The sequence below is a fragment of the Alligator mississippiensis genome, chromosome 3, assembly GCF_030867095.1.
Source record: "Alligator mississippiensis isolate rAllMis1 chromosome 3, rAllMis1, whole genome shotgun sequence".
NCBI classification, from domain to species: Eukaryota; Metazoa; Chordata; order Crocodylia; family Alligatoridae; genus Alligator; species Alligator mississippiensis.
In genome coordinates this window covers 77,427,518-77,499,606 of record NC_081826.1, presented here as the reverse complement: position 1 = coordinate 77,499,606, position 72,089 = coordinate 77,427,518, and the positions used below count along the sequence as shown (strand labels likewise).

At 41.2% G+C, this 72,089-nt stretch overlaps 1 protein-coding gene and 1 long non-coding RNA gene across 2 annotated transcripts; one reads left to right on the top strand and one right to left on the bottom strand.

Moving 5' to 3' along the window:
• The first annotated feature begins 19,738 nt into the window (after positions 1–19,738).
• LOC132249322 (uncharacterized) lies at positions 19,739–47,609 on the top strand. The gene is made up of 4 exons (XR_009460733.1): positions 19,739–20,410; positions 20,502–20,615; positions 20,830–20,988; positions 43,364–47,609. It is a non-coding gene; the product is annotated as an uncharacterized LOC132249322 (long non-coding RNA).
• Positions 47,346–50,956, bottom strand: SNAI2 (snail family transcriptional repressor 2). The gene is made up of 3 exons (XM_006272798.4): positions 50,664–50,956; positions 49,470–50,015; positions 47,346–48,532 (listed from the first exon to the last, which is right to left on the bottom strand). The coding sequence occupies exons 1-3, from the start codon at positions 50,740–50,742 to the stop codon at positions 48,351–48,353; spliced, it is 807 nt and encodes a 268-aa protein (XP_006272860.1). The 5' UTR covers positions 50,743–50,956; the 3' UTR covers positions 47,346–48,350.
• Positions 50,957–72,089: the final 21,133 nt, after the last annotated feature.

Below are 72,089 nucleotides of genomic sequence, written 5' to 3'. Positions count from 1 at the left end.
AGCTGTCTCTCTCTTGGAGCAGCAGCCTCTGAAAGGCTTAGTCTCTTGCTAGCTAGTCTCTCTTCTTGTAAGTTGTATCCAATCCTTTCCTATTTACCCTTCCCTACAATCCATCCCTATCCATTCCTTTCAACTTATTCTTCCTCCAAATTCCTCTTTGTTCTTGTTAGTCTGTCTTGATTCCTTTCCCCCACAAAAAGAAATCTGCGTTTTCCCTGACGTGTCATCATTGTGCAGAAAAGCACAACGTATATTTTACACGCATGCACACATGCATGCACACTTTGCAGCACACCAAACATTATGAAGTGTGCTGGAAAGGCAGGTGCTAGGTCTTCTGGAAGGGTAGGGTGAGGTAGCAGAGGGAATGCTGCAAGTTCTCTCCACCCCGAGCATAGATGCACCCTCTTTCCTGGCAGCCATGAGTCTTTTGCTGCTAGTGGGAGCAAGGAGGTGGTAGCAGTGCCTGCACCTGCACCACCACCACTAACCACCATCAGCATGACATTCTCCATCCCAATTTTAGCTCCCAGCATGAGCCCTCCAGTGCCAGAGAAGGAGCTGGATCTGGAAGCAGGGGAGCTGAGTGCCATAGCCAAGGAAATTCTGGGGAAGGAGGGGGAATCTGAGTTTGTGCTTCACACCCCTCAAAGTTCCCTTAGAGGCAGGTCTCCTTCTTGAGAAGGTACCTCAGAGGAGGTTGTGGGACCAGGTGGCTCAGCTCCTCCTGTTGTTCTGCCTCTGCCTGGTGAGGAGGGGGATAAGGCAGGATCCACACCCTCAACCCAGAAGCAGGTGTGTAATGTAGTGTGTAATTATTTTGAGGTGGCAGATGATCCCAGCACTTCCAAAGGCAGATCAGCTGGAGCAAGGACATGAAACACTTCACCACCATGGCGATGCTGTCGCATCTCAGGCAGTAGCACCCCCTTGCCCTTGTTTGTCCTCAGTCTGGCACCAGTGGGAGCATGCCCAAAAATAAGTCAGCCTCTCATTCCAAAGCTCCCCTGCCCAAGAAGCCACAGCAGGCCACCCTGGACCAGTGGGGAAAAGGTGGAGACAAAGGGGGGTGCGTTCCGAAGGTGAGTGAGGTCACCCATAGCACTGGGGAGATGCTTGCTCTTGATGGCCAGCCCTTCTCCTTTGCTGAGCACCCAGGGTTCAGGCAGCTCATGGCACTTGTGGCCCCATTCTACCAAGTGCCTGCATACACCATCTTTAGCAGGATGGTGGTGCCCTCCCTGTATGAAGCATGCAGGGAGTACTTGAGGGAGGAGCTGCAGAAGGCAGGGCTGCAGATAACCTTGCACTCCATCTTGGACATCTGGAACAGCTGGGGTGGAGATCATGCCTACCTCTCCCTCATAGGGCACTGGTGTGATCAATCAGGGCATCGGTGGGCTATCCTTCAAGCTGAGGTGATGGATGGGTCCCACATGGCAAGGGAGTTCATGGTGGCCATGAACCGTATGGTGCAGGGGTGGCTCGTTGGGCAAGGCAAGCTTATCCATGGATTCCTGGTCACCAAAAACAAGGCCAGTATGGTCAAGATGGTGCGTGATGCCAACATCATTGGTATCCACTGTGTGGCACACAATTTCCACCTTGTAGTCAGGGATGCCTTGGAGGGGGACAGGGCTCCTGGTGATGGTGCCATCACTACTAGCCAGCTAATTTCAAAATGCAGAAAGGTGGCTGGCTACTTCTACTGCAGCATCAAGGGGGGCAAGATGCTGTGGGACAAACAGGCAGAGCTGAGCATCCTGCAGCACAAAATCATGCAGGATGTGGAGACTCAGTGGAACTCCACATGCCTGATGCTCAAGAGTCTGGTGGAACAACAGAAGGCCATCCATGAGATGGCCTTGGTTGGGGATATTGGGATCAGCGGCCCCCTTAACAAAATGGAGTAGGATACCATCTCCCAGATCTTGGTGGTCGTCAAGCCATTCTTTGCGGTCACTGAGAGCCTCAGTGCTGGTGATGCCCTCCCTAGCCAGGTGATCCCCATAGTGAAGGAGCTTGAGAATGAAATAGAGAAGATCCAGGGGACCAATGTTCCTGACTGGGGCAAGCCACTTTCACCAGATGTGCAGGCACTGGTGAAGCAGCTGAAGGAGGACTTAAAAAAAACAGCTGAATCTGTTGTGGTCCAGTACGGTCCACCTGCTGGCGGGCCTGTGCAACCCAAGGGTGAAGAGGAGCATCTGCAGCAGTAAAACCCTCAATCACTGGATGGAGGTGCTGCTGAACAGTGTCAGGGAGGCAGAAGGGCAGAGGCAGGGGGGTGTGCAAGAGGGGGTTCCACTTTCCACAAGCCAATCTCCTCCACCACAGCCACTGCCAAAGTGGGCCAAGGGCACGGCTTCAATGTTGGGGTCCACAGGCACCAGACCCCACCATCAGGCAGGTAGCGCAGAGGAATCGGTGGCTACTTATCTCACTGAGGATGTGGAGCCACTGCACTGCAAGCCGTTGGCCTATTGGGCAACCCACAGCCAGGCGTGGCAGGACCTGGTCATGGTTGCCCAGGAGCACCTGTCCTGTCCACCGACCAGTGTTCCAAGCAAGAGGGTGTTCAGAATTGCTGGTGATGTTGTGACTCCCCACCTCACCTCCTTGGATCCTGGTTTGGTGGAGAAGCTGGTGTTCCTGAAGGGGAACCTTCCACTGGTGGGGTTCCCCAAGCTCCACATGCAGACCCTCCTCACTCCACACCTTTTTCCTTTTTTTTTTTGCTTTTAGAACTTTGAGGTGTACTTTAACAGAAACCCCTGCGCCACTCTGCCTGAAACCTGGCAGGCCTCATGCCCGCATGAGGGGCTACCATCCCTGCTGCATTCATCCCACTCTGCCTTAGCACATACAAGTGATACGAATTTTGCTTTCAACAGTTTGAGGTGCACTTTCACAGAAACCCCTGCACCTATCTCCTTGAAACTTGGCAGGAATGATAACCTCAGAAGGGGTTATCATTCCTGATGCTTTCATCCAAATCTGCAAACAAATGACAAAGATGTGAGTATTTTAGTGCTTCCCCATTATAGTTTATGGCTGAATCTCTGAATCGGCCAAATCGAATCAGGACAGTGATCCGAATCATCAAATCAAATCACTGTCCCTCTGAATCGGCTGAATCTGAATCCGAATCAAATACTTGCTGCTTCGCATAGGCCTAGTGCACAGCTGATTGAAAAAGCAATACTCCAAGAGTACTTACTGATGGTTCACTGTCAAAGTAGAATGGTGCATCAGTTGAGTTCTCCTATGGGTCTCCTAGCTATTTTGGATGATCCAATGGAGAGTGCATGTATGGAATTTACAGATGACATAAAGCTTAGAAGGACTGCAAACACTTTAGAGAGTAGAATTAGAATTCAAAATGATAAACTGGAGACAAAATTAAATAAAAGCAATATGCAAAGTGCTATACTTAGAATGGAAGAATCAAGTGCCAAACACAAAAATGGGAATAGTTTCCTGAGCAGCAGTAATACTGAAACGGAGCTGGGGTGGGAGAAGGGGATGGGGAGAGTACTGTAGCAGATCACAGACTGCTGTAAGTCAGCAATATGATAATCCCCCCTCCCCGCCCCCCCCAAAAAAAAGAAAAAAAAAAGGAAATGTCATGCTGGGATATATTAACAGAAGTGTCCTATGTAAGACACAGGAGGTAATTATTCCACTCTACTTGGCACTGATAAGTTCTCAGAACACTATATCAAGTTTTGAGACCACAATAAGGGAAAGATATAGACAGATTGGAGAGAATCCAGGGGAGTGCAACAAGAATGATAAGCAGTTCAGAAAACATGACCTATGAGGAAAGGTTTAAAGAATTGTGTTTGTTTAGTCTAGAGAAGAGAAGACTGAGGGGGTGACATGATAGCAGTCTTCAGATATGTAAAAGTTCGTTAAAGTAGACACTTATCAATTATGCTTGCTGTCCACTGAATGCAGAACAAGATGACTGGCTAAGTTTGCAACAAAAGAGATTTAGGTTTGATACCAGAAAGCAAACTTGCTAAATATAAGGGGAGTTAACCACTGGAATAGCTTTCCTAAGGATGTTTTAGAATCCCCCTTGTTGTTGGATTTAAGACCAGAATAGACAAACATTGGGCATGGACAGTCTAGTTGTATTTCATTCTTCCTTCGAAATGACCTCTTACAGTCCCTTCCAACTCTATATTTTTACGATTTTTCTGTAATATTTATATTAGTTGCATTTGACTCATTTTACAAAAACCTTCAGTGTTGATTTACTTTGCCCTTGTGTTGGGATCAAAACGTTTCACATGGTTTAAACATTCCTTACATGTTTATTTATTGTTTTGAAAAAAAGAGTGGCAAATCTTTTATAAGGGTTGCAAAGGCAGCTAGGGTTTACAGTACATGTTCTACAAATAGTAAAAATTCATGATTATTATTAAGTGTTGTACTACACTTTAATACCCTGGGTATTCTGGTTGGTTTGTTTAATTACAAAAAAAATGACCTAGTCATATAGCGTTAATCAATATTTATTTCCTAGAACAGTCTATTTTACAACAATGTTTTTATAGGATTATGAATATAACACAGTATGCATATTTCAGTCTTGTACTGTGGTGTGGAAAATATTGTTAGTTGTGTCTTTGTATGTAAACATGTAATACAGTGTGCTAGACAAGGCAGAGGTAAATTTGAAACTAAGGCTTGCTTGCTTGCTAGAGGACTAATAGGTTTAATACCATGTGGGAATATGGTGTCTGATCCCCCCCCGCTCCCTATTTCAGATCATTCAGGGCAGTTATTCTGAAGTTATCCTGGAAATTCATTTCAATTTGGATCAGCTACCCAAGAGTGAAGCTTGAACTTCCTTGTAGTTTCCCTCTTGCTGACCACAAGGAGAAAACTGGAAGTGACTTCCAGGTTCACTGAGTGCAGCAGGCAGCCAAGCCATATCATCCTACTCACGGATTTATTAAGATCCATTTGAAAATATTAACTGAATTAGGAACAGCATCAAGAAGCTTGGAGGGAACTACATCTAGCCCTCTTCATTTAGGCATGCTGATACAAACAGGGTAGGGCAAAATAAAAAAGAAACCATAGGATGGATGATTGTCTGATGTGACCTCTCTGAATAAAGGAAATAGGGTTTTTAGAACTAATCACAGCCAGATTCCAGTATTGCAGGTGAGCTGATTTTAATATAATTATTGCAAAAATGTTTTAAGTGGATATGTCACCAGAAGAGGCATAAATTATATTCATTTAGGGTTTAAAAAAATATTTTTAGGAATGCTAGTAAAGTGACACAAAAAACAAGGTAATTTTGTGGTGGTTGAAACCATTCTATTTTTCATCTAATATATTAATGATCTTATCCCTCTGGCACCACTGTGATGTGAGGGAGCATCTTACAGATGAGGACAAGTTTGGTTAAGCTCAAGATTTTCAAAATGTTTAATGATTAAGTTGCCTGACCTAAGATACCTTAGAGGAGCCTAATTTTTCTCAATGGTTGCCTTTTTCAAAAGCCAGGCCCTGTTAAATCTCTAGTTGAACAGCTAAAAACTTAATCACTTAACATCACAGGCCACTTTTGAAAATCTTGACATAAGCAATTTGCCTAAGGTCATCTGGGAAGTCTGTCATGGAGCTTGATACTGAACTTGGATTTCCTGAATTCTACTTTAATGCATTAAACAAAGACCATCCTTCCTTCCTCTGTTTTTTCCTGATAAGGTCAAATTAAATCTATTCATTTATGTATCTATTCATCAAATAAAGGGGTGGGACTGGGGAAGTTACGAGGTTGAGAAGGAAAGTGTTTTTGGTTGCCAGCTAAAAGATCATTGACGCTATTATAAAAGTCAACAAATTACAGTGGAATCCTAAAGGAAGATAAAACATGAAAATAGATACAAGCAATAAAGATTACATTTCTATTTATAATTTATAAATAAATCTTCTAAATGTATTAATAAACCCATGGTCTATTTTTCTCCCCCCATTCATCTATTTTACTTTAAGACATATTTTAACGTGTCTACACCAGCCTGATACCCTATTATGAATCCAGGTGTTATAGATCCCAGTGATAAATTTAATACTATGGAAAATTAGGAGACCTTAAAGCTCAGGGAGATGATAATGGGAAAAGATGCTGGTGATGATGATGATACTAATAATAATAACACCTCCTAATAATAATGTCTCTTCTATTACAATTTCTCCTCAAGATCTACTTTTGTTATTGTGCCACAATCAGCCAATTAAAATGGCTAATTGCAGATAGTTGATATTTATTAATAAAAACAAATCATATAAACATTTTATAATATCCATCTTCACCATATTCTTTTCTCCATTATCTTAGACTGTAAACTCTGTAAGACAGATATTTTTTGTGTGTAGAACACAGTCTACATATGCTGTGAAATATGCAAGTGACATATTAAGGCAATTTCTGTATTCTGTGAGTCTGTTAGATCTTGCAGAGTAAACTGGCAGCTTATTTGATCAGAAGATCTTCCAGAAATAAGATGGTGGCAGCTCAAGGTGACCCCATAGACTCAGTATTTTTTTTCTGCTCCAGCATGGTGGAAAGGAAATTGTATTGCTGGAGTTGTTTTCTTTCCACTAATACATAACTGGGTACTTAAAAACAACCTGACACATAACAGAAAGGGGGATGGGGGTGGGGGCAACCCACCACTGGTGGTCACTAAAGATACATTAGCCATCTGATAAGAATAAGTGCCCAGACAGCATCTTATATTTGTGTCCTGTTTCTTCATGTTTGAACAACCTTACACATTTTTTGTTCTTCAAATTCTGACTCCTTGCTCCCCATGTAGCTGTGATCCTTCACACCCGAGACTCTCTTTATTCATATTTCAACAGCAGGAGAGAAAAGGTGATTTCCATCTTCTTTATGGCAGCCCTTCAAGTATTTGAAGACTTATATCATGTTCCCTTGTAAGCACCTTTTCCATAGACTGAACATGCCTAGCTCCTTCAGCCACTCCTCCTATCTTGTTTTCCAAACCCTTTATCATCGTTGCCTACCTCTGGACCCTCTCTGACTTCTCCATGTCCTTTTTTAAAATGTGGAGCCCAGAACTACACACACTACTCTAGAAGAGGCCTAACCAGAGCCCATGTCTTGTATCTAATGCTTCTGTTGATGCATCCCAAAACCACATTCATCTTTTGTGCATCTGCATCACACTGCAGACTCATATTGAGTCTGTGATCTACTAGGACTCCCAAGTCCTTTTCCATAGTGCTGCCATCCAGCCAGGTGTCACCCATTTTATATTTGTGTTTTTGATTATTCCTCTCAAGGTGTATCACATTATATTTATCCATGTTGATCTTCATCCTGTTACCTCTAGCTTAACTTTCCAATTTGTTGAGATCCTTCTGAATTGCGCTCATGACTTCCAATATGTTGGCAATCCTTCCCAGTTTTGTGTCCTCTGTAAACTTTCTTAATCATCTCTTCTGCTTCCATGTGAAACAAATAATTCTCCCATAAAGACTGGCTGCTACTATATAGACCCAGGCAGCAGCACCTGAGTGGAGGGAAAGCAATGTTCCTTAGTAAATTGTTGCTTAAGGGGCACATCTATACAAGATGCTATGGCAATGCAGCATCAGTGGGTACAAAACATCACACCAACACTACTGCATAGCAGCAATGAGCTACTGCTGAGTAGCTCATTGCTACTGTGAACTAGGTTCAGAAATGACCCATGTGCTGCTGGGACTGTGCAGTAATGGTGGTTACTGCGCAGTCATTCAGTACTTGCTAAAGCTAAGCAAGTACTAAATGACTGCACAGTAACAACTGCACAGTTGGGTGCATGTGTAGATGTACCCAACCTGTTGCTCTTTTACAGCATTTCTATAGCTTTTTATATCTTTAAATGATTATGTTACCCTTCTTGGCATACTTTCACAATTTCCCTTTTCTCCCAACAGAATGTACCCCATAGTGGCTGAAAGTCTTTTAGGCCCTTTAAATAGGCATTTTATTTGAAGTGATCCTGAATGAACCAAATCAAAACCCAGGACAGAAGAGGAGCAGCACAGCTCTTTACAAATGTAGCCCTTACAAGCTGCAATGCCACTTCTCTGCAAGTAGGTAGCCAGGGAGATCACACAGCCTGACAGGAGCATCCCTGGAATGCTTGTTAATTAATTTGAATGAGCTGAGATTATTTAATAGATGCACACAGCATTGAGGGGTTGGATAGAGGGAAGTTTAGCACATTTTATCTATCATAGGTCACAGGTGAGACAATGGCAATCAACTGGTAGGATCCCAGGGCAAAAGGCTTTCTCCTGGCAGAACTGCTATGAATGTTTATACCCTATGTTTCAATTCTGTGTAAAGCATTATCTTTTATTTTTGCTGTAATGTAGTGAGGCAATATGCACCATATCAGATTCTTTCTTTTATTTGTTTAAAGATATTATAAGTTACCAGACTTTCTCAGAAAGTGAAAAATAAAGGGTGTCAAAATGTGACTCATTCACTGTGGATTAAAACTATAGTTTGGAACACACAAATGTCATCTGCTAGGAAATAAAAACCAAGAGGAGCAGAGTTCATGGACAGTTACTCTTGCTCTGAGTTGGAGACATCTCTCTAGACATGTTTATTATAATTTTGTACTGACTCAATTTAAGTTTTCAAAGTAAAGTAAAAATCTGTCTCTTTTAAAGGAAGATGTAACTCATTTCATGAACAGAACTCCATCTAACCACAAACAGCTGCTTCCATATGCTGCTACTATCAGGACAAATTCTTTGTTAAATGGCATCCTTAAGATTAAGCTGTGTGCTGAAAATAAACACAACAAAACCGTGAGATGATTGAGGAGAACAGTGACCCACTCCAGGAGAAAATACGTTTAGTTTTGCATTGCATTCAGATGAATCTGAATGACCCAGACAGAGTGTACTAATATTGGCTACCACTGTAATGTATGATATTTTGATGTACTGCATAAATGATGTACTGTATAAATAATCTCTCTGATAAAGGAGTAGAAGTCACTTTGGCCTCCTCTACACTGATTTTAAATCTATTTGGCCAAATTTAATATAAGGTAGAAATTATCTTTTTCAAACAAATTACTAACCTGGCTTGTACTTATCTTGCTCTCAGGAGTAACTGTGATAGAAACTGTTTTAACTGGATCTCTAGAGGCACTTATACACATGATGGACCTCTGCTCTGAGTCTGTCAGAGTATACTAATTAGTGTACTCTCAGAGCCGCTCTAATTAAAGCACCCCCACCCCCACCCTAGAACACATGTATAGATGTCCCTACGTTAGTCAAACTGAAACACAATTAGGTGTAAAGGTGTCATTGTGCTCTTTTTGAAGGCATAGGAGTTTTGCCTTTGATTAGGTTGAGTCATTTGGCTTTGATACTGTATGGTGCTAAGCATCCCACTTCACTTATGTCAACCAGATTGAATGTTGTTTGATGTCTTATGTCAAGCAGACCAAACTCTGATACTAACTTTGATACATGTTTGCTTTACCTCTACTACGATAAGAGAAAGTGAACATGAATCTCACCTTTACTCATGTGCTCCTAGGGTGGCCATCATAGAGGGCATTCTGGTTTTCTGCTACTCTATCCTCTATCGTCTATTGATATGAAACCCAATGATTTTATGTCCTCTATTTTTTTCTTCAAGACAAAAAATAGAGAACATAAAGGTGTCTGCGTTCATATCAATAGAGACCAGAGTACAACCGGACTGTCCTCTATGATAACCACCGTATGTGCTCCATAGTTTCATTTTAGCTGTATTTATTGGTCTTCCTCTGCTTCAAAAGAGTTAAAAAAACTAAAATTGTAATTTGCACAATATAGAACAAGCCAAATTAGGCTTATCCAATCCTTAGTTCCAGGGCCTTGTTCTCTTCCTTACAATCTCATTCTAGTGCCCACTAAGAAATTTCTCCCTACCACATAGCCACACTACTATTTCAAGATGGAAGTCTGTCTACTTATTTCAATGAGCTTTGGATCAGCCCCCAGAAAGTTAATGATTTTCATATTATGAGCCATGCTTATAATATTCTTAGATAGGTAACAGTCTTCAGTGCACACCCCTTTTACATTATTTGTGCTAGTTTTTATTTAAAACGTTGTAAAAGGCATTCAGTGATTTGGCAAATATATATGAGCACCCATAATTGATAGCTGCCTCAATCTGTAGACAGCATTGAACATAGCCCTAAGGGGTGTGAATGGCTCCATTTTGCTTCATTCAGGACACTGATACCACTCCAAAGATAACAATGATCTCAGTGTAGGGCAAGGCCATGAGATGCCCTATGTGGAGCGCACCTAGGACACTAGATTGTCTTGATTTTCCACAAAAGCACTGAAAACATTATATTTTTTCTAGTGAACAGAGTCAGTTGTAAGCATCTATTCAACAAGGAGTTCTTTACTAATTACAACTTTTTGTTTCAATTTATCAAATCTCTGCAAGTGAATACATCCATTTTGCCCTTGTCCCATTTGAATTCCACACACAGTTCTTAGGGTTTCATTTATGAAATGAAGTGGGGAAAAAAGAAGGAAAATGTTCAGTTTTGTCATGTTTGTGTCCATAAGTTTTCACACAAAAGGCTTCCCTTTATCTATAAATGTGTGCTAGATAAAATAGGGATGTATCATTTAAAAATCCAGTTGTGGGATGTCAGCAGAAGAGCTCAAATGCATGTTATGACTCACTTGCCAAAGCTACTCGAAGTAAACACATCCTTAATGCAGACTAGAACATCTTCACTTAAGACTTTTCCCACATCCTCCTCCCCACACCCAAATTTCTTCCTAGCCTAAGGCAGTAAAATCTGCAGGGGGGTTTCCTTAAACATGCTGTATATGAGAGTATGTGACTTATCATCTCTGTGCCTCCTTTACAGTGAGACTTAGCAGCTGCTCTGCAACCATGTGATACATTGAGCTTTGTATAATAGTTCACTTGAAGGTCTTTGCACAGTTCAGGCATGTCAGCTGAGTAACTTCAAGCAGTGCAGGGACTTGTAATTAGACTGGCCTGAGGCTGCTATCCTTTCTGAAGGGGCTTTGTTTCCTCCTGCTTATCCAATTGGCATCCTATTTCCAGAGTCTCTCTATCAGAATGCTCTACTATAGGTTTGGTGTGGGGGGGAGAGGGTGAGGGATCAAAAGTATGTCAGGAACTGAAAACAGGTATGAGAATTCAAGCCTAGACAAAGGTCTAGTTAGTCATTTTAACACAAAACGTGCAGCACCTTGCCTCTTTGTTAGAGAGAGCAACAGGTAAATAAAGAGACCCACTGTCTCAGTGTGCTTTACCTCAGAGTGGTTATGTATAAGTCCGTTTCTAAAACAAATAATTCAGCAGGTTTGCTATTAATGATTTTCCCCACTTCAAGTAAGCACTTGATGCAAAATTCTTGGAAAGGACATCTGTACTCTCCTGAATTTTATGAGATCTAAATGGAATGAAACACTCTCTCTATGTAACTAAGGATCCTTTGCAAATTAGTTTTTTTATGGAAATATTATTGGTTGTCAAACTGCCCTTTTCACGATCCTAATTTTGTCAGAAATCCAAGTTCCTTTAATTAAAGACAGAACATTCCTTCTGTTGATTTTGAAAAGTGAACACACCTTTTTCTGTTAAAAGTCACTGCCACCTTTTTCTGTTAAAAGTCAATGTCTGTCCTTCATATTATCTCCTTGGACTCAATAATGAAATTAGAGAGAGAAATCTACTGTTGTTATTAAATAATAGTGAAACCAACGAGGAGCAAAATTATTAGCCATTTTTTGTTAATATTTTTTTTCAAGCATACCTAGAAAGGGGAAGAAACAAGCAAACAGATAAATGTATTCTGTTGAGGGTTATTTTTGGTGGAGAAATAAATATTTTTCATATATTTCTTTTCAATTACTGCATGATGGCTAAATGGTTTTATAACAGGTATCCACATTTCTATCCTACTTTGGCAGGAAGTTGTTGAAAGAATAGCCTGGGAAATTTTGAAGAGCAACACTGCCTAAGTTTTCTATTTCTGCCATTCTCTGGCTGAAAAATATGGGAACTGGACATTTTGTAGAAAAATCCATTTTTAAATTAAAAATAAAGCATGGGAAAGAATGCGTTTATCCATTACTTCGTTCAAAGCCTCTCAATGAGGCATTGACCCAGCTTTTGGGGTTGCTGAAGAGGTAAGGCAGGCATGCACACTTTGGACTGTATAACTTCCATATTTTCTCTTCAGCATCCCACTTTCTAGGAAGGCTTGTTAGTGAGCTTCCTCAGCATAGCCAGCAACTGGTAAGTTTGAGTGCCTCAATTGTCAGGGGTCAACTCAGCAAGCGCCTGATGTATTGAATCCATGTGGCTCTCATCATCTTCACTTGTTATGGCTGAGGTGCAAAAATCAAGGTCCATCTACCTTAAGTTAGTAACTCCAAAGATTAAGCCCTCTATATAAATATTTGCAGAAGTTGGTTGAAATGAACTAGCTTGAGGTAGGATCAGAACTCTATTTCCAAATTCCTAATTCCATGTTCCTTCTTCTAAACACTATAAATAACTGCACATTGCAATTTTATGCATAAAACGAAGTATTTTACACATAAAAAGAAACAAACATAAGTACAGGCTGGAAACTGTCCCAGGACTTAGTGATGAATGAGCCTCCAAAAATTCTCAGGGTTGGCTCAGTTCAAATAAGCATCTAAAACCTTTGGGTATTTATTCATACTTCACCCCACCTGAATGAAGCTATAGAATCTGAAGTCTGAGAGTTAGAAATCTGGGGAGAAATGCCTCTTCTGTCAAATTCAATTGGAGATAAATGGAAATTAAAAATCATTTGTAAAATAACCTGAGGAGTATGACCTTAAAATATTGGGCTGAATTCTGAGAACTCCAGCTCAGTTTTCATTCAATTTAAAGCATGTCATCCACTTTTAACAGAAATAGTATTTTAAAAATGCTATCGCTACAGCAGGAGGAGTAGAATGGTAAAGGACCCATGTGATCTGTTCCTCCTGCTTCACTCTCTTCTTGGCATGCCAAGGGGAACCTTATATCCCTGACAGAGACTTAGGAAAACAGACATGTCTACGGATGGCCAGAAAGCTTTTGCAGATTCCCTTATTTTGGGGTACCACCTTCTCATGCATTAGGTTTCATGTTCTCTACTGTCCCACATATTCTTACAAGAAACAACTGCATACGGCATGGCAGCTAAAACTCTGTCAGAAATGGAAGTGATCACTCCTGCAGAGTACCCAGGTTGTCTACATAGATGAAAAACAAATGACTAGGCAGGGAGAGACCACTAGCTGCCTGAGCCATCATACAGAGTTTGCGTGGTAGTTTAATTATTTTGTTCTTTGGAAAGTCTGGTTAAGTAAAACCATGTATATCTATGTACTCTGAAGTCACTGTTGTGGCTCTCTTGTAATATAGACACATACGAACTAACTTTAACTAGTTAGCTTTGACACTTATAACAGTGTACCCAGAACAGCACATTATTTAGCATAGATTTCAAAATATTTAGCATTGGGACATTTAGCAATATTAGAATATTTGGCACTGATAATGGAATTTTTAGCGTGGCCAAGTATTACCCAGCGTTGTATGTGGGTTTTAAAGCCTGCACTGATCTTTGTGCTGCCATAGCTCCACTGTTCCAGTTCCCAAGTCACCTGGTTAAAGCTATCCAGAATTTAGTTCCAACAGTGACTTCAGCATAGGCACACGTAGAAAGCTTTCAAAGAGCTTGCACATTTGTACTTTTCATACCTAGAAGCAAAGGACAAGAAACAGCCAAAATCAGGCATGAAAACACCGGAACTGTTCATATGACATTTCCAGTTCAGGAGATTACATATTTTAAATCAGCTGAATTTCCATGTTTCTAGGTGTTTGGCAGAACTGAGCTATCAGTTGTTTCTGGTGCTTGTGTTGATGGAACTTATAGTTTAGAGATACTCCCTAACTAATGAAGGTGGTAATTGGGAGATGATCTTCTCAGTTAAGTATCTAGTTAGAGGGAGACAAAAGGTCTGCAGAAGTTGCCTACTATTCCACAGATAAAGTTTGTAATTTAGTTCTTCTTATTCAGATATGCCTGTAAACCTGGTGATCACTATGGTGCTGTTCCCCATCAGTGCTTACTGTGTTATCATTGTCAGTCAATACCACCCAACAGGATATTGAACTGGTCCACGTGTGTTTTTCAAAGTAACGAACCTGATCAAGGGTGATGTTTCTGTCCTTCTATCTTCTTAGCTAGGGTTTTAGCTTTATGATATGAGTCCTTGATAGTTTTTTGACATTAGTACCTCTGTATATAAACACAAGTGTCCTGACTCTTAGCTTATTACATTGTCATCTGGCCAACTTTCCTTTTACTGATAATGTTTAATGAAGTTCTGTATGTGCATTATTTCATTACTTTGTATTTTCAATGCTTCGTGAAGGGAACATTGTACAAAAATGATCACAGAAGAGAAACTTGCAAGAGTTTGCTGTAGAGTGCTTAATATTCTGGCATCTAATTCCCATTATTTTAAGTGTCTTTAAGCACAGTCTTGCTCCTGTTGATACTAGTGGCGACATCTCAGTCATTTCAGGAAAACAAAGTTTGGGCATATAATGCTTTGCACTGGTTTTCTTACTATCTTTCAGCCTAACCCAAAAGCATTGAACAACCTAATGTTAAATTTCCTACAGCCCAATTTTATCTCATCATCTCAAAACTTTAAGTTTACATGACTCCCTTTCTCATCCCGTCAACAAAGAATTATGCTGAATTACAGCTTTGTTACTAAAGGGGAGCTGTGTGTTTGAGGTATATTTTTCCTGAGGCATTTTGGCCAAGTGGATGAGGTATTAATATGAGAAACTATAAACAAAACTTGGTTTTCTAAACTGCAACAGAGTGATTGGCTTAATTTGTTTCTATACACTGCCATCTTGAAAACTAAACTGAAGCATCCAAATTAAACAGGAGATGTAAATACTGGCCAGATGTTCTCTGGTGTCTGAATCGTTTTTGTTTCTTTAATTCTATTAAATGGGTACATTTTTTGCATTCAACATAATGGATCCTGTTTTACTTTTCAGTCCTGGCCTAATGGCTTTCTAGCACATGCTTATGATATCATCCAATCATGTAAGCGTCATGAGATGCCGCTCAGCTTTGCCAGAGAAGATGAGTGTCAAACTGCTCAGGTTAGAGTGGACCATTTGTCCGACTGTCTTATGTGGGGAGTGAACGTGCTGTTAATTTAGGAAATGCCAACTGAGGCTGAGGGTTTAGTGAGCCAAACAAAACAGAGCACTGACCACAGGCTGAAACATTATAAAGTTCCTTAATGGTTCTGTCAAAGAGAAATATGCCACATTTTTTTCTACAAAGTTGCAATAGAGTCTTAGTACAAGTAGCAGGCAGTAAAACTTTAGCTTTGATACGGACAGATAGACATTATAGGAACTTGAATTTGATTTTATGTGCTGATTTGAGCTAAATTAAATTGGGCTGGGTTGAATGGTAGGAAAGACTTCTGCCCTGCCCTTCAGACTTAATTCTACCAAACAGATTATAGCAGCCTGCAGTAATTAAGGGTTTAGCAGCTTTTCAATATGATCCAAATTATAACTGCCTACTAAAAATGTTTGTTGCCAATAGGAAAAGCAGAATGACACTTTTCTCTTCCTGCTGCCTCCATAGCTTCACTCAGATCACTTAGCACATTTTTTTCCCTCTAAGGTAAGGCCTGCATTGTGAAATGTTGACCTCAATTCTGATGTAAATCAGTAGGGGTTGAGGATGGTCAGCATTCTCCGAATTGGGCTCCTGCACTGTTCCTTAAATCTCTGGCAATTGTAAGGTTGAATGTGACTGATAGTTTACTGCAAGGATGATTACGTTAGTCATGTTCACCACTTCCTGGATGCATCTACACACGTGCTTTACTGCAGAGTAGACTTATAAGTTCCTCAATAAAGTATCACTATCTACACGTGTGCCAGTATTAGGGTGCAGTATATTAACCAACTCTGCCATAAGATAGTACTGTCGGGGAGTAATTATGTGCATATGTTGCCAGCAACAGGTGCTGGCTGGTGCACAAGGGTGCTAAAGTGTGGGGGCTGCCTGCCACCTAGGCCCAATCTTTAGCACCCTCATGCCCCAGCCAACCCCTCTGCCACCTGATGCCACTAACTGGAGCCTGGGGCTGACCCCCCAGGTCACCTGCCATCCCTGGGCTGTTCTGCCCTGGCTCAAACTGCTGCAGTCCTAGGCACACATGCAGATGCTGTGCCCGGGAGCAGCTGACTGCAGTGCAAACTGTGCCAGAATTTATCATGTCGCCTTAATGGCACATGTAGATGCACCCCCTGAGTAGTATATCTGTAAGGACTCCTAGCATGTTGTTTGTTTTATTGTCTGTTACCATTGTTTAGGCTTACTCATAATTTTGCAATTATAGTGCTATTGGAATATTTCTAGTTAAAGAGACATTTTTATGAGTATTGTTCAGCATCCAGAGGACTTTTGCTGGTGGTTTATCAGTAATATTATTACTATTTATTACCTTTTTGAAGACTTGCTTCAGGAGATGAGCTTGCCCATGAACTTAGTTCTGCTAAAATTCTCATCATTTAGGTCATTTCAAAATACACTGGGTTAAGCACAGTGGAATACTCTGGAGAGGGCAAATTTGCACTCTAAGGGAGAGGGACTAGATGAATGTTCCATATCTAAATTGTTTGACTGTGGCAGGGTAATGTGTTACTACTGTGTCACTTCTGGGACAGCAGCAGAACAGATTGGATTAAAATCCAATGCAAATCCAGTTAGAGCTTTCCAGCGTAGTCAAGATAATGCATTGAAAAATCAATTGGAAATGACAGAATAAGACTATTATTTTTTTTCTGTGTTACTGGTGAATTAAAAAATAGGTTGATTTCTTAGAGGAGAATGCCCACAAATAGCACAAGCAGCTTAACTTTGTCCTTGTAATTTATATTTTGCATGAGACAGGTCTACTAAATTTTCCTGTGCTTCCAAATCAGCCTTGTGAAACTAAATAACAAGTTTCATTTTCTTCACTGACAAAAGGTGAGAATTGCCCTTCAGTGACATTGTCTTCATCCATCTTTGCTGCCATATTAAGTGTCCAGTCCTGCAAGGCTGAAGACAAAGGAAGCCAGGGCATTTAGACTCACAGAGGTCTCTCATCATACTGTAGGATCAGGCTTTATTTGGGTTTATTACTTTATTATCTGGGAAGGGTGATTAAGAGTAGGTTGTCTTTCAGTTAGTGAAAAGGATTTATGAATTGAAACAAATGCAGCAGAGTGAATGGATCAGATTCTAGCAGGGCTTTTAATTTGACTGCAATTACTCAGTGTTGTGAAGCACTTTTGACAGCAGCTAAAATGACCAGAGCAGGCCTCCTAAACTTCATGTTTGTTTGGATTCATGCCTTATGTAAAAGGGCATTGGTGCATTCACATTTAAACTGTTCAGGAGCACAGCCATGATAGTAGTGGGGATAAGAATCCATTTCAAATGATGTGAACTAGCATTACCAAATAAACCAAAACAGGCAAAACCAAGTGACAGAATTCATACTACAAAGTGACTTAATCTCACTAGATTTTCCCTGCTCTTCCCTTATCCCTCATTCCTTTCTCTTGATTTCTACTTGATTTTATGACTAAAATTAAATGGTAAACTCTTTTGAATGGTGGCCACTGGCCATGTCTGGTCCACCTCTGTATTCAGCGTAGTAACCTCATTCATTACTTGACCTGTGGTGGCCCTGATGTAAAATATCCCAGATAGACATAAAAGTATCCCAGATAGACATTAACTTGGGCTCATATAAAGCTTCCACATGATAGAAAGCATCTTATTCATATTGCAGTAGGGACACTTGATTTATTCTATGTATTGTGTTTTACCTTATATAATTATATTGGCTAAATTGTTTAATGGTGTTTTAGCCATACAGAATTGCTCCAAGAATTTTTTTATTTGATGAAAGCATGATAAAAATGCCCTGTTAATCACCTCTCTGTGTTATTATTGTTTCTATAATGATAGCTTTCAGAATTATAGCACTTGTACTATCCCAGGGCCTGAAATCATAATGGTTCTATGATAATATTCCATTTAAGTGCTGTTAGTATAGAACTGCTGCTATAACCAAAACAATGTGATAACAGAAGCTGTTTTACTATAGCTGGGTTATACACATTAACCCAGTATTAAATGAACAGGAGAAACATAAAAAAAACCTGAGAAATGAGAGCCCAGCAAGAAAAATTGCACAGTTGTGAGAGGAGTATATTGTTGATCCTCTTACAATTTCAATGCATCTTACACTGACCATTTTATTTTTGAGTGCAGGAAGCTCATGATGAGGTGTCTGGAGATCAAGATGGCTTATCTGCCTGTCTGAGCTGGGGGAGGTGAGAGTCTGGGGGAGAACACTGCTTAATGTTTATATGGCTTATATCACGACATGTCATTGCTTTATATGGCACATGGAACTTAAACATATATATTTAAAGTTGGGGAAAAAATCATAATTGTATGATAGGTTTTTACTCTTTTTTATTCTTGACAGTAATAAAGCTTTGTATTTCAGCAGCACCCAAAGGACCTTGAAAGATATTACGGTCACATTTTGCTGGGCACTGTACAAAAGATCCTTGGCTAGGAGAATTTATATATGAAAAGACAGAAGCAGAATGGGAATATATATCACTGATGCTGATGAGTGTAATAAAAAAATTGGCAGAAATTAATGTATTGGTGCTGGGTCTTTTCTGGGGGTGGGAGAACATGAAAGTATCCATTTCCTCATGCACTTTGCTAAGCATCACTATACTCTTCCAGCTTTGAGAAGCTGGAGACTTCACATAAATGTGGAACCTTTAAATATAACTATGGGTCTAAATGTCTCTTTTGGTTTGTTCTAGTACATTTGTAGTGTTTTTTCATACAAATTGCTTTAAACCGCTAGGACATACAGTGGGTTCCAGTTCTGCTCATCATGGTCCCACAAGGTTTCTATGATATTCAGTAGGTCATGTATAAATCCAAAGTACCATGTCAATGCTTGAGATATATGCTGTAAGCATTAGGTTAATGAGGTCAAAGGCTTGTCCTTGCATCTTTCATCTGGGAATCACAGAAGTCTCTATAAACATTTATGGATGATAATACCCTGTTGAAAAAGTGTGTGGGTGGACAGGGATGGAACAGACCGTGCAAACAGGGAGGGCTAGGGAAGGGACTGTCCCCCCAGGCCAGGGAGCACCCCCGGGGCTAACCCTTGGGGGAGCAGGCTCCCGCGGCAGCGGATCCCCCCAGCGGGGGAGCGTAGGGGCGGAACTGCCGGCAGGCACTTCCGGGTAGACCGGGGCGCCTGATTGGCCATTGGAGCGGGGCGGGTAATTCAAACCACGGGCTTTAAAGCCGCGGGGTGACGTAGTTCCCAGCACTCGGGAACCAGCAGCGGGAAGGAGAGGAGTCAGCACACGTGTGTCCCGCACGCACGTGTGCCCCTTTTACCAACTGACTGACTGGAGGCGGCGGCAGCAGCAGCAGCAGAGGAATCAGCAGCGGGGGCAGCAGCAGCTGATCCCCCGAAGGTAAGTGGGGCGGAGGGACCCGGCGCAGCTGAGCCGGATCCGGAGGGGAAGCCCCCCGGGTCCCATATAGCTGAGCCGGTAGGGAGCCGCGCTCCCGAGCCATGTGGCGCGAACAGAGCGCGCAAACAGGCGCGCTCTGTAAGAGCACGCCGGCGTTTGCGCAGGCATTCGTGCCGGCGGGCGGGCTGGGAGGGCCAGGAGTGGGACTCCTGTAGGGGTAGGGTGTAGACACCGCACAGGTCTACAAACAGCAGCTTATAGAATGGTGTCTACGAGGAGTGCTGCTAGGGCCTCTGCCCAGGGGGGCAAGGCTACCTGGGGCAGGTCTGAGGCCTCCACCCAGACCGAGCCCATGGGGGAGCTGATGTCCCTCTACCTCCTGGCCTGTGGGGGATCCCCAGCAGGGCTGGGGGGGGCAGAGATTGGGGGCCCCCACACCTGTCCGGCAGGTGCCCGTCTTAGGGCTCTGGAGGCGCAGGTGAGGGAGCTCTGGGAGGAGGTTAGCAGGCTGATGGGGATCAGGGAGGTGGAGGATGAAATTGACAGTTATTTCCTTTCCCTGCAGGCCCAGGCACCCAAGGAAGAAGCAGCCCGGGAAGTGCCCTCCGCAGCAGAGTGGCAGACGGTCACAGCCAGGACCAGAGCAGCTCGCAGCGAACCGGTACCAGCTTCTCCAGTCTGACTGGTGAACAGGTACGAGGCCCTGGCGACCCTGCAGGAAATGGAAGGGGAGGAGGAAAACCTTGGGCAAGAAGAAACACCATGTTCTTCACACTCCAAACAGATCAAGAGATCCACGAGGACCCAGAGGAGGAGGCGACGAGTGCTCATCATAGGCGACTCCATCCTGAGAGGTACGGAAGGACCCATCTGTCGCCAGGACCCCTCGGCACGAGAGGTATGCTGCCTCCCTGAAGCAAAGATTCGGGATGTGACGGAGGTAATCCAGGCCAGGATCAAGCCCACCGATTACTACCCCATGGTCCTAGTCCATGTGGGTACTAATGATGCGGCCAGGAGAACCCCCGATCACCTGATGGCGGACTACTGTGCTCTGGGTGGCGTGCTGAAGGAGTTCGATGCACAGGTGATTTTCTCTTCCATCCTACCAGTGACCGGACGAGGAAGACGGCAGGAGAACTGCATCTGAGAAACCAACTGGTGGCTTCAGCAGTGGTGTCTTGAGGCAGGCTTCGGCTTCCTGGACAATGACCCGCACATCGCGACGAGGGACATGCTCAGCTGGGATGGGCTTCACCTGTCCCCCAAAGGTAAGCGTGTGTTTTCTACTAGGTTGGCGGATCTCCTCCGGCGGGCTTTAAACTAGGCTCGTCGGGGGAAGGGGAGTATGAGGGCAGGGGAAGCTGTGGACCACCAAACCATGTGGCACCCACAAGGACAGCCCAGCCTGAAGAAGGAGAACATTGGAAACCTGAAAGCCATGGGGAGACCAGCACTACAGAACAGGTAAGAAACAATGGGCCCCTTGGGACTCGGAGTGGAGGGGCAGCAAAGGCACAAGTCGCAGGGCTCAAGTGCCTATATACTAATTCTAGGAGCATGGGAAACAAGCAGGATGAACTAGAGCTCCTGCTTGCACTAAACACCTATGACTTAGTGGGGCTAACAGAGACCTCGTGGGATTCATCCCATGACTGGGCGGTTCATATTGAGGGCTATAGATTGTACAGAAAGGACAGGTCGGGGAAGAAAGGGCGGGGGTTGCACTTTATGTCAGTGAGCAATATACATCAACCCTCATCAAGACAGAATCCAAGGTTGAGGAAGTAGAAGGATTGTGGGTTAGGCTACATGGGGGGCAAGGAGAAAGGGATTTGGTGGTAGGGGTCTGCTACAGACCCCCACACCAAGGGGAAGAAATAGATGCGGGGCTCCTGAGGCAACTCTCGGAGACCATAAAAGCTAAAGAGGTGGTAGTCATGGGGGACCTAAACTACCCGGACATCTGCTGGGAGACGCAGACAGCAAGGTCCCATCGCTCACGCAGGTTTCTAACCTGTGTACAGGACCTCCACCTGACACAGGAGGTGCATGGTCCCACTAGGGGGAATGCCATACTGGATCTGGTATTGGCAACAGGGGATGAGATGATAGGGGACCTCCAGATTGGTAGCCATTTGGGAGACAGTGATCACCTAATAATAGAATTCAACATAAGACGTCGAGTGGGTAAGGTAACTAGTAGGGTGAAAGTGCTAGACTTTAGGAAAGCTGATCTCAATGCACTCAGGCGATTAGTCAAGGACACACTGCAGAGTAGGAGTTTTGAAGGGATGGGAGCCCAAGAAGGGTGGCTGTGCCTTAAGGAAACAATCCTTTGGGCACAAAGCAAGATGATCCCCGAGCGAGGCAAAAAAGGGAAAGGGGCCAGGAGGCTTCCATGGCTGAGCAGAGAAATCCAGGGCAGCCTAAGGGCCAAAAGGGGAGCACATAAAAAGTGGAAACAGGGTGAGATCACTAAAGATGAATATACCTCCTCTGCTCGTGCTTGTAGGGAGGCAGTTAGGCGGGCCAAAGCTACCATGGAGCTGAGGATGGCAACCCAAGTAAAAGACAACAAGAAATTGTTTTTTAGATATATTGGGAGTAAAAGGAAGGCCCAGGGAGGAATAGGACCCCTACTAAATGGGCAGAAGCAATTGGTGACAGACAGGGGGGACAAGGCTGAACTCCTCAACAAGTTCTTTGCCTCAGTGTTCCTAAGTGTTGGGCACGACAAGTCTCTCACTGGGGTTATAGAGAGGCAGCAGCAAGGCGCCAGACTTCCATACGTAGATCTTGAGGTGGTGCAGAGTCACTTGGAAGAACTGGATGCCTTTAAGTCGGCAGGCCCGGATGAGCTCCATCCGAGGGTGCTGAAGGCACTGGCCGACATCATTGCAGAGCCACTGGTGGGAATATTCAAACGCTCGTGGTGCACGGGCCAAGTCCCGGAGGACTGGAAAAGGGCTAACGTGGTCCCCATTTTCAAAAAGGGGAGGAAGGAGGACCCGGGCAACTATAGGCCAGTCAGTCTCACCTGCATCCTTGGTAAAGTCTTTGAAAAAATTATCAAGGCTCACATTTGTGAGAGCCCGGCAGGGCAAATTATGCTGAGGGGAAACCAGCACGGGTTTGTGGCGGGCAGATCGTGCCTGACCAAGCTAGTCTCTTTCTATGACCAGGTTACGAAACGCCTGGACACAGGAGGAGGGGTGGATGTCATATACTTAGACTTCAGGAAGGCCTTCGATACGGTATCCCACCCCATACTGGTGAACAAGTTAAGAGGCTGTGATGTGGATGACTACACGGTCTGGTGGGTGGCAAATTGGCTAGAGGGTTGCACCCAAAGAGTCGTGGTGGATGGGTCGGTCTCGACCTGGAAGGGTGTGGGCAGTGGGGTCCCGCAGGGCTCGGTCCTTGGACCGATACTCTTTAATGTCTTCATCAGTGACTTGGACGAGGGAGTCAAATGTACTCTGTCCAAGTTTGCAGATGACACAAAGCTATGGGGAGAAGTGGACACGCCGGAGGGCAGGGAACAGCTGCAGGCAGACCTGGACAGGTTGGACAAGTGGGCAGAAAACAACAGAATGCAATTCAACAAGGAGAAATGCAAAGTGCTGCACCTAGGGAGGAAAAATGTCCAGCACACCTACAGCCTAGGGAATGACCTGCTGGGTGGCACAGAGGTGGAAAGGGATCTTGGAGTCCTAGTGGACTCCAAGATGAACATGAGCCGGCAGTGTGACGAAGCCATCAGAAAAGCCAATGGCACTTTATCGTGCATCAGCAGATGCATGACGAATAGGTCCAGGGAGGTGATACTTCCCCTCTATCGGGCGCTGGTCAGACCGCAGTTGGAGTACTGCGTGCAATTCTGGGCGCCACACTTCAAGAAGGATGCGGATAACCTGGAGAGGGTCCAGAGAAGGGCGACTCGTATGGTCAAGGGCCTGCAGACCAAGCCCTACGAGGAGAGACTAGAGAAACTGGACCTTTTCAGCCTCCGCAAGAGAAGGTTGAGAGGCGACCTTGTGGCTGCCTTTAAGTTCATCACGGGGGCACAGAAGGGAATTGGTGAGTATTTATTCACCAAGGCGCCCCCGGGGGTTACAAGAAACAATGGCCACAAGCTAGCAGAGAGCAGATTTAGATTGGACATTAGGAAGAACTTCTTCACAGTTCGAGTGGCCAAGGTCTGGAACGGGCTCCCAAGGGTGGTGGTGCTCTCCCCTACCCTGGGGGTCTTCAAGAGGAGGTTAGATGAGTATCTAGCTGGGGTCATCTAGACCCAGCACTCTTTCCTGCTTATGCAGGGGGTCGGACTCGATGATCTATTGAGGTCCCTTCCGACCCTAACATCTATGAATCTATGAATCTATGGAGGTAAGTACTATCATGATTTCAGAGAGGGAACCCAGAGGCACAGAAAGCTTAACTTACCCAAGTTCTTTTATCCTGTAGCACAGCCACAAACAGAATCCAGAGCTTTCAGCTTCCATTTGTCTCCTTTAACCAAAAAACTTCACTTCCTCCAGTTTAATCCCATAATTACATTAAGGATATATTTATCAGGAAGGGTTATTCAAACCCTTTTTGAGTTTATGTCTGTGCAGTTACAAACTTACATCTAGGGAATTTCTGTGGTCATTTGCTATTAGGTTATCATCATAACTCTTTAAACATGCATGAGTTAATGCGTACACTTTTTTTCTAAAGGAAAATAAAATTCAGTTAAAACAAAAATAGAAGTGGAGATTTTTAATTAAAGATTAAGAAGGACATCAAGCTGACCAGGAAAGGATTTCCTTCACAGTAGTTTATATCAGGAGTTTTCAACCTTTTTTAATAAGTGTACTCCTGGTGGCCCCGTTTTTAATAAGTGTATCCTGGCGGGGAGGGGTGGTGAGTAGCACGGGGTGGTGAGCGGCCAGACACGGAGCTGGGGTGGGGTGGGGGTGGTGAGTGGCTAGACGCAGAGCCGGAAGGGGGTGGGGGGGGATGAGGCAAACGGTCAGACATGCAGTGGAGGGGTGGTAAATGGCGGAGTGCCAGCAGCACACCATCTGTGCAACCCTGCTTTCAACCTGCCCCAGCCCTGCTTCCATGAGGCAGTGGCACAAGGTGGCAGTGCTCCATCCCTGCCCACCCCCGTGTATCTTCTGGGACCTTTTAAAGTACTCCCAGGGGTACGCATACCCCTGATTGACAACCCCTGGTTTTATATTATACCTATTTAATTGATTGCAAAATGCAATCTAATTCTCCCATCTTTCAGTTAAAGAGTCTTTCTATTGCACCAGTGACAGGAGTTCAAGCCCTACTCTGGACCATCCTGAAAATTTCCCTTCAATTGAACCTGCTGTAATTTTACCTGGTTATTCAGGCTGGCTGGCCAGACATGATGCTAGCCACATTATTCCTTTATATGCTATTGGCTCTAGAAGCTACAACTTCTTAACCATGCTAGTGCAATGGTTTGTTAGGCTAGGCTCAGGTAGACCTTGGATCTTGATTTCTTTTTGTACCACAAGCAGTCATTCACACAGGTGAAAAATGGGCACAGTACAAGATGACATGCATGGATTTCTAAGGTCTGACAGTCGGCAATTTTAAAGGCCCTGCCTTTATGATTTTCTATTAAAACTTGGTGTCTGCAAGACACTAAAAACCAATTATGATGCCCTTCATTATGGTGTAATAATTGTATTATAGAAGTGTAAATATAGTATTTTACAGGAATTGTTGCTTAAGTCTGTGTTCCTATACCAAAATCTTTTTTTCTTAATAAAACTTGGAAGCCTTCTGCACCTCCATAAGTGTTCAGGGCCATCAGCTTGAATGTCCTCTGTTTCTGATCTCTGCTTAGCTCAGAGTAGTCCCAGCTCAGCCCGACAGCAGTACTACAGTAGCTTGCTATTAGGATTTTGGGAGTCCCTGGATATCCAGCCCAACCTAGGGTTGGTGAAGGCATTGGTTTAGAGGGACCGTGACTAATGTCCTTATGCCCTAGTTACCTCTCACTTCTTTACCAGCTCTAGGACCTGATCACCTTGTGATCAGGGTACTGCACAGAAAGACTGACTTACTGTATTCAGAGTCAAGAGAAAACTTGCTCAGGTATACTCTGCTATTATTGACCTGTCATTACTCTGAACAGTCTCTCCATATACCATCTAGCCATCCAGTGCTTGCATTCAGCACTTATGTTGCACTCCTTTGCCATCAGTACAACTGACAGTACAAGGTCAAAACAATAAGAATCAGACACTATAAGGGCATATCTACACTATCTATGGACCAGGGGGCATTGCAGTAAAACACAGCGTGGTCACTCCAAATAGACTACAGACTATATAGCTCCTTCCCATTTCCCCAAAATGCAATGCAGACCAGTGCTGGGAACATGCCTAACAGCTACATTACATTTTTCATGTTGTTGAACATGAAGTGGGCATTTCATGTTTCACTGTGATGCACGTTGAGTTTACCATGGGCATCTTATCAGGATCCTGATGTGCAATGAATGGAATCTGTGTGCGCTTCCTGGAGCAGAAATTTATTCAAAGGCTTATAACACAACAGTGTATGCTTAAGGAAAACAATGAAGGAATCATAAGTCAGGTGTGTGATACTATGAAAAGGGGATTCATTTACACAGAAGATACATAAAATCAGGTCAAGTACCTGAAAAGAAATTCCTCAGATGTTGGGACAGGCATGATCATATTACGGGCTAGATCTGCCTAGGGAATGAATGATTTTCACTCTGAAAATTGGACTTATTTTTGTAGCTGATGCGAAACTTGATGTATTTCCTAAGTACTCAACCCTTTTTCATGTGGCAACACATATTGCTAAACTCCATGGAGCCCTCCGTATTGATCGGAAAGTGTGTATATCATGGTTTCTCTACCTGTTATGGAGGACAGCTAAGTACACTTTACTGCTGGCAATGAGGGCTGCCATTTTGAATATATTTTTGATTCCCTTGCTGCAGACCCGTAGTTATTGGTTCTGAATAGCAACCATAAAATACATTTAGCAAAAAGATCATTTGATAAGTGATTAAGCAGCTTTGGATGGTAACTTATGAAAAGAGAAAAATATTTATATGTTGCATACAGAATAATAAAGGCTAAACAATGTTCAGCTTTATAGAGGTAGTGGAGGTTGTAAGGGGCTTCATTCTCCAAGAGAAAACTGAAGCAGTCCCTGTCCCAGAGTTCTCGATTCCGCCACATGTATGTCCTCTTAGAGCCTACACGTCCCTGTGCTGCTTCTGCACCAGCCAGTAGAGCTAGTCCCTTGCAGGGAGAAAGAGGGGGTCACAGGCTGTCTTCTCCTTAAGGCTGCTACAGTGATTTCAATTGCCTTGCTTTCCAGGAGGTCCTACTTAGGCAATCAGCCTTCACTCAAGACTCTGTCATGAGCTTTGCCTTTAGGGCATAATTTTTCCCTAATTAGTTACTGTATGCTTCTTACTTTGACAGAGATCAAGTTGCAAATCCAGCTGCCTTTCTTTGTTTCACTTTTCTTGGGAAGCAAAGGAGTTCAGCAGGATCTAATGGCAAAATGGGTAGGGGACAATGTGTGCACCTACTAGTATCTAGGCACAAGAGGAAGTCTGGTGGAAACGTACCATCTGTGTGTTCTTGCTATACACTACTGAGAATTAAAGTAATGCAAGACTGTCTCGGACGGCTAAAGCCGACTCGAGGTGATTCAATAATTACTCGTTCGTCGGGGCGGGCTGGTGAATAGAGAGGCCGAGAAAGCTTTATGGTTGTAAAACTTTACTTATGTCGCTTGCTGTTGCGACGAAAAATGGTCCGGTCGTCTGAACAACCACGTTAGTTGTTCCAGCTGGCAGGGCTCAAGCCAGCACGTCTGTCTACAAATCGGGCCGGCAGGGAAAGGGATACATCTGGGATTGCACTCGGCGATGGGGAGACGAATCGATAGGTGATCAGGCTATCGATTAGCTCAGCCATGAGTCAGATCTCTTCAAAAAGCACTCTGCAGCGTGCTCAAAGTTCTCCGACTTGGGTGGAAGTCGCGCTAATTTTTAAACAGCCAGCAAGCCAATTACTAGCCGCCATGTGTGCATAATTTAGAGCTGGCCAATAGCGGGACACAAATTTACATCCGAATGGCGGGAACACTCTTGCACCGGGGGTTTTCTGCAGCAACAGAAAGCCTTTACCTTTGCAAGAGGCTCTCATGGGGCGGGAAAATTCCACTGTGCTGAGGCACCAAAACCACTGGGTTGTGACAAAGACAACCACAAGGGAGCTTACCTTTGGTCGGTGCAGAACAGGGATGTGCTAAACTCACCTGGAATGAAAATCTGACTTTCATAATTTATAAATGTGCCTGGATTATATCATCTCATGGAGGTGAGGCCCACAAGATTCAATTTGTGATGGAAGAAACCAGCTAAATCAGGGGTCTGCAATTTACAGCCCACAGGCCACATCTAGCTGGTGGAAACTGGATCCAGTGCACAGATGTGGGTCTTCGGCAGCATTTGGCAGTGGGGGCGCATTATGTGGGTGCTGACCCATTGGGCTGCCAGGAAAAGTGCCAGCTGTGAATGCTTTCCCTGTGCAGCCGGGAAACAAGCAGTAGTGGCAGGGTCCCAGCTCCTGCCTGTCTGCCCACCTTGAACCTGGGGTGGATCATTCAGGCTCGCAGCCAGAAAAGGTTTGCCCTGTGCTAAATAATAGATTGCTGATCTGATTGAGGAAAACTGGGAAGGAAAATAAAAGCAGCTCAAAGCAGTTAAACTATCAGTGTGTGTATATCTACTTACCACCATCTCTCTTGTGCATGTCATCTTCTAAGAGAATCATCATATCACATACTTTAAACAACTATCTAGTCTTTGATACCAAGGTGACAACATTTCAGGATTATTCTGCACAAAACTTTGTGTACCAGTTTAACTGATTCAGGGTGGGAGTGATTTTATATATCAGTTCAACTGTATGGGAAGATGCATTTAGGCAGGTGTATTATATTGTGATAGATTACTGATGAGCTTTCACAGAGTCAGTACCTCTACACTAGCATAAATGTACCTGCACTATCTGTATGGTTTTAGTACTATTGGTTTCCAAATGATATAATACAAGTGGTACCAAAACTATATGAAGACAGTCCTTTACAAATGCCAAAGAAAGATAGGTTTAAAAAAATCCAAGACTAGTATAGGGTGACCACATGATGACATTAAATAACAATGCACATTAAAAAATAAATACAATCAGTATTTCAGCAAAGCACTTAACGATTAGCCTAAAAATGCTTAAAGGTAGGAATGTGCTTAACTACTTTGCTCAACTGGGGCTAAATGATAACAGTCAACTACAAGCAGTGAACTATGTATTCTTAGAGAAATAGCATCAGGTACCTTAGACAGTGACCTGATTTATGGTAGTTTGGTACAGCTATTCTAATATGTTCATTATATTAACTTTAAATATTATAGTTCTACAAAACTCAGACATCTCTTATCTGAGTCTCCACCCTCCCACTTCTTTAGCCCCCAGATCTTTTAGTTTGCATAGATTGGTAGTCTCACTTTAAGCACAAACCTTTACAGGCCTGGGATTGACTGTGCACATGTCTGCAGTCCATTGAGGCAACATTATCAACTTAGGCAGTTACTGGAAAACTTAAAGTTTCACACCACTTCTGTTCCTGATGAATTTACCAGATTGTAGGATCTCTTATGCAGCGATTTGGAAACGTATTGATTTACCCATTAAGAAAGAAGCACATGAATTAAGGAACTGCTTCTTTTTTTTCCTTTTCCCCTAAACACATTAGTAAGCTGCTTTTACATAATGATACTGAGCCAAATTCTGTTCTTTTCTGTATTGGAGTGTATCTGAAGAAACTCCACTGCAATCACTGTGGCTATTCTGGATTTATACAGTTGTAGCAAAGAGCAGCATTTGGTCAGAATATTTATATGGCACTGTACGACTGAGTCCTGAAGCATAAACAACCTGCTTTTATGCAAACAAATTACAAAATTGTGTACATAGCAAGAGAATCTCTGCTTTTAAGCTGTCTTGCTCAGGAAAAGGAATTAAGTCATCCTGACTGGATATGTATAATCTCTGTGAGTTTTTAAATGTATAAATTTCTATTGCTGCATAAACTTCAGTTTCTGTAATCTAGATCCAGCTCCCTTTAATTTGTTTGTCTCTTGAGGATATAGATTGAAAAGATCATACCGTATCTAGTCATCTGAACCATCTGATGTAATTGAAAAAAAGCACTAAATATAGTCAACACAGCTTGGTTCTGTCTTCTGGTAACTACCCTAGAGGCAATGGAAAAGGAGCCCAGAAAACAATTTGTATATTATAAGCAGGTCAGTCCTCCAGGGGACTCATGGAATCACGCAGTGGAAGAGGACAATCACAGCACTGAAATGGTGGGTAATTTTATTTGTTCCACTTGATGGTCACAGTGGCATCATGCTGGTCAATTACTCTTGAGTCAGCAGGTTTCAGAGGTTAAGACCCCCCTTGTGGTTTGCAGCACTGCAGGCAAGGTATTCAGGCCATATTGAAACCGTTTCAACATCAGAGACGCCAGCCTTTTTCTCCCTTGGAGATCTCCTTTTTCATCTATATACAAGACGTACATGTGATAGAATAGGCATGTCTGTAGCATCTAGACAACTTAATTGCTGAGAGTGGAAAAAATGCCAACTTGAGATAAATAAAGGAAGAAAAGGAGGCAGAGCGATAGACTACACAGCAGAGACATGAAATGTACCAATACTGCAAATTTGAGTGTTAGTTCCATAGGAAAGATCATGTCTGGGAATAGTCCTCATGCCAGCAACCTACTCGTGTTTCAAAACTGCTGAACTCTTAACAATATCATCACATTTTTTGTCAAGTGGAAATGTTTAAGCTACTTCTTCTGTGATCTGCAATTCTAAGGGGAAAAACAGCAGAAATGCATTTGCTTTAGCACTAGAGCTGCCACAAGCGATTGGGCAGAGATGGATATGAAATCCAAGCTACTAGAAATAACAAGTGAGGGAGGCCAGGCAGGAGAAGGCTGAAATGATTCCTTTAGGCTTTTCCACAGATGAAATTCACAAAAAGAGTCGCATTTCAGTTGGACTCAGGCAGAGGAAGCAAAGGAAATGGCATTTTACTCCCTTAATTATAATACAATATCATTGTCTTGGGAACACAGGAGATTGTCTTGCGCCTCATTTTTAAACTTAGTTGGGTATATGATGCTTCAAGCCTAAAAGATCTCAAGTGTACATTTCCTGTCAGAAATATTATGCTGTGAGACCTATTCCATTTCAGAAGAGCTAAAACCTATGCTTTAATGTTTTTGGCCTATATTGTGCCAGTTTTTAGTTTCTGGAAAATGTCTCAAGAATTGCAAGGATATAGATGAATCATTATGAGTAATTGGAGTGCTAATTCATCCAGATCATGTGTTTAGAGACAGAAGTGATCAGTAGCACTCAGTACTCTTATAGATGGCATTTTAGAAGTGGATCAAATAACCCCTGTGTATAATATGTACGTTGGGATTTTTAAGTCTGTAAAATACATTGACATCCATTGGCATATATAGGTCTTTGATTATTCATTGTAAATTATGTTATGGTTGTTAGGCCAAGAAATAGTAATTAAATTTGCTAGGAGCAACCAGACATTTTTGTCAAGGAATAGCAGCTCTTTTTTTTTTGTTTTTGTTTTTTCAAATCAAAGAGTTAAGTGTTGCTTTCTTGGATTCCAAAAGACTTTGGTCCCAGCTTAGCAGAAGCACATAAATACATGCTTAAATTAAACCATTTTAAATCTCATGACTTCAGCATCTCCTTAATTTAAGCATATGTTTAGTTACTTTGGTGAGCCATGGTCTTTGTGAATGGGTCCTCTTCAATTGTTGGTGTCTTGTAAGAGACTGAATCCTTAATTATGTTAGTGAGAGGAGGTGGCACTTCCAAGAGATACATAAATAATTAGATTACTCTAATATTCACATGGTTCTTATATGTTCATATGTTTGGAAATACAATATTGGGTACTGGACTATGTGTAGATCTATGGTGAGAGATTCTGTGCCAAAGATGGGAATATAATTTATCATAATAATAAAATAATATGGAAGCTGACTCTCAACATGGTACAGATCCATTCATTTCAGTACAACTTTGTCAGTTAACACTTGCAGATAAACAGTGGTTTTGAATATGTATGTCTGATGTACAGGTACACAAATATTCCTGGTCTTGGATTTTTTCCATCCCTTGTGTATTTTGCTGTGGTTGACCTTTGTGTTGTGTGAAGCAGGGGTGATTTCATAGATTTCATAGACATTAAGGCTGGAAGGGACCCCGGAAGATCATTGAGTCCAGTCCCCTGGCCCAGAGGCAGGAAGTCAGCTAGGGGCAAAGGATCCCAGCAAGATAACTGTCCAAACGTGGTGTCAACTTGTTAGGGAGTTTAAGAAACAAGTAAGAGCCACTGTGTGGCCTATGGGCTAGTAAAACTCCAGAAGACTAAGGCAGAACACTCACTGGGAAGTCAGGCGACATGGGTAGTAGCACTTTCCTCATCACTTATAACCATCACTATTACATAAATGAATGCAGTAATCGCAAAGTATGTCTGTTTGCACAGGGTGATATGTGCTGGGGTTCTGCTTCAGCTTGACATGCTAATATAGAAAAATCCCACACCTGTTTGAAAAGGAGTAAGGGAGGAAACAGGCGACGTGTAGGAGGGGCATGGTGAGGGCACGTGCCTCCCTTGAGAGCACTGGTGTCCCCCCTGACAGCGAGCGCTCTGGCTGGTAGGGGGGCACAAACAGCACTAGTGCCCCCCCCCCCCCCAAAAAAAAAAAAAAAAATTGGCTCCACTAAGTGGTAAACTGCACTTAGCATTTTGGGGGTTTGGCCATAAATGAATCATGAATCTTACATAAACAAAATAGGTATCTATTTTTAATGAACCGGGCCGTTTAGTTCAACATTTTATTCTCTGCCCGTTCCCAAGAGGCTGGAGGTTTCGAATGCTCCTTTAACAACCTTCATCTAATTTCATGAGTTTCCTACATCCAGACCTTAGAAATGTAGAAGTGATCCACAGTGAGAACCGCCACATTGTACAAGTTGTTGGAATCATGTTGCAAACTGGAAAGAAAAGAATAGGGGAGCGTGGAGAATATGGTGGGATTGCCCATCATTTTATTAACAATATAGTTTTTGTAGCTTGTCAAATTAAAAAAAAAAAAGGTATTGTTGGAATGCAGAGTATCAGGAATATTCAAGGCAAGCCTTAAAACTAGGCTGTAAAACAAGCTGTTCAGGTATCTTTGCTTTTTAAAATTATATACTGTATAAATTAGTTGAGCAGTATCTGTCAAGAAGAAAAGATATTTGAGCCCTGAGGTGGCATTATTAATATGAAGAAACAATGTCAGATGTGGAGACTCTAAGCAAATTGTTGTAAACATGTGTCCTTGCATATGGATCTTCATGTATGTACAGGTATAGCTAGATATAGATCTATTGATGTGAAATGCTTCGAAGGCAAACAATTCAGAACATTAAGAACATTCAGAAAATGTGGGATCTGAGAGACATTTTTTTCTTAAGGTTCCAAGAAACCAGGTTTATGGCACACACAATTAATCCAGCTTTTACAAGTCTCATGCAAACTGAACCATACTTCAACTGGCGCAAGAAATGAGCAGGGCCTACTTTTGAACATGAAGACATTCAGAAATACATAAAGTCTGACAAATGAAGACCCTTGTGAAGAGGCTCAAAGGGTTCAGAACATGATCGCTGGGGAGGAACTATTTCCCTGTAATTTTACCAGCATCTACAGAGTATTCAGCAGAGGATTACTATCCATCCTTCTTGCTGAGGCTGTGCCATAGAGGAGGCATCCAGAAATCTGGATCAGTACTCTAGCACTGTATAAAAAATATAGTCTTCTCCATCCCTTTCTTTTTATTACAAATCCCCCAAACCAAAGCATGTTGGAAATGTTGAAATAGTGCATTGTGGAAATGTCAAAACCTTTCAGAAATGCCTAAATGAACTGCTTTGACATTTCTGAGACTTTTTGTCACTTTGGTTTCAGAAGAAATTATTTGGTGGAATCTACCCAAATTTATTAATAGTTTTGACCTTCCTGAAATTGCATTTTTTGACTAAGAAATATTTTACAAAAAATGTTTTTACCCAGCTCAAGTCAGCACTCACAGTTATTGCCTGCAAGAAGGAGGAGGACTCACTCACCTTTTGGGTTAAAAGTTTTTCAGTGTGGAATAGAATCATACTCGGATGCTTATGTCCACTAACATACCTAACAGGTAGAATTGAATTTGGCCATTATCCAGATATGGGACCTAACACTAACCATATGCAATATTGCTGGAATTGCATAACAGGCAGAAGGATTTGATGTGTGCTCTACTATCTTATGTATATTCAGGCAGAAGGGTACCCTTGATGGGAGGATGGTCTCAAAAGGCAAAATCCTCCACTGTGTTGCTTGGAAGAGAATGTCTCTTGTCCTTAGGGCACTCACATAGGAGCAAGCAGAATTCTAGATAAGTGCTTTCATGAAGGGATTGGCAAACTTGCCCGGTAATGTTCCACCAACCTAAAAGGAACTGAAGGGCTACAGCTTCCAAATCCCCTTTGCAAATGTTCCAGCAGCTGCAGGCATGTATGCTTCTTCCATATAAATGAACACAACATCTGCTCCTTAGGCATCCTGCTAAACAGTGGTTATGCAGGACCTGCAACCTCCTCTGTGGGCCTTGCTGCTCAGCACCTTGTGGGTGAGTTAGGCATATCCCCCAAAGGGGTCAAATTTGTATATAAAAAGTGGTTATATTCCAGTCCCAGAGCATCTCTCCTGAAATGCCTAAAGAAGATGCCACTCAGAGCACACAGTCAAAATATGAATGGTCTTGAAGGCTCCAAATTTTCTCTGAACTTGGCTGCATTTTAGATACACACATTAGCTTTGCAAGGGCCCTTAGACTAGGTGCCCCCTCAGTGAAACACTTACAACCTGCCAGGCTCATTTGGTTTGACAGCTTCTTGACTTGGCTTCTCACTTGTGATATCAAAATTAGATGTTACTCAGAATAGATGGTGAAGATCTTCACAACAGTGTCCTCCCACTCATTTTTTTCATTGCTTTGATCTACCTTGGAATGGCATCTATGCTGACATTTATCAATTTATCATGTAGTATTTGAGTTAACATCTTGCTGAGAGGAACAGTGACAATTTACATGCCACAGAACTGTTTGCCATTAAGAGAAGACATCACAGCATCGGTTACACATGGTTCATTTTTAAGGCTGTTTTTTCTTGGTAAACATAAGTTTGCATTTGTTGTTTAAAAGGAAAATTGAAATTGTAGAATACATGAGAGGATGGGTGTGTGCCACGTATTCAAAGAACTGCTCAAAGGAATATGGGAACATTCAGCTCTAATTTTGTCTGTACCATAACTGCAGAATAAGCTTCAGTGTAAAAAAGCACTTTTAAAACTTTTTATAAAGTCAAAGATCAAAATGTAACGGGTCTGCAATAGATTAAATCAAAAGCTTTGGGGACTGTTATACTGATAAGGATTTTTTGTTTTGTTTTAAATCTAACCCCTACCATAAATGCATTTATTACCCATTGTTTGTTTTTCTAAACAGACCAGAGCAGCACCATTTGCTAGTTGACTGGCAATACAACCCTCTTTTTACAACGTGGAATTTAAAAACAGGAAGGCTGCCATTCACATTGATTAAGTCTACATGGAAAATCACCTGGAAGGTTTCAGCTTTGGCATAAGCAAATAGAAAAGTTTGAGACAGCTGACATTTTACCAAATTGCAACCTATTCAGCCCAGCACTGGCCAGGGACTAGCCTCTGTACTAATATCTATAAACATTAGTTCTGCAAGATTATTTTAATGTGTTTCTTTGGAAGATTCTATCTCCACATGCATTTTAGTTACTCCATGCAAAGAGCAACACAAGTGATCAGTTTACCTTTAATTAAAACAGCACAAACCTGGAATCTGAATTTGGCTTGTCAGGTAAGTTTAGTACAGAGAAATCTGCAGCTAATTAGTCCTGGTCCAACTAGTAAAGGTCACAGTAATCATGCTGAGTTATTACAGAGGTGTTAAGACACATGGACACTAAACTCAGGAAAGGAGAAAATAAGACAAAAGTAAATATTTTAACTTTATCATATTTCCTTAGTCTTTCAGTGAGAGAGATTCTTTTCAGCTAGTCTTCTATCAGGAACTGTCCACCATCCCTTCCTCTGTCATGCTTCACCTTATAATCCTACTATTTCAGCATTAAGGGTAGGACTGTGCCTGAGGCACTATCCTGAGAGAAGTTTGGTGTTATGCTGCATTGTCCCAGGAAGCATTGCAACTTAGGCCAGCTCTATAACAGAAACTTCTGTCAGAATAGTAATGCTGGGACTCGTTATGACATTTCTATACCAGCAAAAGCCCTGATCTGGAGGCAGTTATATCAACATTTGCTGGTATGGCTTATTTTCTCCGGGAACTGGAATAAATTATGTTAGCTAAAGCACTTTTGCTTGTATAATCTGTGTGTACTAGGAGGGTTTGCCAATTTAGCCATATCAGCAAAACTCTTTTAGTGTAGCCTAGGCCTCAGACTACCTTTAAAATTAGGATGCATCCCTGATCAGCTCATGGAGCTAGTGAGTACACAGGGCAGCCATGCCAAAACTCCATGCTCTTCCCTGACCAGCTCCTCTGCCTTTCTGGATGTAAGGTCTTGGTACACATACAAATGCATGCACATTCTTTTCCCCACATCAGTGCATAGTGCAAATCACCACGCAACTCTATAAAAAAGGAAAAGGGCATTAAAAATAAATTGTAAATTAAGAAATACAGTGAAATTATCAAGGCATTAGTTAGCCACTGAAGTCCATGGAGGGGGTGATTCTGTTCTTTGAAACTATATATTTTTGACACAGACTGTCCCCACTGTTGGCTAGCCAGATGCATCTGTCAAGCAGGACTGATAAACTGAATAGCCTGTATTTATACGGTCCCCCTTTAAGATAGACAATGTTCAATAGTGCTTATCTGGGCATGTCTACACATACACATTTAATGCACATTAGCCCAATTTTAGGTGCATTAAAGACACGTGTCTACACATGCGCACCCTTAATGCACCTTAAAAATGGTGATTTCAGGCTATTTGAGCCCAAATATGATACCTGCATCAGGCAGTTAAATGAATAGTTAAATCACAGTAGTGAACATGTAGATGCACTAATGTGTATTAATGCGATGTGTGTCCACTGATGAGGGACTAATGTTAGTCCCAACTCAGTCCACACAATTGTGTTAATGCGCACTAGCGTGTGCACATGTGGACACGTGCATAAGTTGCCTTAATGCACATTAGGCTAATGCACATTAAGTTTAGGCACATGTAAAAGCACATGTAGACATGCCTTCCATGTCTGTAACTTGTATATTGAGACCTGAAATACTGAGCCCTAAATAATAAGGCCTAATTCTGTCCCCATTGTCATGTTGAGAAAAGGCAACCTCCTTAATGGTACATGTGTGAAAAAGTATTACTAAGTGGGATTAAGGGAAGTATAATCTATCTGAAAAAGTTTCCATTATAATTGGATCCAAAAGATTTAAAGTATTCTGGAGGAGATAACTTAGATGTATCAAAATAAGGCAATTAAAAACATGAATTTCAAAAGTTTTATGAATATAAGGCCCTGTGCAAACATGTATTCTGCATCCAGTAATTATGATGGTACACAAAAATGTGGTATTTGGTCACACAAATAGATAATTACCCAACCAACTAATCATTTATGAGAGTAAATAACCCAATTTTCTCTTACAACTGTGGTAATTTGCCTATAATGAAGGCAAACAATTGCCATCAATTTTTTTGTAAACTTGTTTCTTATATTTCCACTCCTGAATGCAGAATTTATTCCAAATCTTCCAAGTAGATTGTATTTTTATATTCTCAGCCTTTCAGCATTGTGAGAGGTTTTTTTCCCCCTTTTTTTGTTTCTATAATTGGAATGTTATTAATGCCACTGTCAGGTAATATAGAAAGTAAGTATGAGGTACAGTGATCTTCCATTAATTTGTGCATGACTCCCATCCAGTTTGTGCAATTAATTCAACACAAAACGACTAATAAAAGGACCCATGCAGCTCCAAATAGGGCAATGTTTTAGGGAGACAAGCTTCCCATCCTTATATCATTTTGGCTTTACTTGCGTCTTACCATTTCAAACCTAAGTAAATAGTAGAAGTGAAATTGTATGCTGGCTTTGCACTGTAACATATGACCATAAAGATTTATCTGTCTACTCCAGAGTTGTATTTTTGACATTCGTGAATAACATATGATATAGTGGGAGGTGTAAAATCACTGTACTGGACAGTAGTGGTATAATCATCCTAAAAGCCTGGCATTGTTCTAAAGAATACGAATTTATTTGCGGGGGTTTAAAAACAAACCAAATACGTGCAACAAAAGCAACACCTCAGCTTTCTGAAACACTTGTTATGAGTTGTGTTGGTCAGAAAATACGAACATCATAGAAAAAAAATTCCAAGAAAAATAGGAATTACTTTCATTTGATTGAAAAATGTTGATATTCTCACGTTTTACCAACCAGCCAAAAAGGTTTTGATTCTTTTAGTTAAAAAAAAAAAATCTCTTAAAATTTTCAAGCAATGCTAGAGTTCAGCTGTTTTTCAAATTGGTCCCTATTTAATTTTATTCTATGTACCATGATTGCAGACATCCTTATTATTTCCATATAATCTTTGTTGAATACCTCTTAACTTTTTGTAAAATATATGTATTTCTTAGCATCATCAATATGTTATGATTATGGTTATAGACCAGATAATGGTTGTAGACCAGATAATGTCTACATAACGTGAGTTAATTGTAGATGTTAGGCATGTGCATTAAATCACCATAGTTACTGTCTATTAAGTTTAGTACCTGTAATAAGAGGTACTAACTGAATGCGTAGTAACTTGCTCTACTGCACAGTAGTGCCAGCACATGGCCTTTTAGTGATGCTAATGCACAGTAGATTAATTCTACAGTGCATTAGCACAAAAGCACAACTTTTGCCGTGATATGTTAATGTGCAGTAGAATTAGTCTACTGCACATTTAGTGTCTTGTGTAGATGCGCCCAGTATTAACAAATATTTTATTTCTAATTTTTAAATGTGTTGCCTTCATTTTCATTAAATATCCTGTTGGAGAAGAAATAGGAGAGGTATGCTGTCCCTTAACATTCATATTTGTAACTACTTGTATCATGTCTCACTCTCTTCCTATTCATCTCTTCTCAAATCTAACCAGTACTGATCTTTTGGATCTCTCTTTAGGTAGAAGTCTGACAGAATGGTGCTTTTTAACAGGTTGTTACTGCTTGTGGGAAAGTTAAGTTTGACATCCCTAAAAACTGATGTCCTATCTTTTTTCACTGAACATATACAGGCAATGGAAACACATGTTGGTCTGCCAGTGTGCTTCATCTCTAATATGTTGACATCTCTTCTTAGAAGATATTTTATATTGTATCTTCATTCAACCATTGGCCTTCCTCCTCTCACTGCTGAAAACAAAGCCTAATAGCTCTATCTATGGTGGTGATTTTGTGATCTGTGTGCAGACTTGATCAGGAAATATTTTTTTCCTTCAAAAAAAAGGAAAAAAGAAAAAGAAAAAAAGAAGTGAAAACTTTTCTTTTTAGAGGGGACAGGGTTTATTTCATCAAACAAAAAGAAAACCTAAAGTTTAAAACAGTTTTACACAACTGAAAGCCAGAACTTGTCAGTAACCAAAAAGTCATTTTCTAATGAAAAGAATAAAAGGTTTGGTAGAAAACTATGATAATCTTTGAATGTGGCCAATGCCCAATAGGAATGGATGAGGCTAACTAGGAAATGAGCCAAGTCTGACAAATTATTTCATCCATCAAGCTCAGATATGTGTTGTTTACAGCTAAATGACAGACAATAAAAACCTAGGCCAGATTCATAACAGTAACATGGATGGTGACAGTACTGTTATGAACCGTGATATGTTATTAGCTGCCTAAGGCAGCTTTACTGCTTCCCATGCTGGAACTAGTATGCAAACAGCATTGTGTTGCCAAGATCTTTCTGGGGAGCAGGAAGATTGACTGAAGACCACTTGCAGAATCTCTGTGGTCACAGCCGGAGTGTTCGAAAGCAGATTTTGATAATATTTCAAAATACAAAAAGACAATAGTGTCATCCAAACCACACTGTGGCTTTTAAAGAGAAGATGAGAAGGTTTATTATTGTCTTCCAAATGCAAGCTTATTAGATATTATTTTAATGGGTAAATGCTGTTAATCTTCTCACCCCTCGTTTCCATTGTGATATTTCACTCGGATTTTGATCTGTAATGTGTCTGTTTTATTTAATATTTAATTTTTATATTATTTTATATTTTACTTTTATTCTGAGTCCACTTTTATTACTGAGAAGTAAACATTTCTGAAGGGCAGGGGATGGGGCGGGGGGGGGGGAATAGTGATTCAGTGGTGCTTGGACATGTATCCTATCTTTTTTAAGACCACTGCTTTGAAGACAGCATGAAAAGATAAATTATATTTTGATGGCCTACCACATGCAAATGCACAGAAGCCCATTTGCTAACACAAAGTTATTTGCGTTCAACATTTTGAATCCAAATCCAAAATTGAGTACTGGTAATATATGAATGCATTATACATTTTGATAATTTATTATTCTTGGTTCTTCTGTTCCCTTCCCAGCTGAACTTCCAGACTAACAAATCCTGTTAAAATTACTTTTGTTCCCAAACTTCAAAGTCCAACCAGAGTTGGTAGCCACTGGACTTCCAGCCAATAATTAGTTTTCAAAATGCTCTATTGGGAGCAGGGTGACAAAGTGACTTATTCACACGTAAAAGCTAGTCATGTAAAAGCTAGTCATGTAAAGGAGTTTTAATGGACTTTTCACCAGTGATTTTAGTATAAACAATTTTAATGTAAAATGATTTCAGTGTGTAATAGGACTTGAATACAAAGAATACATCTTCTTTTAAAAAATGAAAGGGAATAAATGCCCTTTTTTGTGAAAACTGCCAAACAGCTTAAGAGATTTAACCAGCACCTTTTACATAGTAAACTGTACACAGGCAAAATTCCTGATGATGTCCATAGAATAAAAGGTAAGGAAGGAAGGATGCATTTGTGTCCCAATAACTGAGAGAGAGGGCAAAGGTATTAGCATGAAGCTGGAGTACAAAGCTACGTTTTACAGTGCTTCTTGTCTTATTGAGACCTGAGGAAAGAGAAATTGGGAAAAAGAAAAAGCCACAAAACACTTATTTATTTTTTGTTTCCAAAAGTAAGCGAGAATGAAAAAGAAAGAGGAAAAAGCTACAAAGGTATGTTAGTGTGTGAAATGTTCCTGAGGCAGACAAGGTTCTTTGGATAAATCCTATATCTTTTATTTGACCAACTTAAATAGTTGGAAAAAATTCTTTGTTGCAAGCTTTTGGGCACAAACACCCTACGTCAGGCTGAGGAAGCATCTGCAGCTGGTGTGTGCTCTTCCTGAATGGAATGAGTAATAAAGAAGCCAAAGGCTGGTATGCATGCAAGAAAGCCAGTCAGTGACAATGTAAATAGGAGTCAGTGGGTGAGAGATAAGTTTAGGGGGCCGGGGGAAGGGTGGGGTGATGAATGTAGCTGGTAAATAGTGGAGAGGTACCTGGGAAATCAGATGTTAGGTAGGTTATAATGTGTCATAAATCCAATGTCTATATTTAGTTCATGATTTGTTGTAGCCTGTAGGTTGATGAAATGAATGTTCCTGAAGCACTAGGGCTAGGTCCAAACCTTCAAAGAGCCCAAGGCAGAATCCATCTAAATTACATGGTTTTCTGTAAGCAGCGTAGTTTAGATAGATAGTGAGCAGGACACATGTTCACTCTTTGGTTGGGGTGTAAGTCACAGACCAGGTTCTGCCATTTTTAAACCAGTCTATGTGGGTTGAACTTCTGTTGTGGGTATAGACTGGTTTTGATCACTTAGACCATTAAAAGTGTAAGGTTTGTACCTGGCATAATGAGGCAAAAAGGCAAGAAAAAAGAGGTGACAGAACCATCAAGCAAGAACACTAATAATTAAAGCTTTTTTTCAGTTGCAGCTGATCTTGTATGGGTGCCCAGGGAGGGGACAGGGAAAAAATGGTTCACACTTGTACTTTTCCCTCCTTGTACTTCATAAATTATTTGAAGGTAACAGAGAGGATGCAGGCCTTGGCAGGGGAAGTCAGCTACCATAGAAAAGTGAATGCTGCATACTGGGAAGTATAGGGAGGAATAATGCTAAAGATAGTCATCACTGTGCTCCGTTGTCAGACAGCATGACTGCACCACTTCACACAGGCACTTGTCATTTTTACTTTTCAAAGCTCCTGTTACAATTCAGAGATTACCAGTTGTTTTGAGAAGGAAAATGAGGAAACTAATTTTTCTCATAAGGGATGAAGCAGACAATCATTGTCTTATGCTAGTTGTGCTCTGCTATTATACAGACAGCGTGTGTCTGTCTCATTTCATATTACCTCATTATGGTTTCCTTGACCTTGACATATTGCACCAGTAATGAATAGTATCACATCATTTTGCTTGCACTTGATCTATTCTTATTTCTTGAAGCCATCATTTAAAATACATATACAAGTTGGAAGGTTTCTCACATTCCACTTCGAGTGTCCCTGCCTTATAAGTTATAATTCACATATTTAACTATAAAAAGCATTTCTGAAGGGTAAAAAGATAGAGTCATAGTACCATTGGAAAAATACAAACAATTCTACAGTTTCCAAAGAGCCATCTTTTAATATAGGCAACAATTCTGAAAGAATGGATATGTATACTTCAGTATGAAATACTAATGCTGTTTGAATTTATGCTTAAAGCAGCAAACTGGACCACAAGAAATTGGGATTAAATTTGCAGTTTCTCCCTTATCTTTTATCTGCTGAGACTATAATTTCTTTGAGATATGTACTATTCCTTTATTCTGTTTTTGTACAATACATGTAGTAGTCTGAGCTTGGTTGAGAATTATAAGTACTGCCATAGTACAAATAATAATAGTATAAAAGCACAAAGATTTAATGGTGCTTTTCTCAGACAGCTATTGAATTTAATCCTAGGAAGAGTGTAGCAAGATGCCTTTGTAAATACCAGTTTAGTTGGTAATCAGGATGATTGTCATGATCTTAACATAAAAATGTTTTGTTGTTCTTTAATAAGATCTTCTTTTCATTTGATATATATACTATTTGAAGTGAACTACAGTCACCTGATCCATTAATTTTAACTCAGTCATCAGTTCATGTCAGGAGAAAGGTTATATTTGGTATGTAAAAATCATAACATTAATAGATTGTTGTTTTTATAACAATATACTTACTTTTCTTGAAGCCATCATTTAAAATACATATGCAAGGTGAAAAGTTTCTCATCTTTCACTTCCAGTGTCCCTGGCTCATTGGCTGTGATTCCCATATTTAAAAGAAGAAACCAAAGAAGAGATTCAATGTCAAGTGCTTAAAAGACTGATAAAATCAATCATCTCTAGCAGTGCCTCAGTGAGAAACTCTTTGACCTCCATGATGATTTTGACACTACCAATCACTGGGAGAGCTTCAAGGAAGGTTTTCATGAGGTGTATCAAGAATCTCTAGGCTTCTCCAGCAAGAAACACCAAGGCTGGTTTGATGAGAATGAAAGGGAAATTCAAGCTTTCATTGAAGGAGAGCCTTCAAAACTTGGCAGAATTACATCAGCTCCAAATGGAAGCAAGACATTTACCTCAATCAGGGCTTGTAGTAGGGATGATATCTTTTATTAGACCAACAAGATTTTTGCAAAAAAAAAAAATTCTTTAATTGTTGGTCTAATAAAAGATATCATCTCTACTATGAGCCCTGATTGCTTTTTCCTCTAGAGCAATACGGCTACAACCTGCATACGAAACATTTATCTCCACACTAAAGGTAAGACCCAAAGGAAAATTCAGGAGAGAAAGAAAAAGTGGTGGCAGTACAAAGCAAAACAGATTCAAGAGCTTGCTGGCAGCTTTAACATGCATTGTTTCATCAGTGCAGCCGAAGCTATTTATGGGCCAAGTACACACATGTCCCTCTGAGTTCCAAGGGTGGAAAAACACTCTTTAAAGATAGCTCCACCATCAATGCATGGTGGAAGGAGCACTCTCATAAACTCCTGAGTCAAGACAATACCATCAAAGCCATTCTATAACATCTCATTAAGGACTACTTTGAAGATCCATCGATTTATCAAGAAGCATTGAAACCCATTAAGCAGATGAAAAACAAGACACCACTTCCAGCATTGAATCCATGTTCATATGGTACCAGCCCTCTTGGACAGGGCATGTCATAAGGATACTTGACAACCAGCTCCCCAAATAGGTCCTATACTCCCAACTCACTGATACTCACTGCTCTAGCAGTGGACTTAAAGGAAAGATTAAAGGATACCTTGAAGGCCATTCTGCCAAAATGCAGTATTAACATCAGTACTTGGGAGACACAAGCACTGAATCATCCCTAATGACACTGTGATCAGCAATCATTTTGAGCAAACTTACTTCACTATGGAGGTGGATAGTCAAGAGAGAAAAAGGGAAAGAGCTGTGACCTGACATAACCAGCATCTACTTCTTTCTCCTCAAATTATTTACCATGTGTGCAGTCAAACATGCAGATCTTGGATTAGCCTCCACAGTCATCTATGGATTCACTGATGACCTCTCTATTTACTGGAAGACTGTCATCCTCATATAAAGGGATTGCAAAGGATGGCTTTTAAGACCTCATGGTATCTTGATCCTCCAGGGAATATACATCATGAACTATTCACATTGGGAAAGAGTTCACAGCTCCCAGAAATCCTACATATGTTCATAAGATATCCACAGTTCATGCAGTCTGCTTTAAAGTAGTGAGCAATGTATTGTCAGCCTCAGCTCTCACTCAAAATGCATTATGTTCAGGTGTGGCCCCCTCCAGTGTAGAAAGATATTAACAAACTAGGACAGTTGAGAAAAGAGCAACTAATACACTATGAAAGCTAGGAGACTGTCCTTCTAAAGAGGACTAAATGCTAATTATTCACATCTGGGATCAGGATGTTTTGTAGGATATGGGATTATTTTCAAAAAGTATTAAGTGATTAAAGCAACAATATTTCAGCTATTTTTTCTGTCCAGCTCAGTGAGGCCAATAGGTTGAGTGAAAGCACTTCAAAGTAGAATTTAGTTCACAGAGCTATGATTTATTTATGCTAGTACAAAAGGTCATAATTTGGGTAATAAAGTAAAATTTTAAAAGTATATTTTAGATAAGTGTGTTATGAAACAAATAACACTGAGATGTAGAATAATCTTCCGAAAAGAAGCGAATCTCTATTGCTTGGGTAGGATAGAATCTTAAAAATGTATTACAAGGAACTATATCTCAGATACAATGATGATGTAGATGATCCACCTGGACTTCTTCATTTCTGTGTCTGTGACTACAGATGTTTCATGTATTCAAAGATAGTCTTTACTTGCATCAGTCTAGGACTATTTGTGCACAGTTTAACATAGGTTATTTTAATGAAGACAGAGTTTTAATTAAGACAGAGTCCTTGTTCCCACTGGAGGGTATGGTGACATTTTCACTTAATTCAGCAGAAGCAGGTCCTTATACAATTTGGTGTTTCTGTGGGCCTAAAGAATTGTGTGTGAGAATTAAAACAATGCAAAAATCCTTTCTGAAGTCAGGTAACTGGAAATGAAAAACAGAATCAAACACTTCACCTGTGCAAATAGAAAATGAAGCTGCACAGAATCATTGTTTACTGCCAATACTTTATTTTCACACAGGTGAACTTTACTCTAAAAGGGAAAGCTGACTCGATCAAGTTGCTTTTGGAAACCCTAAGCACTTCAAAGTGAATAACGTATAAGTGTAAATCAATAGAGTAATGACATGATACTTTTCAAGGGTATTTGATGCCTTTGCAGATTCAATTCAGAAAGCTACCTTACAAATTCTCACTCATCCTTGTTGCAATTAATTTTTGAATGTGTGTACCTTGATGCTTATCCTTTGTACATTATATAGTTATTTACCTGTATAAATAAATAGTGACTAGTGATACTGAATGGAGATGGCATAGTGCTTTTAACACTAAGACTTTTGCAAAAGAGCAGTTTGTAGACTATGAAAAACTTCATCCAAATCAGTCTTGTTTAAATGACAGCTGGCTGCCTCAGGGGTGGGGGAATTAAATATCTTTTATGGAGTATGTATTTGGAAATAAAATTCAAATGTAATAGTCAAATATTCATTTAAATTTTGTACTGGAGAAGCTGCTTATGATATGGATAAGGTGACAAATGTAGGTTTGATCAATTGGCACTTTCTTGCTCAAGTCATCTGCCTCTTACCTACATCCCAAATCTTCTCTGCTTGGTCTGACAGCATAATTTTACTTCTTTTCATTTTTCTTAGCATTGCAGAATAGGTGTCATAACTTTTTAAATTAGATCTCAGCTAGTATTTGTTTTGCCTATTTATTTTATCAAATGCTGTTTAGTGTTATTTCATGTTTTTTAGCTGAGAAGAAATGAGACTTGCTTGTGTCATGTCTTATGTCACTTTCACGAAGGAAAATTCTGGAAATCTCTGTCAAACTAAGAAAAAAATCACTACTATCTGGAACTAGCTGTTGGCTGGTCTGAATAATTATTTCAAATATAGTAGTTCAGGACTTCTTTGACTCTGCCTCTTTGAATTTATTCCCAACAAACATACATTGGATATAGCTATAGATGTAAAAAATTAAGATGATATTTTTGGCATTTACTATACACTCACTTAATTATTAAAACATTGCTTTGATTTGATTTCTATTTGTGAATAGAAATTTGTGTGTGATGACTACATCACACGTGTGATTACTCTTGCAAAGGACATCCTCCAAACTCAACTGAACTCATGAAATACTTCAGTTGACTTAAATGGATTTGGTATAAAAGCCTGAAGAATGGCTTCCTCAGCGTATGATGAAATGGAAAGTCAAAAAAGCATGTAGTAATCCTATTGTAAAAGGAGCATTTTCACCTTTAGAATGCAATAAAGCAAAATATTTCTTTTAACACAATGATTCTGCAAAGCAGTATTGGAAAATATTGTCATGTGAGGATGAAAATTGTCTAATTGCATTTGTAAAGTAGAATTTTTTAAATGTTTTGTGAAAAAAATACCAGGATTGTTTTTATTATTAACACCAGCACTTCTTAGCTAGTAATTCATGTTTGAATATTGATTTCCATTTTCTTTTTTAATGAAGAAACACTCCCTGTCTTTGTATATTCCATGCTGTTGCTAACCTAGATAGCGATTTTGATAAACTAAATGGAGATTAGAACAAACAACAGAGATCTTACTCAAAAATGTTTATTGTAAAAAAAGTGGCTAGAAAACAACGTAACAAATTTCACTTCACGCTATCTTCAAGTTATCTATAGATGCAGCCATAGGTAACATTTTGCTTTCATTCATAACACATTCAATCATATAAAAATAAAAATATTTACATTATGTCCACATACTTTACAAAATCATTAATAAAAAAGGCACTTGGAGGGGAATTGCTGAACATATTGCATTTCCTTTGTGCATTAAAAAAAAAATTAAAATTCATTGTCAAACTCCCATGTACCCCGTCTTTTGCACTTATTCCCGTTTAAAAAAAAGGATAAAGTTTAGAGGAACTTTTCCATATTAAATGCTGGGTCAAGCATGCACCAGGAATGTTTGAAGCTACAGTCTGTTTTTAAAGGCACATGCGGTTTGATCATGACAGTCGATTTTTCATACATTCTTTTTTGTGTTCTCTTGCCTCTTCTTTTAATTATTCACTTTTAAAGCATTTCAGGTCATCAGTAAAGCCCTTGGTTTTTAATAATAATGATAAAAGAACAACAACCAGTAATATTAGACATTTACTAAAGTAAACTTGGAATACTTTTTAAGGCACCTGAGATAAATGGTGTCTGGCAAAATGTAGTTGGGATAGGTTTCTTAGTTATTATTACAGTTTCTTTTCAAATACTGTTCTTTGGTTGAAATAGGTTGGCAGGAATGTACTGTTAACTCTTTGTAGTAAGACTACATGCATTTGGCTTCATGTTTAAAGAAAGTAGACAGTGCTTCTTCCTTATGATCTGTTTGAAATGTCATGCATGGTTATTAGCATTTCAAAATTCATACGTGACTGAAAAGAAATACTTAAGCTCATTTGTACTGACATTTTAAGTTCTTCCACTATTTTTTTGTTTGCTTTTGGTTGGGAAGTTGAAGAGAAAATGCTTTGGATTTCCATTTATCATTTGGAACAGGAGTGGAGAAACTCATTGAGTCCAGGTAAACATTGACTGCATGACTCAGTGTGCTACACAGCAGCCAGATTCCTCATGTTTGTGCAGAAGAGACATCCTAGAGAAAGTTTTGGAGCAATTTTTGCACTGGTATTTCTTCACATCTGAATGGGTCTGCAGATGAGCCCTCAGATTGGATCGGTCTGCGAATGCTCTGTTGCAGTGTGGACAGGAAAAAGGCTTCTCTCCTAGAAAAAGATATTTAAAAAATATAAACATTAATAGGAAGAAATGCCATTGGGTAGAGGTACAATTGAATTTTACCTTAGGAAGCAAAACTGATTTATTTCAAGAAATGAAAAATGTCTCAATAAGCTGAGCAGACTGCAACTATTACAGTCATGTAATTGCTGCCCGTCCTTAAAGATTTCAAACTTTCCAGCAAATGTGGCTTGGTGCTGTCATGAAAGGCAAGCTGCTGATGCTTTCTCTTTCAACAGGTGCAGCTAGTGCCTTTAGGTTGGGCTCCTCCCAATATTTTCAAACGTTCCCTCTGTTCATGTAACTTATCCTATGTTACGCCCAGAGCTGCATAAATTACTTAGGATAGGGGCTAGGAGAGGAAAGGCAGCAAGCAACTTTTCAGACACAACACTGCCCAGCGTTACACCTAAGACATGTTTTATCTTAACAGAAAAACTCTGGTAATGATCTGACCCTGTCTGTTTAAGGAATTTATGAAGACAGCAACATTGGTATTTACTGACTGCTGGGAGCAGTTTCCAAGAACTGACACTCACATGTAAAAGTTTGTTTTTTCTACCTGATTCTAGAGTTAAAGTAAGCCTTTCCCACAGACAGGACTTTGGCTTCTCCAAAGCCTGAGCATGATACTAAAATCATGTAGACGGAACTTTCAGCTGGTGTAAATCAGCAAAATTGATGTCACTGGTGCTTACTGGATTTACACTAGCCGAAGATCTGGCCCACAAAGGCAAGATCCTGTGACAAAAATGGATGAGTTTTGTCCTTTAACTATGCTTTTCCAAGAACCAGGAAATGACTGTATGAATCCTGATCACATTTAGGGATACCAATATTTACTTAAGACAAAAGTAAAAAAAATAATACCAAGCCGCATTCGCAAGTTAAAAAAAATGCTATATTTCTCATAGTTTTTCTTACCAGTGTGAGTTCTAATGTGTCCTTGAAGTAGCCAGGGTCTAGAGAAAGCCTTGCCACAGATCTTGCAGACACAAGGTAGTGTGTGGGTCCTGATGTGCATCTTAAGGGCTCCCAAGCTGACGTACTCCTTGTCACAGTACTTACAGCTGAATGATTTCCTAGACTGGGCATCACAGTGCAGCTGCTTGTGTTTGGCCAACCCCGAGAAAGTTGAATAGGTCTTGTTGCATAAACTGCACTGAAACTTTTCAGCTTCAATTGCATGTGGATCTGAAAGCTTTGACTGGATTCTCTCTTCTTCATCGCTAATGGGACTTTCTGAACCACTGTGATCCTTGGATGAGGTGTCAGAGGGTGGAGGTGGGCTAACTCTTCCCAAGGATGAGGGGTATCCAGAGAGAGGAGAGAGGTCATTGGGTAATGGGGATGGTAGAAGCCCAGTTGTAGTCCAGACAGTAATGGGATTGTAAGATACTGAGCTCAGGATCTCTGGTTGTGGTATTATAGGCACTGGATAGCTCTCATATAAGTATGGGGAGATTATCACTGAAGAAAAAGAAAGAAAAAAGTATTAAAATACCTGGAAAAATATAATAAAAGGCAATAAAAAAAATGGGTTAAAAAGTGCGTAAGTCTAAAAATATGAACACAGTTCAATCATGCGTAGACAGGATTGTATTAGTAAAAATATACCTATACATATATATGGGTTATTTATAAATATATATTAATATGCAAATTATACATATAAATTATACAACATATACATCATATATGTCTGCAAAGTTGCATGCATGTATATGTGCATAAAGGGCATTTAAACAGAAATATGGTTTAATATGGAAATATGGTCTATTCAGGGCAATATGCTTTTTTTTAAATTAATGTAGCCTAACACATTCAGCAGTGAAACTTTCAAACTGATCATTAGAATAGTATAAATCCCCATTTGAAACATACACAGAACAGGAAAAACATAAATCCAAAGAAGATAACTAAATAAAAATTGGTGAGCAAATTTTTAAAGTTTTTCTTGTTTTAGTCTGACCTCTTTCCTAAAAATCAGTCATTCTAGCCAAAGAGAAAAAGCTAGGAATGAACCAGATGAAGTATGAAAATCACTCTACTCCACTGTCAGGGACTAAGAACCACTTCAGCTTTAATTTTAAGTCATATACAATTTAATTGTATTACCTGTATGTGTGTCCAGTTCACTGTAATTGGGCTTCTTGGATGAATTGAAATGTTTCTTGACCAGGAAAGATCGTGGCATTTTGAATGCAGGATTTCTCCTTCTTTCAGAATCGCCTTTACTTTGGAATAACGGTCCCCAGATCGTGTGCAGCACACAGAATCACTGCTAGCACATTGGTCCCTATAGCATTGTCTACTCTGCTCAGTCCATGCAGTGAAATTGTGTAGTGGCAGTGCAGAGGCTCCTTGAAAAGTGCTGTAAATACCCACTAGTCAGGTGCAGGTGGGAAGGGCCTTGGTTTTCCTTTCATCCAATCACTTATGAATTTGCTAGAGCACTTTTACAAACTCAGCCTGTTTTGCTGGGAGGGTTTTTGTGCTCTCTGCAGGAAAGCTCCAATCCCTGCTAGATTTGGTTCAGGTTTCAGCTCCTCCCACTGGGACAGCTGTGAACAGAGGAAGACACTGTTGTCAAAGCGAATTATTCTGGTACAAAGTGGGTGTATGTTGTTCTTTAGAATTTCTGTCTAGAAAAATGCGTTGGTTAAAGGACTTTAAATAAGGGGGTCAATTCAGCTGCGTTTTTTCTTTTCGAACAGGGAGCTAGAGAAGTCTTGTGCACTGAAACTTCTCTGAAAAATGTCTGGTTCCCAGATGTTTGATAAAGCAAATACAATGGAACAAACTGTTCATTAAGGGCAGAAGGAGGGGGGACGATACAAGATAACAAGTTAGCTTGCAACGATAATGAGAGACTTTGGATAACTTGTGCCTGCTATGTTTGGAAACTGCACTTTGAAAAGTTTTAGTTGGGAAATGCTGTAAACTAACAGAGTATTTGACCTCCACCTTGTGAGTAATAGCTGCCAGGAATGGATAGTATATAGAAGCAGCAGCAGCAGCAGCAAATGGAAACACAGTATTTCAAAACAGAACTCTTGAGTTTTAAAAAACCAATAGATTCTGCATCATATTCTTAATGATAGGAATACCTTTTTTAAATTTTCAGCATCTTCAGATTGAAAGAACTGGACATTTCCTTCCTTGTGGAGACTGATATCATGTCACTCCTTTAACTATCCCAACAAAATCCTTTAACTGTTACCAGCAAAATCCTACTAATTATCCAAAGAAAAGATGCATATATAACAAGCAGTAACAAAAATGATAGTTAATATCCATCCCTATTAGGAATATTTCCTCATTTGGATTTTTCAGTAGCTTCATGTAAAGATATAATCTTTGCTGTGCATTTTGTTCCAGATAAAAGATTCTAAGTCTTCTAAACGTCTCAGAATTTGTCAATTACTTGACAAATAGGTTTAGAAAATCCACTGAGTTACATATATGTTTAAAATATAAAATAACTATGTGGAAAAAAAAAACCTGGAAAAAAGCCTAGACTTTCTAGACAATTGAAGAGTTGAAAACCCTTCCAAACTGGATTGCTTTATAAATTTTATGGTTAATTTGAAATCTATCCTCTATAATTTTGCTAGAGAATGCAATATACACATTTACACACATCCGGCTTAGTGGCTAGCTTCACACATCATATATGTATATTTATGTGTATGTGCATATGCATATATGCCTATACACACATATGCATATACTTATGTAGATGCCAACACTTAGTTTTAAAAGGGAGGAGGGGTACAAGGAAGTTATATAGAGACCACCCCAGCCTTTTTTGCAACAGGTGTTGGAGTGGAGACATGAAAAAAATCCCTGTGGTTCTGTTAAGACTTGTAAGAGTAAAGTGCTTTGTCAAGCTGCAAGACTTCTTAATCTCGGAGATGCCAAAACAAGTGCAGAGAAAAAGTTAGCTATTTTCAAGAACTGATTTAAAAGATTCAGCTGTTAACAGAGTTCAATTCCAGCGTCTATCAGGGAGAGAGAACACATGTATTCTGAACCTGTAGGGAACACATCTACTCTAAAGAGAAAAGGAAAAGAATGACACCAAAAAACAAGGAGAAATTTTCAGGTTTCCCTAGAACTTCACATAACTTATCTAATGTGGTTGGAAAAGGTTTCTGTGACTAGTTCAAGGCAGGAGTGTAGGTATAGGTTAAGATCTTGTATTTAGATGAGGTACAACACCCCATAATATAGAAAAGCCATCACATTTCTTCCTTTGATTTTGTAGAAAAAGAAAAATTCCTTTTTTTTTTAGATTTTTTTTTTTTTTTTTTTTTTTTTTTTTTTTTTTACAGAGACCATGAATACAATGGAAAAGCTCTCGGAAAATATTTTCAGCTGTGTTCTGTCTGAGACATTTGCTTGCCTTGTAAGAATACTGCAAGAAAATCTGGTTTAGCTGATACAAAATATTATTTTAAGTATATCTGGCCCTTTATAGAAACTATGGTCCAGATCCTCAGCTGGTTTAAATTGGTATAGTGGTATCAGAGTGAATGGAGTGATGCAAGTTTTCACCAACTCAGAATCTGATCTAATATAGTTTAAAGAACCAGGGACTTGATTTACCACTGAATTATTCTAATTTTTAGTGGAGATGCATCGGTTTAACAAAGGTTTAAAGCAGTATAAAAAGAGCACATTAATATAAATCACAAAATGTTGACAAGAGAGCTCAGTAACTGGACTGCTTGAATGACACTTTGATTGGGGGTAAGGCATGTTATTACATGGTTCTGAAAAGATAATAGCCCATGTACTACCTGAGTGAGGTCTGCTGTCAAAAAAAGGGAGAGTCTGCATGAGGATGGGGTGAGTCAGAGTAAACAGGTGTCCTGTATATTTATAGCCAATATGGATGATGATAGGGCACTTGTAGACAGCCAGCATGGCTATGCAAGGAAGCTAAAGGAGCTAAAGGAAATACAAAGTCTGAGTAAAAGTCACAGCTAAGACAGAAAATATCCTTTTCTTCTGGAAGCTGGAGGCTCCAGTCTTCTGGAGTGAGATAAGTGGTTTCTATGGGTCACACTGATTGGCTTTTCAATGGGAAGAAAAACATAATGCCCACTTCCATGAAATTAGGGTTAGAACTTCCCTTTAACATTTCAGAGTTAATGATTGCCTTAATTCTGTTTCATTGTTAAAAATTGTAGTTTTTGGAGGCCTGAATGAAGTTATATGATTAATGTATTGTCATTATCACTGTGCTAATGTTCCATTGCTTGCAGCTTTGTATATTCTTTGCACAAACAAAAGATTTTGGCCAAGCATTTAAAAAATAGGAGCCTATGTCTGTTCTTACATCCATGTTTAGGCATAACTGGGCACATCTACACATGCGCCTGACTGTAGTTGTTATTGCTAAAGCAAGTATTAAATTACTGTGCAGTAATGGGAGTTACTGTGGCACATAGGCTGTTTCTGACCCTACTGCACAGTAGCTTCAGCATCATGGCTCCTGCCTGCCAACACAATGTTGCCATGTGGATGCGCCTGCTGTGTGTCTAAATAAGGCTTTAGGAGCCTTACCTTAGTTCTTGAAAATCTTGATCAGAGTCCTTTTATCCACTATGAACACATGAAGCAGACATGCAAAACATTTTCATACTTAGCAGCTTGAGGAATTCTGGGATTCATGCATGGATGTCAAGCTTTCTGGGAACCAATGCAACTTTGTATACTTAATTTTTGCAAGTAAGTTACTAGCACTACCATATGAAAGAAGCCTGGGGGAAAAAGCAACCTATAGCACAACTCCTTAGAAAGAGTTTATTTTCTTTCTAAGCATCAATTATTAGCAAGAGTATGGATTGGAAAATAACAATTAGCTGTGTGAAATATGACAGCAGCAACAAAACTAACCGTTAAATCTTCAAAATAAACTGTTGCATGTCAGTTCAGAGCTTCTGAAGCAAATTATTTTTTCTCTGATAACAGACCCAGTACTGCAAAGTGCTGAATTCTTCTCCAGGATCCTCAAATTTGGCAAAAGTCAATATTTCATGGTATTAAGCAACTTCCCAGAAGCACTCAACAGTTCCTAGGATCAGGCCTAGCAGTGTGATAGTACTGTAGCTTTACTGATGCAGGTGCTATCCTCCATCACAAAGAAGGTTAAAAGTAACAGTAACTAACTGGTAAATTTGTTTTGATTGCATTTTATAAACCTTTTCAAATTCTTATGAAAACTCTGAAACTGATATGAAAAAATATACAACATTGTGTAGCTGATGAGTCTTCTGTTAGCTGAAAATATGATCAGTTTTCAAAAGCCAGTTGAACTAGAGAACATATCCATGGAACTTCATACGTAAACTGTTCCTTCATACTTCTCCTGTAGACACAGCATTTATATTCTGGGAAAGAAAAGTGGTCTTGGAAGTAATAAATGTGAGGAGTGCCCAGCTGTTACCAGACTGTGAGAAATAATTCTAAGATTAGTAGAGCTATATTTATAGCTAAAGAAAATAGTTTTAAAAAGGCTCCAACACCTCAAGACATTTTTAGAAACACATTGTAAAGATAACTTTATTTTTCATTTGTGTGTTACATTATATTTCCAAGTTCTGGCCTGGTCTGTAGGCAGAAACTTAGCAGCATGCAAAGCAGCATGTCAGTGAAGAATGTGAAAGTCAGTTTGAACTGTAGAAATTGAGGATGGATGCTATTCTAAACTGACTCCCAACCTCTTGAAGATGGCTTATCACTAGCTGAAACTCTTAGGCAATGTTTTCTATTACAAATGGATCTGAGCTGTCAAGTTCTGTTCCACAACATGACCCAAATGTTCAAAAGTGTTTAGAAACTTCCCATTATAGAAATAAGACTATACTGCAAACTTTCAATCTAGGATTCCCTTGTTTAGAGCAGTTCAGATTTGTGCTTTCTGATGAGGGCTCTTCCAAAGATAGGGGCTGAACTATAAAACTCAGATCCAAGTCTCAGCTTTCAAAAGCTTCAAGAGGCTTTGAATCTGGGGTTTTGTTTCAAGCCTCCAATTTTATACACTCCCCCCCCCCCCCCAGTGATTTCTTAAAAGACACCTATCTTTCTTAATAAGATGTGTTGTTAGCACTCTATTTATTCAATTTGTAACAAGTAGTTCAAAAGGGACCGCTGCATTTGTTCATTTATACCTGATCGACATTACTGACTTTAGATGGTATAAATTAGAGCACAATTTAATCCTTAATGAATAAGCTAGCAAGAGTTCAGTTATCCTAAACTGTTGTTTTTACATAAAGATACATCTAGCAATTGACCAGATTCTGCTTTTATTCCCATTCATGCAAACCTGCAGGAACTCCACTGGCTGTAACGGACTAATTTCAGGTGTACTCAGATGCAACTGAGATCAAATGCTAGCCCAATAACTTCAAATGCAGTCCATACCTGTAAAACTGTAACAAGTATTCATTAAACAAAGTGTACTACCTCACAATTAAATTACACTAGGGAAAAGCAACACTTGATTTTTAATGATGTCCTAATTTTTAATTGGTATTGTTTAATAAGAGGAACAAAAGGTTTGAAAATGCTGACATTGTTTCACAGAATAAAGCAAACACTGAAATACAGTATATATTTCGTGGTTGGAAAGAGACATCTGCTGGACATAATTATAACAACCACCTACTCTGTCTCACAGGCAACCTCTGTGCCAGTCCCACCACCCAGTGGTTAATGAATGAATCACATTTGTGTAGCATCACACATATAGAGAATTCAATTATTATCTGGGGTCTAACTTGATAGATAAGAGAACCTGTTTTGTGAAATGTAGAATCCATTCACTCATTATTAATTTAAGAAATAGAACACAACTCAGTGCTGGAGATTAAAAGTCTGCTTGACTTTGGAAAAATGTGACTTCTGAGCTGCCTTGTGCTACCTTTTGTTGTCTGCTGAGAATTGCTTTCAAACAAGAATCACTGAATTATATTTCTCTCTTGGCTACACAATAAACCTGTGGTAATTTAAATCAAATAAACTAAATGCCCAATGTGGGCTGTTTGAGAAGGTCTTTCTACAGTGCATTAGGCTTTGTCATCTGATTTACCAGGCACCAAACCCAGCAGAGTTTAATCCCTTCCTCTGCCCTGTCCACACAATCAACCTGTTGAGGAAAAGTCTTTGAAAAAAGAAAACATTCAGAAAATTAAAAATTGTGCTGCTGGTGAGGATCATTAATTGTTTATTATTTAGACTATAGTAGCATCTAAGGCCGTGTGTAGATGAAAGAAGGGGCATGTGTGTACAACACTTTAAAATGGGTTAAATGCTTTTGCACCACTTTAATAGTGTTGGAGTTCTATCGGCAGCGTATTGCGCAGTAATTCCAGCTGCTATTGCAAAGTCAGCCTCATTCATAATTTCCCATAGTGCTAGACAATGGTGTGTATATAGCCAGTGACAGAGGGTTCCCCCACAGTTTAAACAGATCAGACAGATATATGCCTAAGCAGGGAAATACCTTCCTCTCTATTTTACAAATTAAAAACAGATTCAAAAGTTCAGGAGTTAAATTTTAATGAGATTAAGGTCCAGATTTTTAAAGATGCCTCCTCTAAACTCTTTCCTCTTGCAGCCTGTGTTCCCTGTGCCAAGATCCAAGCAGGTTGCTGTATCTTTCCCTTCATTCATTCTCACTGGGTATGTCTACATGTGTGCTTTAATATGCAGTAAGCCTATTTTACTGTGCATTAAAACATCACTTAAAAACAATGTTATTTTGCTAATGTGCAGTAAAATAGGCTACTGTGCATGAAATGTTACTCAAAAACTGTGCGTATTCATTACTGTGCATTAAGACAGCCTTATGTGCGTTTCTTTAGTACCCCAGGGCACCTATACATGAGCGTGGAGGCTGCTCCAATGCACTGAAATTTTAGCATGTCGCAGCAGACTCGATGAATCGAGTGTGGCAATTGCCTCCTGCATCTTGTGTATCAGTGTCCCCATGCTTAAAAATGGTGGCAGGGGCACTTGAACTAAATCCCATTGAACAAGCTTTAGTTCAAATGCCCTCAGACATAGGGATGCTGATACAGGAGTTGCAGTGGTGCTTTAATTAGAGTGGCTCTCAGAGCTGCTCTAATTAAAGCACTGCCCTCCCCCACCCCCAGAGCATATGTAAAAGTGCTCTCACATTGGAGGTACTATATTTAATGTGCATCTTAATGCACATGTAGATATGCCCACTGTGTGTTGTGTGCAAATATTTTCTGCCTAGCTGGTGCCAGAGCTGACATGCTGTGGACATCGGGGAAGATTTTATTCCACCTATTAAATGAGTAAGTAGATGTAGATGGCTAAGTGTGATTCTGTTCCAACCCTCTTCAAGTCCTGAAAATCCTTTAATGCATTTATGTTTATAACATGCCATCATCTTATTCTTAAAACTGAGTCACAAAAAAGAAACAAGGAAGAATAGGACCTACCCACCTTTTGCATTAACCATTTTTCAGGGACTTGAAATAAAGGATGAGGACATGCACAGCAATTGAACCATTCCCAAATGTCACCGATTGGGAACTTATTCACAATTTTGTGAAGTTTTGTGGCTCCAACACCAGGGGGTAGGAGTGAGCACCCATTCCAGCATGCTTCACAATGAGTGAGTGGTGGGAGGGTGGGGGGGGTGGAGAGAAGTGGTTGCACCCATGCTTTAAGAGTCCCAGAGGGTAGGTGACTAGTGCCTGGGGGCATTTTTACTATTCCACTTTCACTCCTCTCCTAGACATGAGTTCAGTAAGCTTCAACAGCATGTAATTGACTGTCTGCAGTGTGCTTGCCTAAGTGGGGAGTGGATGGGGACAGAAATTCTGGGACCTATGCTTTTTGGTTCCTGGTGGTGCAGGGATATGGTGAGAGACTCTAGTAGAGTAGGGAGTCAGGATGCAGCTGGCTGTTGGAAAGATAGCTTCTATTGAAAAAGCAGTGCAATGGAGCTCATTGATAAAAAGTGCCAACAAAAGGGGAAAATGGCACAGTAGACTTCTGGCTATATACCAGAGCAGCTAGTTGCAATGATGTGTGTGTTGGGGTGAGCAGCAATACAGTGTGGGACGCCTGGAGGACTGACCAGATCTGTATTACACAACTCTTGGCATCTACATATAACAATGAATTAGTTCACAGTGAACCAGTTCAAAATAGTACTTTACTTTTCAGGTACACTTTTGAACTTTTCCAGGTACACTTTTCCAGGTAGATTTAAACCAGTTCAACAGGCTTCTATTTCTGTCCATGTTTGGTTGAAACTTTATTTAAACCATTCCAAGAATTATGTGCGTCTATGCCCAGAATCTCACTTTGGCATCTTTATCCACTTATGCATCTAATAGTTACAATAGAACTTGGCCCATGACTTTAATCACCAGCTCAAAGTGGCCTATTACCCCTCACAAAACTTTGAACCAATATTCCTTCTCTTGTTTATGTTATAGTTGTTGGAGGTTTATTTCTACTGTTTTGCTCCTTTCACTGCACTAGATAGCATCCTCTTAGTCCTTTGTGCCATTCATGTACTTCACTTCTCCTTGTTCTTCTATCTTGGGGTAACTAAAGACTGAACCTCTTTGTTATTCTGGTCATAGCCTGGGCCCTATCTGTCCGGATGTACATGTTATCTTCTGGTACTCTTCATGTTGTCTTCAGATTTTTCTATTGTTGTCAAGAGTCTGTAGCAATTTTGCCCTAAAAACCAGGGGGTATCTGTTTCTCCTCCCAAACAGAGAGAGCAAACAGCAGGATCAATATTGCCTTAAAGTATGCTTCAGTATGTTCCAAATGAGAACCCAGTTATCTTTTTTAATAAATCAGTTTTATTGAGCATTATAACACATTAACTATAAGCATACATATAGATATAATTTTAGCAGTTTCAGTAATCTTAGCAAGAGACAAGTAATTTTACAATTACAAGCAAGTAATTTTATATTACCAGTCCTAATAAGATACAACTTGGGAGCTGGCCAGGCTTCCAGAGTGGGCAAAGTTTCTTGAAAGGAGAGGAGATATCTTCAGTTCTCAGGCATTGTTGGGGCAAGGGGATGGGAAAGAAAAAGGAAGGAGAAGGATAGAGAGAGAGAGGAAGGGAAAAGTGGTGGGGGGTAATATTTATAGTCCTTTAATCACGTAGCTACCAGTTAGGTCACTTTTATATCTTTCATCAAAAACTTGGGGTTTGTCTTCGCTTCATCATTGTTTTTCTCTTCTTCTTGGTGCTGGGAGCCATTTGCTTCAGGTATGGGTGGAATGCACCATAACAAGCCCTTTTATCCATAACAAGTGTTTTTAGCATCAGACTCTTGCAGCAAAACAAGCTGCATCAAACCCTCTTCTCTGTAGAGAGCAGGTCATAAAACTACATAACTTCATGAATAACTTAATAACTTAATATTAATAATTTAATAACTTTTAATAACTATTCTCCAACTATTTGGGTTGGTCTATTAAAAGATATCAAATTCACCCAAGGAACTTGTCTGCCTATGTCCTTAGACCAACACGGCTACAACCTACACCCCTGTAACTTCATGAATCCACTCTTAGCTTACTCATGTCAAGGCTGCTCTAGGCCTTGCAGGCCTAAGGGACCACTTCAGTCCTGTTAAGTGTCAAGATGCTGAAGTGACTCCACACTACCTTATATGAATTGTGTTCCACTGCAGCTTGAACTGTTGCCTTTTGCCAGTTCTTTGTGTGGGTATCTGATAATTACATCCAGACCTCTTCACCTGTGTGCAGCGGCCTCAGGTCCTTGGCTCCTAATCTTTAAGACAGATTAAAAGCTACTTGCCTTACCTGGAGTTGTCTTAACTGATTCTGTAGACTACACCAACAATAAGAAGCAATGTCTTGGTTCTTCAGTTCATCAGGCTTTTGGTAACCTACTACCTATCTGCCATGACTACTGATTTTCCTAAGCAATACCTTATCCAATATCATGTGTTGTATGTAGTTAGGTATACACAGCAGTTTTTCCATTGTGAGGCTTTCAAATGACTTGTGGTCAGACCTTGTGCCCAATGGTGAATTGATGGACTTGTTTCTTTTAAATGAACATGTCCTTCATCTGCTTGTGCCGACTAAAAAATTCTGTGGGCTGTTGACTTTACGTCATTGTAGCACCCAACATCCTTTTGAGGCATCACATTGCTGATCTAGCTCTGCTGAATTGTAGTGCTTTAGGACTGAATCATCACTCATGGTTTTCTTTACTTTCTATCTTTTCTAGAGTTTTTTTTAAAAGATGTCCCAGCTGGAGGGCAAGCTAAAAATGGAAATTAGAAAAATTAGAAACAGACACTGCATCATGATATGTTTACAGGCTTCTGATATGTGTGCACAGAATCTGGAAAGATAATTGGCTATTCCTTTGTCCAAGCATTTTCTTAATGTCTGGTTGGAGCTCCTCAGATGTCAAGAGATGACAGATGTAATGAACTTTAATTCTCCTCACCTTCAGCTTTTTTGTATTCAGCCTAATACTCTCCTTCAGCTTCTGGCTTGGGAGTTGTCACAGGTTGGGTCTTAGTCCTGGATTGCTTGTTCCTTGTTATCACCTCCCATAATAAGTGTGTCACTAATTACAGTTTTGATGGCTGAAAGACCTGCTAGAACTTGAATCAGTTTTCAATAGGATATGCTTAAGGGGAATTAATTCAAATGGTAGAGCATTTGCTTAGTGTGTGAGAGGTAGTGGAACAAACGCCTGCATTCTCCAGATCACTGTTGGATGATGTAGTAGGGGATGGTCCTGCTTTGACTAGATGACCTCCTGAGGTTCCTTCCAACCCTAATTTTCTATGATTCTTTGTATGAGGCCAGTCTGATGCTCCTAGGTATTTTTAACTAACAATGCCAGCAAAAAGTTTGGCAAAGATTGTAAGGATGGGTCATCTAGCTCAATATATTAGAACCCATTCTGACTTTGCAAACAATGGACTTTTTTTGTCCTGGACAAATCAAGTAGTATGTCCCTAGTCACTGGTAAAAAGGGATGACTTTTCAATGCTCTATGTTGTGTTTTACGGTTCAGCATAGTTTGCCTTGAGTTGTTCTTAGCACAGCTATGCTGCAATAAGTATAATGGACAATGGAACTCTGCATTTCAACAGTCTTACAAACTGCATGTGGGGATCCATTTCTAATTTTAGCTTATCCTCCAGCTGTGCACCTCTTCAAATTATGTCCTAATACTTGGTTAAGATGCTGGGCAGGACCAACAGTCACTGTTCTCCTTCTTCTCTCATATTCAAGATCAGAATTCAATCAAATTTTTGGCTTGCCCTGTAATGTGTGGTGCTCCTGCATGTCACCTCCTGTAAACTTCAAGCAATAATGTCGCTTCTTTCGTGGGTTTCTTATCAACAGCCTGTATTTGCTTGCTGGTCTCAGAATTGTTTTACTGGGAGTCAACAGCACCTGGTCATATTTCTGCAGGGCATTTAAAAGGGTTGCTGAGATTACAGTGCAGTTGATTCCATGATCAATTGATGCATCTCCAGCAAAACTAGGGAAGCAATTCTTGCACTGTACCCAGGATTGGTGAGACCGCAGCTGGAGTACTGTGTCCAGTTCTGAGTGCCACACTTTAACAAGGATGTGGTAAAGCTTGAGAGAGTCCAGAGAAGAGCCACCCATATGATCAGAGACTTGCATGACAAGCCATCTGAGGAAAGGCTGAGGGACCTGGGATTCTTCAGCCTGAAAAAGAGGAGTCTGAGGGGGGACCTCATAGCAGCTTACCGCTACATCTGGGCCTTACATCAAGGGCTCAGTGAACAACTGTAAACATCCTTGGGTAAAACCAGGAGTAATGGCCACAAACTCCTGGAAGACTGTTTCAGGCTCAACGTTAGGAAAAACTTCTTCACAGTTAGAGTGTCCAGACTGTGGAATAAGCTCCCTCCAGAGGTGGTGCAATTGCCTACCCTGGAAATCTTCAAAAGGAGACTGGACATTCACCTTGCTGGGGTCACCTAGCTCCCAGTTGTCTTTCCTGACTGGTGCGGGTGGGGGGGGTGGGGAGGTGGGGCTGGACCCGATGATCCCCTGAGGTCCCTTCCAGCCTTGCAATCTATGAATCTATGAGTCAGCTTTATGAGTTGAACTGGTTGTTAATCTAATGGCAAAGATGAAAATATAATAGTTGATTGACTAGACACTTTCTCCTGCAAGGGCATGTAGACTGAGAAACAATGGATTGACCAGAATCACACAGCAGACGTCGTCCTCCTCACTGGAAGTCTCTACATCTTCTATCATTGCATGTATGTTTTTCTTCTTGGATTAGCTGCAGCACTGGGACAGAACATAGTTCTGTTTCCCTTATGTCCTGCTTTGGTGTCCCTAGGAAGGCCTTTTGTGTTACTTTCCACAGTACAAAAGGTCTAGTGCATCCAGTGCATCAATGCTTGGCTTGTCTGCTTCTTCCCTGCTTCCTGTAGATTGGTCCTAGGTATTTCTTCTGCAATAGTCACTCTCTTTATTTGATCCTTTTCTTGGAAAGATCAGCTGGCTTTGCTACTTGATGGTATTTGTATAGGGTTAGATCCTTGTCTCTCATCAGTTTCTCTTGCCTCTAATTAGGGAATCTTTAATGTTTCCAAAGTTACATGTAGATGCCAGAGTTCTCAAATCTTCAACATAAGTAACTATAACTACAACAACAAAAGAAAAACAGAATTTCTCTATAGTATTATACTGCTTGGGCCACAGTATGCTCATAATAGCATTGGAGACTATTAGCTATTCCAGTACTGAATTTTTGGCCCTGAAAAGAGCTGTTTACATTGCTGTTGCTTTTGTGTCTGTGAGCTCAAAGATTGAAGTTTGGCTGCTGGAGTAATGACATTCGTTGTGCTTTCGCACTTAGCAGGGAAGACCATGGGCAGGTTGTCATCTTCTTCCAGCTTAATACTGTGCTTCCATCTGGTGCCAAAACCCTCACACCTATCACGTTGACACACAGATGAACACTGCCATACAAGTAGTAGTAGTAAGCTGTTCCAGTACCTCAATCAGTAGACCTTGCAAAAGTGTCTCACTCCTCAAATAAAAGATATGTGATTTACCCAAAGAAACTTGTCTGCCTCAATCCTCAAGCAGTTTTTCTAATGAGACTGTAAAGAGCTTCATTTATTCAGCTTTTTTTCCCCACATGCAACTCTTTGCAAAGATTTAAGAATGATTAGGGGCCTGGGTTAGCTTGAAGAAGAGAAAACTGATGGGGGGATTTGATAACAGTCTTTAAATACTGAAGGATAATTATAAATAGGATGGAGAAGGGCTTTTCTCTGTGGCTGTAGGGGACAGGACTAGGAGCAACAGCCTCAAGGTGCAGCAGGGGAAATTTAGGCTGGAGATTAGGAGGCATTTTCTGACTATTAGGTGGTCAGGCATTGGAACAGGCTACCTAGAGAAGTTCTTCACGCTTAGAAACTTTTAAGTAGGTTAGACAGACACTTGCCTGGGGTGGTTTAGACAGGGATGATCCTATCTTGAGCAGGGGGCTGGACTAGATGACCTTGTGAAGTCCCTTTCAGCCCTATATTCCTATTATTCTTATGAGTTCTGGTTTCCATTGCTTCCCTGCTTGGAGAAGATTTTATTGGTCTGGAATCCCAGCATTCCTGGTGGTCTGAGTATCTCTATGCTGTCTTTTTTGTTCTGTTTTTATGTGCTTTTTTGTTTTCCTGAATTTCATGATACCCTCTTTATTCATCAGACCAACCACTACCGCTATATTTTGTCCACTATGTGCTATATCATAACTCTTTATTAAGGGAACTGTTTACAGGGGCACTGCAACTGTGACTAGCATTCAAACCATGTACACACAGATAATGTTCCCTCTAAGGTCTGGTGGTCCATGAGCGTGCTGCTTTGGTCCATGAGCAGCTTAGAGGGAACACTGATGCTTGCTGTGTTTGCTGGAGGTCCCAGAGCTAGGCATGTCCAGGAAGAAAGGCTGTCTGGGAAGCCAGCTACTGGGCTTCTCCTCCTAAGGGATGGGACTTACAGCTCAGGAGCCTGGCTGCATGCACCATTGCTGCCTTCCAGTCACCTTGTGGCTGTTTTCCTGGGCTCTCAGGATCAGGCACAGGGAGAAGGAGGAGGAAAATGTGCAGCAGCTTGGGAAGCCGGGGAACCTTTTGTCTGGCAACTGCCCATGCTTAGGCAGGTTTCTTGCTCTCCAGCACGGCATCAGAGAGAAAGTGGCTGCAAACATCCCCCTGCCATCCCCTCCCAGAGAGAGCCTGGAGCCAATGATGAACATTACAGGACCTGGCAGGTCAGCTGGTGGGCTAAGCGCACCTCTGAGGCAGTGCTCATGTGAGCCTTGGTAAAACACGACTCCATCCCCAGAGAGCTGCCTCCCACCTCCACGGGACCAGCTGCACGTGGCTGTGCCTCTACCATCATGTTCTGCTCAGCACAGGCTGCCTGGGCTCCTGTCTTGCTCCATCTAGAGCATCTGGGCAGTCCCCCGAGCCAAACCCCACCAAGAGAGCTCACACCTCCCAACAGGGGCTGTCAGAAACCCATAACCATCACCCCTAACCCCCCCACAAAAGATCAGGCACCTTCAAGCCAGCAATCCTGACTGGGAGTACATGGGTATCTCAGTGTGCCCACCCCTCCCCACTTCTGCAGCAGACTGTGGCCGGGTTGGGGCGGGTGCGTGGCATTAAAAAGTTACTGCACGGCAAGATTTTTTCTTGTGCATGGCTGCGCACGCGCGCAGCTTAGAGGGAACCTTGCACAAAGAGAGTTTCTTGTGTCCAGTGCATAATCTTCTCTTCTCTATCCAGTGCTTCTGCTCCCAAGTTATAGGGATGTTGTTATATAAATATCTGGTTCATACCCAGTCATATGAAGCTGGATAAAAAGAGGCTGGGAAATTTATGCTCCCCTGATTTAACTTCCCGATGTTTCAAAATTTGTCATTTCAATTATATTCCAAAATTCAGAAGGGTCAGTCATCTCTGCTGATGTTTCCCCTCAATAAAAGGGACACGCACAACTTTCACTTATGCCTCTAAATGTTCCTCGCTAGCATCGCTTTCACAGAACTCCAATTTCTTTTGTGCCAGTTTGCCCCCATTCTCTTTTCCACATTTGTCAGTGAATGTGAAAGTGCAAAAAATTTGGATTTCTACAAATGAGATGTGTAAACATATGTCCTTCACATGACGAGGCAACTAGAAACCCAGCATTTCTCTGTCTCCCTTGGTGGACAGGGTAATGTGTAGGGCAGGCAGGGAGATGAGATGTAAATGTATAAAGTCCCGCATTCCTGAACAACCCCAGGGAGGAAAGTAAATGCTTAGTATGAGCTTCTGGGATCCCCATGAGGCAAAAGTAACAAATCTGAAGAATATCCACTACAAAAAGATGGTAGATAGCTGAACACAACATTGCAGTTGAGCAGCCTCTGGCTGACCTAAATGAAAAAAAACCATAAAACAAAACCATGGTGTTTACATAAAGTATTACTTATTAGGGCTGTGCAAAATTTCACCTGCAGTTTTGTTTCAACGTTCTTTCAACTAATTTTAGCTCAAAACAGCGAAATCAAAATGAAACAGAACTTTGAAACAGCATCGAAATGAAACAAGGCAAGTCAAACCATTTTGAAAATTTCGAAATGTTTTGAGTTTCAAAGCTCAAGCTGGGCTTGCCTGCAGGGAAACAGAAACTAAAGTAAGGAGAGGGAGGGGGAAGGAGTGCTCTTATTATTGACTGTGTAGCTGGCCAGTGACTGTCACCCTCCCCTGAGGTCCCTTCCAATCTCAGCGCTCTGGGGGAGGGATGGAAAAACAGCATAAAAGGCAGCATTGTTTGAACTGCCCTGCTTTCTGCCTTGGTGTCAGTTGAGTGAGGGTACACCTTGACAGACACACACAGTGTCACCCACCCATGTCACGAGTTTTGCCTGTCAGCAGCTAGAGGTGCAGGGCCCCAGAACCCAAAAGCCCTGCACCTATCTCCTTGACAGCTGGCAGGCTTCGTGGCCTCAGCAGGGGCTAGCATGCCTGCAGTTTTCACCCTGCTGCGCCTTAACACACACAGTGTCACCTATGTCACAAGTTCTGCTTGTCAGCATCTTGAGGTACAGTTTCCCCCAAGCCCCTGCACCTATCTCCTTGAAACTTGGCAGGTTTTGCAGCCTCAGGAGGGGTAGTATGCCTGCAGCTTTGACCCCACTGTGGCGTAACACATACACATGACACGAGTTTTATTTTCAAGACTCTGAGGTCCAGTTTCCCTGAACCCCCTGTACCTATTTCCTTGAAACTGGGCAGGCTTCATGCCCTCAGGCTACCATTCCTGCAAGTGTCATCTAAATCAGGCTAGAAATGACAAAGTTATAGGCTGTTTCGAGCTTCCCCATTATAGCCTATGGGTGAAACATTGACATACCATTGAAACAGCATCGAAACAGCAAAACTGTTTCATCAAAACAAAGCGGAACAGTGGTTTCAAATCAAAGCAACCACTCGAAATGAAATGCTGTTCTGTTGAAACGTCAAAATGCAAATCAAAATGGAACAGTGCCATTTCACACAGCCCTATTACTTATATACATGGCTAGGAGCAAGTTTTCAATCATAAGCAGAACTGCTGTTCCATCCTGTATCTGATCCTGCATTGTCTGAAACAAATTTGCAGTTGTGTCTTGCACTATCATATAATGCATCTTTACACGGTGAGAAATCCCCACGCAGTGAGATGAGAGAATCAGTGACATGCAGCCCCCTATAGAGTTGCGTCCTTAATTTCAGATGAGCTGAGCCTTTGCTTTAACATAGGTTTGTCAGAGTAGCTGGCATTACAGAAGAAGGTAATCTTGTGGTTTAAATATTAGCCTTGTCCAGATCTGCATTCATCACATTGCTCTCCCACAGATTTACTGTGTGACTTTGGGCAAATCACTTGACATGTCTATGCCTCTGTTCTCCATTTGAAAAACAGGGATAAAAGAGCTTTCCTACCTTGCCAGAAAGGATGTATATATTAGAGCAGTGATTTTCAACTGTTAGGTATGCAAACACCTGCACACAATTTACAAAATAAACTCAGATATTTCAAAGAGGAATTTATAGTTTCAAAAGCATTCTGACCTATAATGGTGTCGGTGGAGTTCTTTGTAACAGAAGGATTGCTCTATTATTTTTTCCATAGTCAAAAAATGGGTGAAAGCTAAGAGCTGGCATTTTATGAGGTGTGTCTTGAGTCTAGCAGGGGTTGCCTTGAGTCTAAAAAGGCCGAGATCTGTTGCACTGAGATCCATTGCACTGAGCTTGTGAGGTGCTCAGAGGTACTCATTAGCTACATGGGATTTACAAGGTCAAATTTTAAATGTGGAGTAAGCTCACAATTATCTTGATGCTGGAATAGATGCAATCAGACCAAGGTTCGGGAGTTTAGCATCTTTTTCCAAACACTGAAGAAAAAGTGGCATAGCATCGCTGCACACTTCACTTTCACCCTCTTGCAGGGCACATGTCCTGCTCATATATTTCCAGGATATGCAGGTACTACCTGAGAAGGTGTGGCAAGGCCAGTCCTGGGTGTTGAAACTTAGCACCTGGACTTTGGTTTTGTGCATCGCAGTGGACCTAAGATATACAGTAACTCTCCTAGCAAGTACCATCCCTGTCATGTGTTTATTGCTAAATTCATGTGTTGAAATAAAAATGGAATGTTTTATTACCCCCATAAGGATCAGCAGAAGAAATGTGTATGCCAAGATATAGTTTAAAGCATTTGCAAGAAAGAACTAGAGACAAGATAAGATTTTTTTAAGAAACCCAATTCTCAGTTATTTTTCATGTTTATCACATTTTTGTTTGCCTCTTTAATACCTGTTTAATTAGTGAGTAAATATTTGTTCAAGTGGTGTAAGGTACTGATGGTGCTAGTAGTTTGAAGTCCTCTATTTATTCTTAGTTTATTTATCTTTACTCAGGGCAGACTGTGTTGACGTGAGGTCCAGCCACATGGCTCTGCCAGTGACATCAGTGGATTGAAGGGAATGCTCTCTAGGGAGGTGAAAGGTAAGTCGGGCTTAAGTTTAACTTGGTTCTGTGCCTGTTCCAGGAATGACTGCCAGTTACATAAATTCTGCGTGGTGATTTTTTCATTGGACCACTTATCCCTTAAGAAGTGATCAGAGCTGCCCAAACATACCCGTAAAGTTTACTACACTTTCAATATATACACAAATGAATTCTGAAAAGCAGAATGAGTGGTACCATATAAAGTATATATCCATCATTCTCTTCAACTCCTATACAACACGTAGGTTTGATATATATTCCAGAGATGCATTGTTTGTGACTGCTTGATTGTTTGGGCCACTGAGCAACCTATTTTTCTGTTAAGAACACTATAGAAATACATAATGTTGAGAAGGCTCTGTAAAGAGGAGTTGAGGAAAAGATATTCAGGAAAAACAAAGAATATATATGGGAAAAGCAAAGAAAGAACAGGGTGTTCAAGAGCACTAGACCCATTAAAAAATTGGAAATACTTTTACAGGGCAAGGACTAGATCAGGAGTGGGCAAAATATGGCCTGTGGGCCACATCCGGCCCACTGAGGGATTTTTTTCCCAGCCCCCAGTGGGTCCCTTGATCCTGCCCAGCCCAGGCAGATGTGTCCTGCCTCCCCTGGGAGCACAGTGGGGTTGGGGCAGTGTGGCAGCTAGATTCTATAATCCCGGAAGTCCTGAAGGCAGTGGCTTCTTCTGGTTGCCACTGTTGGATCTGGCCCCACTTCCTGGGCATTCTGGACCATCTGCCCCACATCCACCACTGGGGGCGGGACCTGAACAGGCATGCAGTTGGGTGACTGGGACGGGGACACAGGATGGCTGGGAGCAGCATCCAGGAGCAAGATGGGCAGGGCCAGAGAGACCTCAGGATCTTGGAGTGGTGACAGCCCAAGGGTGGGCCCCATGGCAGAGCTATGATCTGCTGCCCACACGCCCCTGCGATAGGCACTAGTTCCGCAGGCAGGGGCATGCAGGGAGCAGACTGCAGCTCTGGCCCAACCTTGGCCCTGGCCTTGTGCTATCACTGCCCCAAAATCCTGGATGCAGCTCCTTGCCCACCCATAGCCCCATCACATCTGCCCAGACAAGCACCCTGCCCTACCTACATGGATCTTGCCCCTAGTGGTGAGTGCGTCCATGGACTGGGTCCAGCTGTGGCAGCTGGAATGATGGCCGCTGCCACCAGGAAGACCTGGGATCTTGGGGTGATGACAGTGCAAGCCTGGGGCCAGAGCCAAGATCTAGTCCCTGCATGTCCCTGCCCGTGGAACTGCTGCCCAGTGCAGGGGCATGTGGGTACCAGATCACAGCTCTGCCTTGGCCCAGCCCTGTCACCACCTCATGACCCTGCCCCGTGACCCTGCCCCTTGCTTTCCCGTCCCTGTGCTGAACACTACTCCTTGCCTGCCTGCAGCCCCATCCTATGTAGGAAGTTTTGGTGAGCTGTTGCATGGGGGAGGGGGAAAGGGGGAGGTGATGACTCAGCCTGCAACAGCTTAGCAAAACTCCCTGTGTGGCCTGCAGGCCCCAATAATTGCCCACCCCTGGACTAGATCAATCAGTCCAAGTAATTCTGACTAAATTCATTGTCCCTTAAAGACATGCTTATTTTTAGGCATATGGGCTCCTTGCAGACATTTAAAACAAAAACAAAACAAAAAATCTTCTTTACAAGAAGAAGCAGCACATTACTTTGACCCAGCTCATAGATTCATAGATGTTAGGGTCGGAAGGGACCTCAATAGATCATTGAGTCCGACCCCCTGCATAAGCAGGAAAGAGTGCTGGGTCTAGATGACCCCAGCTAGATGCATATTCAACCTCCTCTTGAAGACCCCCAGGGTAGGGGAGAGCACCACCTTCCTTGGGAACCCATTCCAGACCTTGACCACTCGAACTGTGAAGAAGTTCTTCCTAATGTCCAATCTAAATCTGCTAGCTTGTGGCCATTATTTCTTGTAACCCCCGGGGGTGCCTTGGTGAATAAAACCTCACCAATTCCCTTCTGTGCCTCCATGATGAACTTATAGGCAGCAACAAGGTCACCTCTCAACTTTCTCTTGCAGATGCTGAAAAGGTCCAGGTTCTCTAGTCTCTCCTTGTAGGGCTTGGTCTGCAAGCCCTTAACCATATGAGTGGCCCTTCTCTGGACCCTCTCCAGGTTATCCGCATCCCTTTTGAAGTGTGGTGCCCAGAATTGCACGCAGTACTCCAACTGCGGTCTGACCAGTGCCCGATAGAGGGGAAATATCACCTCTTTGGATCTATTCGTCATGCATCTGCTGATGCACGATAAAATGCCATTGGCTTTTCTGATGGCTTCGTCACACTGACGACTCATGTTCATCTTGGAGTCCACTAGGACTCCAAGATCCCTTTCCCCTTCTGTTCCACCAAGCAGGTCATTTCCTAGGCAGTAGGTATGCGGGACATTTTTCCTCCCTAAGTGCAGCACTTTGCATTTCTCCTTGTTGAACTGCATTCTGTTGTTTTCTGCCCATATGTCCAACCTGTCCAGGTCTGCTTGCAGATGTTCCCTGCCCTCCGGTGTGTCCACTTCTCCCCATAGCTTTGTGTCATCAGCAAACTTGGACAGAGTACACTTCACTCCCTCGTCCAAGTCGCTGATGAAGACATTAAAGAGTATCGGTCCAAGGACCGAGCCCTGCGGGACCCCACTGCCCACACCCTTCCAGGTCGATACTGATCCATCCACCACGACTCTCTGGGTGCGACCCTCTAGTCAATTCGCCACCCACCGGACTGTGTAGTCATCCAAGTCACAGCCTCTTAACTTGTTCACCAGTATGGGGTGGGATACCGTATCAAAGGCCTTCCTGAAATCTAAGTATATGACATCCACCCCTCCTCCTGTGTCCAGGCGTTTCATAACCTGGTCATAAAAAGAGACTAGATTAGTCAGGCATGATCTGCCTGCTACGAACGCGTGCTGGTTTCCCCTCAGCATAATTTGTCCTGCCAGGCTCTCGCAAATGTGAGCCTTGATAATTTTTTCAGACTTTGCCAAGGATGGAGGTGATACTGACTGGCCTATAGTTGCCCGGGTCCTCCTTCCTCCCTTTCTTGAAAATGGGGACCACATTGGACCTTTTCCAGTCCTCCAGGACTTGGCCTGTGCTCCACGAGCGTTCAAATATTCCCGCCAGTGGCTGTGTAATGACGTCGGCCAGTGCCTTCAGTACCCTTGGAAGGAGCTCATCTGGGCCTGCCGACTTAAAGGCATCCAGTTCTTCCAAGTGACTCTGCACCATCTCAGGGTCTACGCATGGTAGTCTGGTGCCTTGCTGCTGCCTCTCCACAATCCCAATGAGAGACTTGTCTTGCCCCTCTCTTAGGAACACTGAGGCAAAGAACTCGTTGAGGAGTTCAGCCTTGTCCCCCCTGTCCGTCACCAATTGCTTCTGCCCA

Coding starts and splice junctions, on each gene's coding strand:
- SNAI2 (XM_006272798.4), bottom strand. CDS start 50,742: ATGCCACGATCTTTCCTGGTCAAGAAACATTTCAATTCATCCAAGAAG. Junction 50,016..50,663: donor TGAACTGGACACACATACAG/GTAATACAATTA, acceptor CTTTTTCTTCAG/TGATAATCTCCCCATACTTA. Junction 48,533..49,469: donor ACACATTAGAACTCACACTG/GTAAGAAAAACT, acceptor ATCTTTTTCTAG/GAGAGAAGCCTTTTTCCTGT.